The following is a 72,089-nucleotide window of genomic DNA, read 5'->3' as shown; positions in this document are numbered from 1 at the left end:
CTTTGTAAAAAAATACTGAATAGACATGACAGATCCTAGGGACCTTTCCAAGGAACAATTCAATATTCCCTTTTATAGTATTTGGCAGGAAAACACCACAGAGTTTATTCAGCTTGAATTAACTAATGGATTTGAGCATTCTCTTTAACAAAGAGAAAAGATGTTGAGTTACACTGACTGCAGGGTTACAGAATACTGTGGACGAATCTCATAAAATGATTTACCACAGAATCTGTGCTGGCTTTTCTCTAAACTCACAGGCAGTGATGCTTTGTATTTTAAATAAGAATTCTTAAAATTTGTTTAGACCATTTATTTTTGTTGGTATATGTATCACCAGTAAACATGGGGAGTTACTTGCCTTTATTAGAAAAGTGATGACGGACAAAATAAAAGATATTATGCTGTTGAAAGAAACCATATAGCAGCAAAAGTTTCAGGCAGGCCATACCCTTCCAACGCGCCAACAAACCCCACTGCATAAACACATGGAGTATGTATTTCTTTAGAGGAGGACCCAATTCCTTCCCACAGAGCAGAAGCTCATATAAATACAGGAATACCAATGGTGAGATTTATCCTGTAGTAAACGTCACTCATCTTCAGCCAAGAGGAATATGGTTTTGATCTCAAGGAGTATGCATTTGATATATAATAACCATTCTCCTAAATCAATATTGAGTTGTTTAAGCAGGAAGGGCACTTAGCTGAAAGTAACTGCATTTGTCTCCATATGAAAATGGAAGTGTTTGTTGTGCAGACCTTCCTGAGCATACAGCTACTAGTTGTATCAAACTGTGCACACTATACACAGTGTTAAGGACATAAATCTCCCTTCATGATGCAGGAGTTCCACAGAGACTGCATTGGAGAAAGGCCCATAGAAAGAGCTGTTCCCCATGTGTTAATGTGTACAAGAAGGCAGTATTTTCTCTCTGGAAAAGAAAGCAGGAAAGCTTACGCAGGTCAAAACTAATCACTAGGCAGTATTCCCAAATTCGTACTTGTTACCTGAAAAGAATACATTTGATAATTTAAAATACTGAATGTAAAACAGTGTATGGGTCATCTCTCTTCATTGGCATCAGAAATATAGTATTTTCACTACAGCATTCCTTTGGCCTTTGAATCATTTAATATTTCTTTGAATTCCTTAATTTGATTCCCTTAACTTATTTTAAGCTTCTGCCACATATTCTTGGTGTTCCAACCTTGGCTTCCTTTTACCCCACCTGAAATTAAGACCTATTCTGTGGCCGCTGTGTCTCTAATGGTTAAACATGTGAATGTATAATTCAGCCAGAAGGTTCTTCATAACAGTGCAGTCTTACAATAGATTAAAAGCAGTTAGCTTTTACTAATGCAAGGCCCATTTCAGATCTAGTGCTTCAGAGAAGTTCAGTAGAGGCAGACTTCTTCCTTTATTCCTCACTTTCATCCTGAAGAGACGTTTTTCAAATTCACTAAAATTCAAGGCTCTTTAATTTTTTTATTTTATTTTTGATGATTTGCAGCTCAAAACCAGAGAAGCTGGCTAGCATGATGCAACTGCATTCTGTCTTGCTCTCTATAAAAATAATTTTGGCAAGGAGAATAAGTAACATCCATATTTTCATAGTCAATTCCTCAGAATAACTTTCAAAGTCTGCCCTTATGTTCTTCACCTTCCCGAGCACGTTGAGTTCTGGAAGCACCCAGAAGTGGGGAACAGTTGCAGTTAAAGAGTGAAGAGCAAGACCACTCCTGGCTTCCTCACAGCCTTTCAGTATCAATCAGCATCATTTACTCGGCTTGTCAGTTCAAGGCCACAAACCCATCTGATATTAATTCCTGTATTTCCCTCTGACTAAGCTAAGCCTTTGGACTAATTCCCTCTAGTCAGAGGATGAAAAACACACCTGAACAGCAGATGGTCTATGCATCTGCCTCCAATGTATAAGTTCAGAAGTGACCAATGTTAGGTGAGGCTTCTAGTGTTTGCAGACCAACACTCTCACCAAAAGACCTTTCCTCTCATACTGCATTTCCTAAGAGAATGATTACAGAGCTACACGTAGTGAGATTATCAAGACTGGTTTAGCTGATGGCATTCTGCATTTGTGTATCAAAAGATGCAAAAATGCAGGAAAAGGCAGGGAGACTACAGAATGGATGCAGGCACTTTAACTCTTTGTTTCATTTCTAGTTAAAATGTCAAGGAAAAAAAGATTTCACCAGGACACTCAGAAGGAACAGCTTTTCACAGCTCTTCAGTGTCATCAAGTTTAGTTTCCCAGTGAAACAGTACTCTGAAGCTAATGCACAAATTCCAGACTCCACCTGGGCCGAGGCCTTTCTGGTGAATTTGCTGAGGCATATTAGTGCTTATCATGATGATTGACCTCGTGAAATGGACACGATTTTTGAAAGACTGGCATGAGGCTGACATTTATTTCAGGATTTTCTGAACAGGCACCTTATGAAAAAATCTCAGTTACTTCTAACTTGGATTTAATCCTTACAAATAAAGGATCCTATCCTACTGCTTTTCTGTGGAGACACACAACTCCTCAAAGGAACCATTTTAGATAACTGATGGAGATATTAATTTTGCATCTTTGCAAGAGAAAGTAGAACTAAGCTGGCCTCAGTGGAACAGGAATAGCAGAGCAGTTGCAGTGGTAGATCAGCAGTGAAGGAGTTAATACACTTTCTCTTCAGAGAAGAGAATGAGGATGTCAACACTCCTTTCACCAGCCATATGACAAAGTAAGTGCTGAGGGGACATGCAGCAGATGCCTGGCATGCAGTTACCTGTCTACCACACAAACCAAAGGCTACAGCAAACCTGGAGCAAAGGGATGAAAGAATGGCACCCACTCATGTTCCAAAGGCTCCTGGCCTGCACACCAGGAAGACTCATCATCTTTAATGCACAGCTTACCAACAAGAAGCACAATTAAGTGACAACAGAGCACCTACATATATGCTATGGAGACAACAACAAAGGAAAACAGCTTTTCCTAAAAGACCCCATGGTTGAAGTGCAGCAGTGATGTGAACACCTATGACCCCCTCAGCCTGGGATGTGGGGTAATAGTTATCGATGCATTAAGCCCTTTTAAACTGGGATTATCTGAAGAAACCAGTTTCAGCACCAATGCTTGATGGCACATTTTAGTACTACCTTGTGTTTCCCTGTAGAAAAGGCTTAAACTCCCTCTTGTGGGTAATTTGAGAAAATTGTTCTGTAACAGACCACAGCAGAGTTTGCAAGAAATCAATCTCTCTTTCAAATCTTCAATTTTTCCCATGCTATGTCCCCTGACCATTCCAAAATGGTTGTGTGGTCTCCATCCTTCAAGGTTTTCAATACCAAACAAGACAGAGCCCTAGGCAACCTGACTTTACCGCTTACCCTGCTTTGAACAGGAGGTTGGATTAGAGACCTCTTGAGGCCCCCTCCAACATGTATTATAACCTATATTCTTACGATCCTATATACACAAAAAGCAGAAAGCAACCTCTCAAAAGAATGCAACAATCGCTACAGAAGAAGAAAAAGAAGCACAGAAGCAGATTAGGAACTTCATACTGCTCTCTATTTCATTAGTTACAAATGTAGTTGACATCATCATCTGTTCTTGAAGATTTTAGGTAAATTACTACAGGAAACACGGAAATGTACTTCACTGTCCTAACTCCCAAAACAGATGAAGAGAGGCTAAGAATGAAACAGAAGTACAAATAAATACACAGGATAGTGTTGAAACACACTGACAGTAGTATCTGAAGTATTATCTCAAGAGCCTCTTTTTATATCTGTACCCCAAAGTAACCACAAACTGTAAACTCGGGCATATCTACTGCTAAATTAGAATTTTGATTCACCACAAGCCTAATTTTTAAAATACTAGCATTGTTCTGAGCATCAATATTTACTTTCTGAAAATAAATAAAACAATACATCTACATGTTTTACATCCACAAGTCTCAAAGCATTTTAGAAAGTCAGAGGAGCACTACAGATCCACAGAGGTTACAACTGCTGCTTAAAGTTATGAGATCAGGCAAGTGCACTGGATCTTGGGCTTTGTTGTTGAGCTCAAATCATCTAATGAAAGTTCAGCCCAGAGCTTTGGGTGCAACGTAATGAACATTTTATGAGATAGCAGAGGTGGATACAGAAGATACAAAGGCAAAACAGAATTTACCACTAAGGAATTGTTCACATTCAAAGCATATATGTAAGAATAAACTCAAGAAATAAAAAGAGCATTTGAGTAATTTCCTACAATGAAGCTTTATAGCACCATAAACAAGATATCAAGGCCACGGTAGTCAAAATGCTATCCCAGTACAGCTATACCCCTTTGTTGCATACATTTTTAACCGGAGTCAACTGCTTGTCCTTGAATTTATTTTTTTAACAACCCAGCAGTCATTTCAACTGTGGGCAAAGGGCACTATAAGCACATGCTTACAAATTCTGCAATGCGAATAAATAAAACAAGAATAGAAGACATCCAATTCCTTCTAGACTGTATCCCATTCACAAATTAAATGTAGACCTTATCTTCTAAAGTTATTTAATATAATGTGGACTGGTAATTATGTTGAGTGTTTCCTCTTGGCAGATCTAGATTTTGCAGCTTCCTCACCTTGCTCTACTCTGCGAGTTTCTAGATTATACCCGGACATTCTGTTCAACTGCATTCACATTGTCAAACTTTCTATGGCAATTTAGTCACCTAATCCAGCTCCAGTGCCCCATAGGAAAGGGCCTTATATCCTGCTTCTAATATTATCTGTTTGTCATTTCAACCATGTGAGATGTTATATTATAGTTGTCTTGGGTTCCCTTCATTGATAAATTTTCTCACTCTCTAAATGAACAGCATATTTGTCCTACTACCTCAGGTTTTCTCCCTTTTATTTCCAACATCTATGAAAGATGCGTTGATTGGACAGGAATAACCAAGTCTGGTTTAGTTGAATCTTAAATGGAAAAGCAGAGTTACGTGAAAGCAGCACCGCTTTGCTGGATTGTTCAGTCACACAGAAGGGAAAAAATTTATTTAAAAAATATTATTCTTTTTCCTCTATGAGAGACACTAGCTATTAAGAAAAAGTTCCAGGCTTGCATCATAAAACATTAGGACAAGGCAGTGTTAGATCCTATTCCTGCTTCAGAACTGCTCAGACACCACAATGCAAAATATGGGCTTCTAATGTCTCCCTATCCCTGTTCAGTCTGCATCACAGCAGTCAGTCTTTATTACAAATGTTAGAAACACACGAAACACAACAGCCTGTTCACATGTGAGTAAGAAATTCTTTCTGAGAAAATAACAGTGTGACCTCCTGGGACATGCAATACACTTTGCTTTCAGCTCTGATGATCACACAGCATTAAGGCCACTTTTGACAACTAATAATGCACCCAAATGCACTGCCAGACACAAGACAGGCAGCTGGTGAGTCCTGACTAGTAGAAACGTGCCATTAGCAGCCAGAGAATGACCCTCCTTTTGTAAAACCTCTGGCAGTAGGTGCGCTGGTCCCTGTGGACGTTAAGCACATGCAGAAACACTTCCTCCAGCTCTTGTTCTTTGCAAGACTCACTTTGGTAATTAACACAACAGAGTCCTACACAGTGGTTAAAACCAGCAGAAGGCATAGAAATTTTAGCTTATGTTCGAAAGTTCTTCCTTAATGAACCAAGTAATTTTCAGATGTTATTATAAAACATAAGCAACATACAGCCACCTCTATTTCACCATTCCTGGATCCCAAGGCATAGTTAAAAGAGGTCAAGTTCAACAGAAGATCACCAGCTCTTCTTGGTCTGTACAATAATTAGAATACTGATTTTTACATAAGCCGTTCAATTCGTTAAATTTCTTCAATAGAATTTCTCTCCATGCGTTCCATAATGCAGAGGCTGGGCAGTTTTCCCCTACAGAGTTCTGATAATCTAAACCAGGTATGGCTATTTATACCAGATGGAGACATCCCCTCTTCTTAAAACTCAAGTTCATGTAAGCACATACTTAAATTACACTAGAACTTTAATACAGGTTTAAACTACCTACTGACATAAATCTTATTTCTAGCATTTTTTTTAATTGCAAGCAAGAAAATTGTTTATCATTTCCAAAAATGTATAATGGCACCCAAGAGCAACAGAAAATGGAAGAAATCCCGTAACAACAAATTGTATTTAAAATCAACAATGAAATCCAGAGATGTGGGGGTTTTATGCATACAGAAAATTCTTTGCTCAGAAGCAAAATCTTTTTTACTGAAAAGGTTGTGATAGTATAATACAGAACATTTGGCTTAAAACTGACTGAAAAGCTGCATTTACAATTTCGTATTAAAGGACAATCAGTGACTGGAGAATACAGTGAGCAAGACAGTGCCCGAATATGAAATGCTACTTGTCAAGCTTGACATTTATGTCTATATTTGTATCAATCTCAAGGAGATGGAGTTTGCTGACAGCAAATCCCAGACATTAAAGCAAGGTAGGACCTGCTGGAAAAGTTTGTCTGACTCAGTTTAATCAGGCTATATCTATCATTAGCACTACAGTCTTTAACCTCTAAGCTACTGAAATTATTGTTCTCCTTCAAGTCTTTCTAACTTCTCTAGTGTCATAAAGTCTTGTAAGGGGTTTTTTTTTGCTTTCAGAGTTGATTACTTTTGGCTAGGTCCAGTGGCACTCCAAGTTCATGACAAAACCTGAGACTGAACAAGATCACTAGTGTGTTGACACAAAGGATCCCACACTGCACTGTACCCTGAAACATAAAGCTATTTCACATCGTGCAAGGTGGATGCATGCCAACACTTCGGAAGCACCTGCTTACAGTATGTAGTGGCATAAAGAAATGCTGCTTTTTTGGCCCATAGGAATATACACGTACTGATAGTGACAGACCAAGTTTTATAGCAGGAACCAGCTGTCCTGTCTGTACAGCAAACACCTTTTAAGACTGCTGAGTGCTGGAAGCTGCCTACTTACATCTGTCTAGAAGTACAGAAGCCCTATCAGGTGAAGAGTTTGTCTTCTGGTTTCTATTTGTGAGGGGAAAATGCGTTAAACGTGTCAGTTGCACTTAAGGTAAGTAACAGTTTGAAACATTTTGGCTACGCTTAGATGCAGAGAGGTAATAAAAGGATGAAAAATCTGCAGTGAATGTGCTGACAATAGAGGGCCTCTCTGACCGTACCTACATCCTGGTGTATTAGAAGGTGCCTGGAGATAGGGTGATGAAAGGAGTCCTTGCTTGAAAACTTTGTGCAAGAATTGAGCGCTGCATGCAACTGAGCCTCCTCTGAATTCTCAGCACAGCACTAAATCAGCTGGCAGAGTAGTGCTGGCACAGAGGCGGCTCTTAAGGCAAGAAGAAATGAGACTGCTAAGACTAAAGTCCCATATAAACAGCAGCTTAGGTGAAAGACTGAGGTCCTCCTTCCTTATCAACAGATCTTTTCCCTGGTAATGAAATCCCCAGAGAAGTATGTGCCTCGAGAGCAAAAGAGAGACCTGTTCAGATTTCGGACTGTGCCAACCCTGGAAAAATTACCTGGAGTACAAGGGAGGAAAGTATCTACTGCTGGGATGCACTGCCTCATTAGATATTTCCAGCTATGTAAGGAGAACTGACATTAGGTTTATTGCCAAGCTTTGCCACATTAGATGGAGAAAGCAAAAGGACACAGAATAAAATTGGGAGAAGGAGGTAATAAAATAATTTATTCCAAAGGGCAAGACTCCTCCTCCTCATCCCTGCACTCTACCCCCTTATTCTCCCAGAGTGAATTAGATGTCATAATTTAGAGTAATATGTTCTCAAGTAAACTGCAGAATGTCTTTCCCTTTTAAGTTTTAATGAAAGAATTTTATCAATGACAACCAGAGAAACATGGCTCACACCATTAGTGAAAGGGACAAATTTCTTCTGACAAGTAGATTTTTGTCATGGCAGCATATATTAGGAAGACCAAATTGGCCACAGAATGGAAACATGGTGAAATAAATTTAATTTTCAGATGGAACATTTTGGGTTTTCTCCATACTAATTAATGTTTTTAGACTAAATTTATGTACACTTTAAAATACTTTAGCAGAAAATTCAGAAAACAAACGAAACATTCCATTTGGTATCAGACAACAGAAACAACCGATATAGGTTTCCTTCAATCCACCTTTGTTTCTCAGCAAAAAACAGAAATTGGCTTTTTTGGAACATTTTTGAGTTTGAACACATATTCAATTATTTGCATAGTTCTACTCTGAAGTGCCTGTATTAGACTTTCTTCTTATGAAGTTGGTATTTACCCTTAAGGAAAGGAAAACTGAATAACTGTTAAATAGAGGTGGTAGCTCATGTCTCTTCCTTGTAGTATTGGCAATAGCCCAATACAAAGAACATATCAAGAAAGAATTAATATAGTGTGCTCTACTATATTAGGAAGTAAAGGAAATCATTCCTGTATATCAGAATACGTAACATATTTTACTCTATAGCAATATTGAGACTTTCAGAAGTACTTACTGCAGGCCTGTGCCAGCTTTCAAAACATGGACAACGCGTAACATACCAACTCTGAAGGTGCCATCTGCTCCAAAGATCTTCATTCCTGGGCCTTTTTTTCCCACTCCATGCCACAGGCCACTGTCTCCTCCGCTGTGCCAGTACACTTGGCTCATGGGTTGCTAGGATCTGGAACATCAAAATGACACAGCTGAAGACAGTCATTGTTTTTTAACAGATATTTTCAACTGCATCCTTTCAGTGATCTGGTTTATGCAAACAAACAGTTATTCTTCCATTTTGACAAGCTCTAATTAACAGCCATTCCTGACTTTCGTCTTTTTAAGTCACGGGGTACAGTAGAAATAGCACAAGTACAAAAAAGAGATTACAAACCTTCAAATTGGCAAACTATAGGATATCACACCAAAGCTATGTACATGTGTAGACAGTAGACTGAAATCTCTTCACCCTCTTTCCTACCATCCACTGAAAGTTTAGGTTAGAGTTCTCCTCCATGCTTTGATTCCTTCTCCTGTTATTGTGTTTTGCAGCTGTCTTTTCCCTCCATTTCCTTCTTGATCTACAGATCACTGAATATTCATCAGAGGAGGAATCCACTTACTGTCGCTACAGCCAAAGCCCATGTGTGTTTCTGAGGAGCTAGCACTGTTGAATAGAATGTGGGAAATTCAGGTGAAAACGTGTCATACAGCCCCGGGGATCCGCAGATTACCAGTGCTGTAGGTGAAAATCTTGTCTTACAACCTGCAAGTAATGAAAACCTGAAGATTGGAACACCTGAATGGCAGATGCAAACATGGAGCTTGTATTTTATGCTTAGTGTGACTCCTGAAAAGCTGAAATGTCCATGTGTAAATGGCACACCAACATGATTGAAAATGATACCATATTTTTCTAACTTCTCATGAGCTGGTCTTATGCCCCGTAGCTAACTAAACCTAGATGTAATTTTTAACCTATGCATAACAGTAAAAGTTGAATGCACGAGTGTGCAGAGGCAGGAACCAAACTGTCGGGGGATTCTTCAGTAAAGAAGGAGTAAGTACTCAGTAATTTCTTCTCATAGGCAAGAGTACTTGAAAACTGATACAGGGAGACTACCAGTACAATTTTGAGGACAGATGTGTGTAGCCAATGCTAAACAGGAACTCTTCTCACTCCTGGCCAAAGAGAACTGGGCAAAATAGCTCACTGCAGAAGTGCCGCGAGCCAAAACAGCTTCTCATAGCAGTATGAACATGTTGCTTGTAAGCACTTTACTGACTAGGAGCTTGGCACATTTAATCCTGAGTGAGGATTGTTAGACCTTCTGCAGATTGCTCAAAGGAAGTAGTTGAAAATTTGATTGCACATACGTGATACACCATCAGCAAAGCAAAAATATCAGCTGCAAAATCTGAACTGGAAAACGTGTACTGAAAGCTGATTTTGAGTGTGTTAGGGGGAAAGAAACTCATAAGGTACTGTAAAGTATGTCTTAGTACGCATATTGCTTGGAGAGGCACGAAGGCTGAAAGTCCATGTGAAATACTTCCCATTTTTATGTTTCTCTGCAATCACAGTTGAAACAAATATTAAGCCTAACATCCCCCCCAGCAGTGAGGCTCATCAGGTACAAGTTGCACCATTTCACTAAGAAAAATAATACATTTCTCTGTGATTTATGAAAGACAAAAGTCAGCTGACTGCTCAGGTCTCTCCCCAGTTGTGTTATAGATCAAAAATTTGCAAATGGACATTTAAAACCTGTTTCAAAACAGCTTGTGTCTGAGTGTACATCTTGTTTACAAGAACAAACTACTGAAGCTGAGTAATAAAACTTGGAGAAATGCATTTTATAGTGGAAACACTGGCACAGCTTTAGATACTTCAGAGTAATAGGCATCTCTGTGGACAGACTGTTCAGCCACTTCCAGTGTATTTTAAACCTACATGAAAAAGTCAGAGAAGAAATCCATACAGCAAGAAATAGAAACATAAATGCCTTCCAAATGCAAGATGACTTCAGCTGAGAAAGCTTGCAACCCATTAAGACACAGTCCTTTAGATGAAAGGAGAGGCAAGCAGTGGTATTTCACCCATTGTCCGTGTTGATTCCATTCTAACCAAAGTCAGAGGGAGCTTTACTAACAACTTACTGAGGAACAAGGCCTCAAGTCTTTTGCAAATTGAACAAAAATAGTCATTTAGAAAATAGATTGCAGGCTTAGAAGAAAATGCATCTTCAGCTGCTGTATGAGACATTCATACCAATGTCCACTCCCTAGATACAAGGCGTCAAAACAGAACAAAAATAGGTGGAATATCAGTAAAGGCCAAACAATTAGCAGCTTAAGGGACTTTTGCTAGAAGTATGCAGTTTTCTGTCTATAGCACAGATGCAGCCTGGGAGAGAATCAGTGAGCTGGTGATATCCCACACTGCTAATAACACCACCATGCCAGTAGGTATATACATATTAAAGTAAATGTACAACATGACGTAGTAACACACCGTCATCCAGAGAACTCAACAGTATTTTGCAGATTTAATGCAACATATGAGGTACAGCAGAATAATTTCATCCACCACTGGGGTGCATTGCAGCAACTGCTTAACAAGTAGTAACAATGCATGTAGTAAAATCACTATAGCCAAGGGACATGAGGCACAGTTAAACCGGAATGGATTAAGTGGGCTATACCGCCCTTATTAGCCATATTCATTTAATATATCTCACTGTTAACTCAAGGTCCTGTGATATGGTCACAGGCACTTGACTGACAGTCATTCTCCAACCAAGAGCACAGACAGATAACTCCTTTGACACCACAAGATAATTCAGTGAGGCACACTGTAACTATTCATGACTCGAATTTGGACAAGACAAAGGCCAAGGGTTTAGAAGGAGATGTCACAGGATCTTGAATGGCACATAACATGTCAGGGATTGTTTTATGCTTCCACTGTGATTTTTTTAACTGCAGCTCTATACCGACTACCAGTAAACACTTGCAGTTCTTGAAATCACAGCACCATTCCCTCCTGGCCTGTGGTGGGGGAAAAAAATCTTCCTAAAATCAGGCCCTGCCCAGTATATGGAAACTGATGTGAGTTAAATGCAAGGAAAGACACCACACACAGAAAACCAGCCACTTTTCAGGAAGATCTGCACTGCATATTATACACAAAATAATTATTCCTAATTCATCTAGTTCAACTAAAAGTAAATGACATACCAAAATAGCACTTAAGTCAGATTATTGTTTTGTGTACATACCAAACTTCTCTCATGTTGTAAATGAAAAAAGCATCTTATTACTTTAAGTAAAATAATTAACAGTAATAATCCTAAAAAAGGCTTCCTGCTAAACAAGTTTCAAAATATGGCAAAAATCATGCCAGTGGGGAGTCATAAAGCAATATATCTGTCACAAAACTTCAAAACAAAATCTACATAGCTTCTTTGGGCTCCCTCATGTTACTTTAGCTATGACTAATAAGAACAGATGTACTCGATTTGAAATTGTCCTGCTGAAGCAGTAGAAATAAAAGTAAAATATTTCTTTCACATAGCATACCAGAAACCGTTCTATTATCAGATAATCAGCTGCTCAACAAACATTGCATACAGGCAAGCAATAAAAGTCACTGACTAAAGAGCTGCCTTAACAGCTCTAAAGAAAGCTTGAGTAAAGCTTCTAGAAGTAGTGCTTAGAGAGATTTACTAAATATATCAGTAACCTCTTAAGAAGTTTATCATCATATCTAGTAATTTAAATAGTCATCAAATTTATCTAACCTTCTGACCAACTAGACCTTGTCAACCAAGTTAGATTGAGTTAGTTAGTTAGATTAGTTAGATCAGTTAGTCAGAGGCCATAATGGTTTAATCATTTCTAGTTTCTTTCTAAATAATGTTATTGCTGGCCCTATCGGATAAACTTTTTGTTGTAACTCTGCTGTTCTACTATATAATACTGCACATAATATATTTGGAATTACTGTCGCAATTTCAGATCAGTTAGGACTTGTAGTTAACCATATTGACAGTGTGGATATAATTCCTAAAATATACAGAGGTAAACACAGATTTAGATACTAATGAACTATACCCTCCATCATAAGACAGAGAGTCTGAGCTGCTAGGTGTAAAGCATGGGTGGTTGTTAAATCAGTGGCCCTATGCTTAATGCAACCTTGTTAGAAAATTGTAGTATGTGTCTGAAACCAATGTAGATTCCTTCTTTAACCACCTGTAAAATGGGCATAATAAAGCTGACCTCTCTGGGCATGTAGGAGATTTCACTCAGCAGCAGAAATTCCAGAACATGCTGCATAATGAACAATGCAAAAAGCACTACTCCCTGACTGAAAAGGACTTTGTCCCATATTGCCCTGTCTGTGCCTTGCTGGCTGAGCCTGGGTAGGAGGAAATTGCTGCCACCATGACAGACAAGCACATTCTCCTCCTTTCCCAACTTCAGACTTAGCTGTAAAATGAACAGGTACATAGAAAACAGCTGATATCTTCAACCAACTTTGGACTGTCTCCCTTTCCACTGCCTAAACCAGTGGATAATCTCACCAGCAGTGACTGAACGGTGGTTTCAGATAACTCTGCCCTTCATTCAAAATTTGGAAAAGTCACAACTCTGCAGTAGTTTGAGGGAGGCTTTTCATTTAGTATCTCTTATTTTGCCTAGAAGCATCCACTCCCTCTTCTATCCTACCAGGTTACGAGGTCAAAGATAATTATCCAGAGAAGAATTTCCTCTTGCTTAAAGTAATTTAAATTTGCTGCAATGACTATTTAAATGCTGGAATGAGCCACAGCATTTTAATGACTTTTAGGAATCTCCCTTTCCCCCTGCCCCAAGCGATCTGTCACTGGCTCCTCTTTCACAGCAGGACTAAAAAGCACATGGAACTGCAAGAAAGAAAAAGCCCTTATTGACCAGTTTCAAAATTCTCATTTTAAAAAAGGGTCTATTTCCTACAAATGTCAGGCATCCTGCTCATCTTCTATCAACAGATTTGCATCCTGTGATATAGGATGAATCCTCGTGTAGTCCAGACAAGGCTGGATTAAGGAGGTTTGTTTCTCTTTGCACATTAATGAAATATCTCACTACACCTCAACTGGCCATTCTACTTCCTTTACATTTGCCTTCATGCTTCCTCCAGTTCCCATGAAATAACTCACGATCCCCACTTCTGGTCTATTGAGTTTTTAACTGATTTGGCAGAAGTAATTGAGCAAATTACTTTTGAAAAGCAACTGCCTCACGTGATAGATTTCTCCCTCTGTCTTAACATGTCAAGGACGCTAATCGCAGAGAAAGACATAGACAAACTCTGGAGAGATAAATGCTTATGAGCTTGTACATTTCCTTATAAGATACAGGACACAAAAAGAAAAGAAGGGTGGAGGAATACAAAAATCTTTGGGACTGTCAGTGGTGTAAGTAGGTCAGATTTCAATGCACATGTGTACCCTCTAGTTTAGCTCTTTGCTTTCTTCTTTCCCAAGAAATTACTTGAGGTACTCTGTATCTTCACAAATGTATAGGATGCTGTTCTGATTAAGCTCTCTGTCTCTGCAATCACATTATAAATCAGGGAAGGAAAAAAAATCTTTTCTAACTTGGCATGGTGATAATTAATCCTTTTCAAGCCCTCTGCCAGCAATTTAGCCTTCTAGAATCCTGTACTGGTATCCCAAATTCTGGGGAGAATGCATACAGAAGTGACATGAGAGTGGAATTACGAAGGCCAGAAATGCATGATACTTGTGGGTTCATTTTTTTCTTTTAAACTGTGAATATGTCATTGGGATAATCTCAGTGAGTTAGCTTAAACAGTCTCATAGAGCTAAAGCAATGTCATTATTTTACATTGTTTAACTGCTGGCACCAGCCTATTTCTGTTTGATTTCGTACAATAGAGACAGTAAACTTTTCTCTCATTAAACCACTGTCACTATCTTTAAAATTATCTGAACTCATATTAGTTACCTCTTTTATTTTGTGTTAGAGCTCCAAACAGCTGGTGTACTCTACTCAATCCATTTAAAGTAACAAATCAGACCAGTCAAAGCAGAAATATTTCATTTCCAACATCAAGAAGTTGTGTCAGAATGACAATTCCTGAACTTTAGGATTGCTTGGTAGCTGCTGTTGGAAACAGCACTCTTTACATTACTTTCCACATTATACTTGTGAAACAGTATTGCATACATCCCCCTAAGGAAAGTAGCAACAAACATATGAAATAGTTCAATAGAAGATTAAGAACCAGAGCAAGAAGAAAGATACTGCAGGTACCTCTGAGTTTTCTGAGAGGGTGGCAAGAAAGAAAAGTCCTTAAATTGGAAACAAATTTCTATTGTTTTCTATATTACTCTTAGATTTAAAACACCAATTCAGAAGAGAATCTATACTTAGTGTAAAACAGTCTAAGTAGTTCCTGGCGTGTGGGTACAATAGTGGCTTTAATTATCTCAGTAAAAAAGAAATGACAAATCACAGACACGCAGCCTCTTAAAACTCTTCCAAAACTATTCACATCATTCTAGATTTGTGAAAATGGTCTTCAAAACTCAAGAAGAGTTCTTCTAAAATTCCAAGTATTCCATTCACTTATAGACAAACATTTTTTGTAATATGTTCTTATTTCTTCTTTTGAGACTGAAAAAAAGTGATGTTAATTTATGCTTTTTTTTAAAAGGTTTCTCTTCTGTTTTGGGTCAGGGTGTTTAATAATTCACTCTCATCTATACAAGAGAAATACAGCCAAATAGGCTATTTTCTGCATACCTACTCTGCATTCCAAAAGTATTTATTCCACTACTATAATCTCTACAAACACCTTAGCTGTACTGAGATTTTACAATACATACAGAAGGTGCAAGGGATTCAAGTTCCAGGGCTTTTGTTCTTGGCTGCTAGAGCCAGTTGTTGCTTTGTAAGAAACCAGCACCATGCAGAAGGGTAGGATTCCTTTTGTGTGAGAGAAGAGGGACAGCATTTATTACTATTCAGATAGCCTTAATTCAGTACTTTTCCTCATTAGAGTGAAAGTAAAAATACATGTTATTTCATTTGCTCTGACAGTCAATATTAGAAGTTAGTCAAAGATGAAAATGTCTCAGCCTCAACCAATTCTAAACATGACCATATGCTATTTTCATAATGAAGCTATTTGTATGGCCCATGGAATTGTGAAGGAATTAATCACAGCTAGCACAAGGTGCCACTGACTTCTGAATAAAAACTTGATTAAGTGAGGATCAGTCTCTGTCGTGAACTACTGAAAGATCTGGTAGAGAGTGAGGATGAATAGATTGCACATAATGAATTCTAAGGCTGTGAACTGATCTATGTTGATTAAGAAAGTGAAATCAAAGCGAATAAAAGCATGGACAGAAATAGCACGACAGCTTGATGAATCATAGCTTTCATCTCTGACCAGCATGTCTCATTTAGGATATGATGAATAAATTGTACAGTCTCAGCCTCGTCATCATTGCACTACAGTCCATATCACAGCGTTTGTACAAAGGATGGTTCAGCATAGAATAAACAGAGGTCAGCTCTGCAGACTACCAGGAGGCGCCTGGCAGAGCTGTGTGGGAATCTGGGACTGGAGTAACATGGCTCAGGAGGTCAGGGTAGACATTTACCAGCACAGGTGACCTGGCAGAATAAAGCAGAAATGTGATGAGTCAGGACTGGAAATCACCAGAGATGTACACAGGAAATTTCCACAACCTGTGACCAACTCTAAGCAAGATGTTATGCTCTCATATTCAGACTAAGTGCAAATAATTACAGAGTTCAACAACAGCAGCTGAATGGAAATATATACAAATACATTGACGGCTGAGCTGCAGCTTCATACCAGCAATCTGTCCTAAAAATCACATCATTAAAGGCAATGATTAAGACAGAAATGTCACCTTACATTTAAACGGCAGTTTTCATCCTGAAGCACTTCATTAACTATCTTTCCAAAGATCACTTTGCAATACTGATTTTGCTGTTTTTATCCTCTGTCTACCCAAACCAGAAAAGAGAGGCAGATTGTATTCTTTTTAGAATCTCATCAGATAAAACCTTAAACTGTAGTTTCCATAGAAACACATCATGGGTGCTTCTATTGGTCTCTCTATCAAATCTGTTCATAAACTTTCAGCTTTACTTAATGCTAGATTTTCAAAAGCACCAATTAGCTCTTTCAGCATTTAGTGCTCTTCCAGTCTTTTGTGCTTACATTAAATAAAGGAAGTGCAGCTAGACACAGTGGAACCATGTCACTGTTACATGGAGTGTCTGACCTCCAACTTTATCATTGCAGTGCACCTCCGAGGTGGAAAAGTAGTAAAGAAAGAGAATAAGGGGCAGTGACTTCATCCACCCACATATAGCCTGTCACACCAGAATTAGTGCTCCCCAAAGTCTAAGGACAGTATCTGAACTATGTCATCATTGTTCTAGTGAGATACAATTTTATTTGTAGAAGCCTGTATGACTGTTTCTAATTGCAATATGAATCTGAGGCACAGATCTGCCTCACTGACTGAAACAGTCTGATGAAGGAAAAGGCAAGAGAAGAACAGCAGCTGCCAGGGACACGGAACAACAGGGAAAACAGTATTTTTTGGTAATCTAGCAAAATCTCTGAGTGCCAGTCATGTCCCATTTGCACTTACAATCTCATGTCAAAGGTTGTTACAGATATTTAAGCCTCATACTAACCCTGACTGTGGAAAAAATAATGCCATGCAAATGATGAACACAGGCCTGGGACATTTTATGAACATTCTAACACAAGCATATTCTGTATAAAAATATATGTATAGTATTTTTGAACAAAGAACCATGCTGTGTTTACAAAAGCTGTAAAACCAATCTGTGCTTTAAACCCAAGGATTACCTAACCTTTCATAAACTCCCATATTACATACTGTTGCCATGGGTGTTTCCTTCTACAAAAGCACACAAATATTATGGAATCCTTGTTTTGGCTCATAATATTTCTCCCATTCTGCATACCCATGGGTATCAGGATGATCCATGGATAATTTACAATCATTTCACAGACCACCTTCTGATAGGTGACAAGCTTGGAAACAGTTGTGTCCATGATAAAGTTTATGTTCTCTATAATTGACCTGGCACCTTCTCTTTTTGTAAGTGGTGAGCCTTGTGAGAGTATGAACAATAAATACCATCTGCACTGTTTCACAGTCTATTAATGTGACTAACACCACTCGCCACACTCTACTGCCACTGACCCCCGGCTCAGAGTCAATTTTGTTGTGAATAACAAGTGAAGTAATACAAATGTTTGTCTTTATTTCCTTAGAGTTCCCTTTAGTTCTTTTATGAATCCAATATAGTTGAATCACTGCTGCCAGAAATGTATTTGCAACAGAAAATGCCCTCAGAGGCTTTGTTACTTTTGTCATCAGATTTAGATTATACTGTTTGTCCTGAAATGCTTTCAGTGTCTTACACAGTTACTCTATTTTAAAATATAGAACTATTAAATACACTAATAGAGTGTAATGTGCAGCACTTCAATACCTTTTTCTTTTCAGTAATATAATCTCTTATGCTGCAACTAACTCTTTCAAGTATGCCAGTGTCTTGGAATGCAGTTCTGCTCCTAAATTCTAAGGATGCAGTAGTCACAAGTGCTAAAACCTCCAGGCTGCCTAAGTGTGAGGCAAACTTGTCATTTCAGTGACATTACTACAGGAGGATTTCTTCAGACTGGGTTTTAGTAAAGTGTCGTTCCGTTGCTACTTTAAGGCACCTTGATGACTTTGACTTGTTCCAGTATGTCTACTTTATTTTTTTGTAATTACCTAAGGCTTTTTCTGGTTTTTTAAACACAAATTTTCTCTTTTGCCAAACCTACAGAAGCAAAGAAATCATTATATTGAAAAATCAAAAAGAGCACTGGCTGGCCAGATGAATTCTGGGTAAGACCAGAAATGACAAGTACAATCTTTGCACACATGACTAGCATATGAAATGGCAGAGGGAATAGGAAAAAGGTTTCGCGAGAAACTTCTCTGTCAGCACTGGGAAATCTGCAACTGTTACATCCCTTTTGCTTTTTCTTTTTTTTTCTTTTCTGTTTTCGACACTTCCTTCTGAAGGAGAAGTTCAACACGGTGCCAACAAAGCTGGTTCCTATATCCCTCTCCCCACAGCATCCAGACAAAAGATGAGAGGAATGTGGCATGAGGAGCAACGGATCACCCAAACCTGGCTCCAGGGCCATGACAGGAGATCTCAAGACTGCTGACAAGTCATGAAAACTCAGTCCCTTACCTCTCTGAACCATAAGAAATACTTCAGAAAAAAAAGAATGATTACCAATATATTCTCTGTAGGCAATATCAAGACAGTTTAATTTTACTTCCATTTGTATTTGTGGACCTAAATATCCCTTAACAGGATGTATGGGAGAACTTAAAAGACTTAGTTTTGTAGAATTTGCTAATTTCCAAAATATATATAATGCTTGTAGACAGTTTGGCAATAAAATAATTTGCTGAAAATTTGACCAGATTTTCTTTATAGTTTTAATACTGAAAGCATGCTATGTCGGGGGGAGGGGAGGGGAGCATATTATCTTACACACTAATTTGATTCAAAGCTCAAATGACCCCAGCAGCAGCAACCGAGTGGAGAGCCAGACTGCTGCAGACCCCTATCCTTTCCTCTTGCAATACATGTACACCAGTCGCAAGGACTCAGTCTTCCCTCAGGACAAGCTTTGCTCTGACTGGTCTTTTATATGTATTTTGTAAGTGTAAACAACATAAAAATAATGAACCTCCCATACTCAAAGATATTTTAAACAATGTATCTTTTAAAGTGGGAGAAATTATTCTGTTTAAAGAAACCTGATTTTAAAACATTCCTATTTGGGGATTATTGATTCCAACATATACATATTCTATTTCCACTGAAAAAAATAATCCCATGATATAAAAATAGGCAACCAAATGAAATGCAAACTTTTATAACATGGGTAATGTTTGCTGAACTACCATTCTGGTTTTGATTACTTTTAGATGTTTTAGGAGAAACTGATTCAAAGCAGTGTTCTTCAGAATAGAACTAAAATATATGTGGACAGACCTACTGCAAATGTATAACGTTAAGTAAAACAGTTCTCCAGAGACTTAGCTCCAATTCGAAATTCAACAAAATATTTCAACGCATATATAGGAAGAATATAGTACATGTCCTAACGTACTTAAAGTTAAGTTCACCCTTAAAAGCTCTGAATGGTAAACAGCAATGGAAAACAATGTTTGTAGGAGTCCCTTAAAATTTATTGTAAACTGGCAAAAGCACAATAAAATAAAGCACAATACCACACCTCATTACCAAATTGTCATGTATCATCCCTGTGGGAAGCTGACAACACATAACACTTTATGAGCTTAGAAGAGAGCATGTGTAACTGAAGTTTCACATAAAATTCAGTACAGTATGAGCAGCTCCAAATGGGATCCAGAAGCTAAATATTCCACGTCCAGCAACTTTTTAAGGTAAGAATCAAAGACTGTTTCAGGAATAGCCTCTTCTATTATTCCATAATCATTATGGACTACAACTTACTCTATTATAAGAAAGGTTTTAAAACAAAGACTGAGGTGACAAAAATCAGTATACTTAATACATGCTTCAAACAAGACCATCTACCACTGGTAGTAGCTGTGGCTAATATCACGCTGACATCTAATGGTAGCTTTGTATACTGCTCTCAGTTTTTTCTACTCAAGAAAAAAAAATCACATATTGATAAACAACATATGGTAAATAAATATACTGATTGTAGACTATTTTGCTTTTGAGAGATAACAGAAAGCTGCAGCTACTGCCCACAGAAGAAACAGAACAGGTGTTTCCAGGGCTGATAGACCTCACACAACTACCCTTCTAATTAACTGCCTACCAGACAAATTAGAATTCAAGGAAAGATTAAATAAGTGCAGGCTTTGCTAGAGTAATGCTAAGGAGTTACTGTTGACAGGAACTTCCATATTTGAAATCAAACTAACTTATGTAAATGATAAAGGCAACATCCAATTAAATTTTTCTCTTCATAAATCCTAGAGATTAATAAATCAATTTTCAAGTCCCCTGTTGTCTTCTAGCCAGACAAAAATCAAATTCTTGAATTCTTTTATTTATTGAACCAAAAATTAGAATAGGACATTCAGATATTACTATTTAGTAAAGGTTACATTTTTAATTTTTCTCTTTTCATACTTAGTACTGTATTTCAGGGAATTTTTTTTCAGTATTTAGTATTTTTAGGAGCCTTCACAGTCTGCAGAATGCATCTGATTTAACTCTTTAACTCAGATCCCTTAAGGCAACTCACTGGTGTGTGGTAAAGGACTTCTGAGTTACTACATCTACCTGTTACTAATCCTGACGCTTTTCTTAACCTCAGTGTTTAAGGAAAAACTAAAATTGTATTAAATAACCTGGTAGCATCACTCAGTTCCCACAGCTGAAACGAAAGGCGAGGGGACTTACCACGCTGGTTAACTTTCTAGAAATTACCTGTGCGAAGCACACAGCAGAAAGCAGTAGATGGCAGCAATGACCCACAGGAGAGAAGTACTGCTGCCCACCACCGCCCTGGGCTTTTTCCAACTTTACTGGCTAACACCTAAAGACAGTAGAATAAATGGAATGAGGGCCCGTCTAAAATTAGACAGAAAGCTTTCTCCTCTTTAAGCAAAATGCCGACATAAATTTGTACACAATGTGTTGCTGAGATATCACAGCTTTACATGAAGTAAGGTAGCCAGCTTCATGAAGCTTAACGGTCTTAATTGCCTATTTTCTACTTAAATTACAAGGCAAATGAATAGGTGCTTCCTCCTCTTTGCTGAAATAAGGTAAACCAATGCAGTACATTTTTAATGTTCAATTCATATTAAGTTTAAAGGCACTTAATATTGGAACCAGCTTAGATTTTTCTAGTGCCAAATTTTCTATGGGTGATTAGAGTTCATCATAGCTTATCTACTCTGTTTTTGCAGAACCTGTTCTTCCCATTTCAAGCACATCCTTCCTCCCTTCTTAGTCATGTTGAGACACTCTAAGCAGTCTATTTGTCAGAAGACCATAAGGTCAGCAAAAAACAAAGATAAAACGGCAGACACTCTCAACTTCCTTATAATATTATGTGCTTCAGCACTACGTATTCTACTGTGTTATGTTCCATTCTACTATAAATGCACAATGTGTGCTCTGACCAGCCACCTGTCTACACCATGGCATCCCCTGCATGAACAAGATTATGCATCTGATGGCTTCATATGCTGTTACCCCTACAAGGTGCTCTCATGGACAGTTAAATGTGATGCTGCCTATCTCTCCCATTAAAGGATGGGAATACAAACATATCTTTGTTATATTTGTGGTAACTAGGTGATACAGTCTCTTTTTCTCCTACTTCTTAAATGCTTATCCTAAATGCATTGCCTTTGTTTTAAAAAGGAAGACAAGAACATGTGGCTTACCTCTGCTGTTAACATACATGCCATCTTAAATACTATTTTATGAGATTTTTTTAATGACAAATTTTAACTACATTTTTATATGACACAGGGAGGACTTCTACAATATGAGGAGCAGGATCCAAAAAGTCCAGATTGATAGTCATCAAAATTTTTGAGCTGATGACTTTTCAATCGTTTATATACTAAAAAAAAAAAATTGTGAATGTTTCCTTAGATGCTAACAATGAAAAGACTATATCCCATAAGGCATTTAGTAATTCCTTTTCTAAGTAACAAGGCAAAGAACCGGGTGATATTGTTGTCCTTGGATCTGGTCTCTGGATGAGGACTGAACTGTTTTCACACAACGAAACACCAGTTCATGGAATCCCATTAATTCTAATTTAATTATAACATCATGATATTTACTACTTATGGTCAAATATCATATCACGTTGCAGGCTGCTTCACGGTATTTGAGAGCTGTATGGAGATGACAACTTGAGCCTACAAAAGAATAAGAATGATTCTTTCTCAGTTCTCACTTGGACAGCTCAAAGGTTCTCTCTTCCTTTTACATATTTCAAAGAACAGCCCTCCACGTTAAATATACATAGCAGTCTTGGAGATTTTAGCATTTTCTTCCATCTTTCTTATAGATGGCTTGCATGGTAGGGAAATGGAAGGAAACATTATGAATTTCAGGGAAGCATCTCAGTAAAATCACCTTAAACATTAGCTTGCAATCACACTGCTCAGGGTTAGACATTTTAGCAGGTCAGTAAAATTGCTGCTGGTGGAACCACTTTCACTCATAGTGGTTTATCCTCTGTACCCACTCAGCAGATAGAGACAGACATTGCCTACAAAGTTGTTTAGATTACTTTTGCATGAGTATAGATAAACTCACACAAAATTGTAGACAATAGAATAAAAGAAAAATATTGAGGAATTACTGATATCAAAACAGCAGGTGTCAGCACTCATAAATGCATTAATGTCCACAAGCATGTAAGTAATGATGCCAGCAACAGAAGGGCTGTTTATTAGGTATCTTACTCTCACTGGGAAAAAGTGTTAGTCTTTCACTGATGCTGTTCATATCACTTGGAAACTTCAAGAAACAGGACTGCATTTCAGCATTCAGCACTCCACTCACGCGTACATTCTTCTCCATCAATCCTACTACCTAACCAAAACCTTTGCTCCTCTGGTACATCAGGGAAAGCAAAATCCAGGCTACCTCCAAGAAGGAGTCTAACCAGAGAACAGTATCAGCCAATTAAAACAAATCTCTGTGTATTCTAGTAGTCTAATACTGTTTTTTGTTCATAGGCTGCAATGCATTTTACAAAGAAGCTAGCAATTGCACACAATCAGTACAGCAATGCAATATGATAAATACAAGTTTGCACTGCCCCTCCCTGCCCATTAATTACCACCATCCCATACATGAATAAAGGTTAAAGAACAGCCATGAATATATCATCAACCATCCTAATATAGAACTCAACCTTGGAACTTTTTTCAAATGCTGTAATCTTTATGACACCTGGTATGTAATGACTGTATGTGTATTGATGTGTTTCTATGCACACCTGGTTTCTATGAGACGAACCCTGTAGAAAAGCAGCAGAGATCACAATTGTGGTGCCTTCAAAAAGGGGTGCAAGCTCCAAACTCTCCATCGGTGCCCTGCAATAGGCCAGGAAGCAGTATACCTGAAACCGGAGGGGATTTTTTTAAAAAGCAGGGTTTTTTTCTTCAGGATTGTTTTCATTCCCTTCCCATTTTGTGCACATACTTCAGCATGATCACAGAGAGAAGTATGGTGTGCATTAGCACGTTACCCCTCAAACGGAGTGGTTCAAAAGTAAGTCTTTATCGGTTTGAAAGCTGCTCCTTATTCATTCTTTTATGTAAGGCCGTACCTCACCCATTAAGGGCCGCCAGCTTTCGCCTGGACGTTAAGCTAAGCTTGAGGCCTTTCCTTGCCGCTTCCCCGCGAGGGGCTGACCGGGCCCCGCTCACCTCAGGCGCGTCGCCGCCCGCCCGGCCCGCTCTGCTCCCATTCCCTCGCCTTCCTCACGCTCCCCTTCCCGCTCCGGGCACGCTCCGACGCCCCAGCGCGTCTGCCTTCACTAACGCCCCGTCGCTGCCTGCTTCCCACGGCCGTTTCCAGCTGCTGCCCGTCCCTTGCCACCCGCGGCCTGTCGCTGAGGGGCGGGCGACCACCGATACGGCCACCCCGCCACATCCCCTCAGGCCGTCTGATCGCCTCCGGGGCGAGCGGGGGGCGGGTGGGCACTGGGGCAGGCAGCGCGCAACCGCCGCGGCCCCACCCTGGCGGCGGCCGCGCCGCGGGGCAGGGCGGGGCGGGCGCGCGGGGCAGGGGGCAGCTCGCGCGCGGCGGAGGCGGCGCTGACGGGAGGGCGGCAGCGGCCATGGCAGACCACGAAGCGGGGGTCGCGCCTAAGGCCCGGCGGATGCAAGGTAACCGCAGTAGGGAGGAGCGGGGGGGCGAGGGGGGCGGCTGCCCCTAAGGGGCAGCGGGGGCCACGGCTGCTCCGCCGATCGCTCCTCGCCGTCTGCGAGCTCGCGGTGCCTTCCTGTCGCTTTCGGGTTTTCTCTTTCCGTTTTAATTATTTTATTTAGTCGCCGAGGAAAGTTTGCTGATCCTTCACCAAAGTTAAGCCCGCTGAAAGAGCGAGGAGCGGTTCCGCCTCGCCTCCCGGGCAGCCTCCCGCTCTCCTCAGCCCTCGGCAGCTCCGCCGGCCTCGCCGAGGAGGCGGGAGCCCCCCGCAGGGCCCCCGGCGCAGGCCGGGCCCGCCGGCCCCTCCACGGCTCCTTCGGCTGCCGGCGGCGCCGAGCCGGCCTGCGGCGGGACGGGGCCCGGCGGGTCGCGTCGCCCAGCAGTGCCGCAGCCCCGCGCCTCGCGTCTCTGCGGAGGTGGGTGCCCCCGGGAGCGCAGAAGAGCATCGTTGAGACTCGGCCCCAGTTGCGTAACTTTGTTTTAGTTTTTGTGTGTGTTTTCTCTTCCTGTACGGTAACGCGGGTCACTAAGGGGAAAGCTAAACAAGTAATTAAGAGCAGAGTCGACAGAAGTAATCCCCGAGGCACTGCACCAGTAAAAGAGAACGAAAAGAATTTGGGGACTGATTGTTTACAGCGCTGGTGCTCTTCAGTTGAGCAGAACGGTAGATAGGTGTGACTGGAGTAAGTGGGAAAAGTCAGTTCTGTTCCCTCAAGTGGGGCAATGAAGCTGTACTTAATTTTTACTTCTTGGTTCGGTTATTGTAGTGGCTTTTGGCCTTTCGCTTAGTAGATGTGAGTGTAACCCAGCTCAGCAAGTTTTGGAGATGATGCACTGAAGTAACACAACTAACCATTTCCATCCCTGCAAGATGGAGCGTTTTCCTGTTACCTGCATTGTTCAGCGACAGACTACAGAAGAGTTGTAATTTATCTCACGGCTTATCGTTTGCAACTGGAGCAGGAAATGTATTTACAAGATTGCTTTATATGCGACAGCTTTGGCTACGTAATCTGAGTCGGTGTATAAATAACTGTAGCTCTGTTTGGGCCCCATGCTAATGGCACCTGCTAGTTCCTGTACCCCCGGAGAGGATCTACGTTTCATTCTGCATGTTAGCTATTAATACCTGACAGTGCTCACTGACACTAACCTTGCCTGGGACTCTGCAAGCCTCTCCCTTTACGTGCCACGGAGGTGGTCGCCTTTGTAGTTACGGTGTGATGTGTTGTTTTGGAGGCTAAAGCTGGCTACCAATTACTTTATTATGACAAAAATATCTACGGATTAAATGGCATTAGACATAATTTTGGTTATCAGATGTAATAATTTTGACTATTTGCCATGTGAAATGCTTTGAGAAGCATCTGAAAAGACATTTAGTTCTCATTGAAAGTAGTATTCCTTATTGTTCCTGATTGTTTGCTAATTAGGAAACAGTTGAATAACTGTCACAGAATAACACCCTTCAGTCATTCGCAGACTGTCCTGGAGGTGACCAAGCAGCATGGGAATGGAGATCTCTATCCAGTATTGCTTGCCTTGTGTTCCCTCCAATTGATGGCCCTGATGCATTTTGGTTTCACTCTGGGGGGGTTGTTTGCGCAGTTATGGGGGAAGGTCCCTTCCTCTCCTGGGACCTGGGAATCTCGCACATTTTTGCGATTTGACCGTGATATGCTTGTTCAGATCGTGTAGTCTGTGCAGGAGAAAATAAATTGAGAGTGAAGTGTATGCCACACCTCAAGCAGTAATGAGAGCCTCCCCCTTCCATCTCAGCCTCCAGGGCCGTTTATTATAAATTGTTAATACTGTTTGATGATCCAAGTGATCATTTCTTGCTAAAGTAACAGTAACTGTTCCAGTCAGCCTTAAAGGGCTTCAAGGCTGATTCAATTAAAATTTTTTAAATATTTTTTTCTCTTTGTGGTTTATTTTTTAAAGGATATGTAATCTATTGCAGATTGTCCACAAATAAGATTCCTCTGACTAAGTTCCAGGTGTGGGGGTTTAGTATCTTGATAATAAAAGAGCAAGAATATTGCACATGTTTGAACTGAAGCTGTAGGGATATATGACAGAATGTTGGCACTTTAGAAAATAAATCCAGAGAGGACCAAAGCTGAGTACCTAGAGTTACTGCAAGTTTAAAAAAAAATGGACTTTCTGCTGTCGATGCCTTATCAGCATCTACAGCATGGAGAACACCTTCATGACTAACTTGTAATTAAGCCTTGCAACTCTTCCGTGTCAATAGTTGCTTTTAAATCATAGCTGTTCATGATAGCTGAAGTTGCTAAAAGAGGCTATTAAACATTTATATTTAATTAAATATTAGAATACTAATACTACTTATTTTCAAGTAACTTTGATGTATTTTTAGTCTTTCTATTTTTTCATAGCTTATATTCCTGTGTTGGTATAGCTAGTTCAAATGCACTTTTTTCAGACTGAAATGGTAATTTCTTTGTAAATTTTAAATCCGTCACTCTTACAGAAGAAAATGTAATTTTGTTCCACATATGCTGCCTTTAGCATATTATTCCAACAGCTAGTTGCATACATCTGTCTACTCAAAAAATTTTAAACTCAAGACTGTTTTTAAGAGAAAAGCTGATAGTTATGCATTGCTTGAGATTAGAACCAGTGTTTGCCTTTAACCAGAGGCCTAGCCAATACCAAGTATCCCTGTGTTTAATCCCTTGGAATGATACCATATTTTGCAATTCCCTAAACTCTATTTGAAACAAATTTGAAGCTTTAAAACCTCCTAAGGAAAAAAAAAAGTGTATACATATCCAAAAGAATGTACCATTTCTGGAACGTGGACCTTGAATGTTAATTGGGTGAATCTGCAGCACCCATATTTTGTAAGCAGTTTGACTTTAATTAAGTGAGTTCCAGGGTGTGTTTTCACCATTCTTTTTAGTCTTCTTGTTAGAAAATTATGTGAGTACTGGCTTTCCAGACCTGAAGGGATCCTCTTTGTCTGTTAATGTGAAATGATCCAAAGTCAGGATGTATCTGGCATCGCTGCGTGTGCGTATGCCATAGAGGGCGATTGGGTTGGTGGAGGAACAGGATGGGTGGAGGTCCATCTTGCAATGAAACAAACATTGCCTTCCTACAGGGAAACAAATAAACTAGTAAATATTAATGAATGTTTCTTTTTAAATACAAATATATTTAAAAATATTAAAGGTCACATGAAAAGTTAAGCAGGAGTGACAAAGAAGCGATTGTGCTACAGTGCAGAAGCCTTCCATTTGCACAGTTGCTCAAGAATTTTTGCTTTTTGCATTGGTTGCCTTGACTTGGACACCAACAGCCTTCTATAAATTCAAGTTGTGGGCTTGGCTGATTTTTAACTTACAAGAAATTTCCAGTGGAATAGTTAGAGATGGCGGAATTGGGCTTGTTCTGGCAGAAGTGGGGCTTTGAGCATCTTTTCATGGCCAATGTAATTGAAACGGAGTTGATGTTTTCATCGTTAAAGAATATTTCTTGATAGAAACTATTCCTATGACTAATACCAGTTCTATGAGTAGTAGTAACAGCTGTAATACAATCATCGATTTGTCTTTTTCATTATTATATTTTCTAGGCCTTGTCTCTGCAAGTCATAGTGTCTTTAAAATGAGGGACAGCTCCCAACAGCAGTAACAGTGGAGAAAATGCAGTGTACTCTGGTTTTGACATCATTTGAGTTTTTGGTGATGTCTCTTTTTTTGAAGCCATTACATTGTTTTTCCCATAGCTTTTTCAGCAGCTACATACATTACAGTATATTAATATTTAAATATATCTCCCCAGCAATTATTGTTAATGATCACGCATCTGTTGTATGAGCAAGGTTTTAGTTTCGTTGGGGTTTTGCTTTGTTGTTTGGGGTTTTTTTTCCCCCTTTGGGAGGAGTAAATTGCCTTTCTCTCTTTTGAGTTTGATGATATAATGGTGTCAGAAATGTCACACGGGGAGTCTGGCTTAGGGAGAAGCAAAACCCAGTTCTCGAGGGTTCCCAGGCAGAACTCTCACTACGAAACCATTTCTCCTTTTTTATTACTCTAGTTCTCCTTAGCTAATCTTGAACGCTACGGATGCAGCTAAGAAATAAAGGACAGACTTTTTATTCTTGCTTTGCCTCTAGATCACGACATATGCCCGAAGTCTCTTTTCAGTAGTTCTCTAGGTGTTTTGTGGGTGCTTAGTGAAAAGAATATCTCTGTGAGCTGTTCTTTGTCACTGCCTGCCAAAACCAAAGATACGTTTTTTCTCTGTTGAAAGGTGCACATATGTGATGGGTGAAAGAAGGCTGGGAGGCAGTCTGCTGCAGCCAGCACTTAGTGTGGTGTAAAATCTGGGTTTTTTCAGCAGGTTGGGTGGGCAGGGCTGTGCGTCGTCTGCAAGAGGTGCCTCTGAGGCCGCGCGTTACGCCTGCGATGTCTCTGTCAGTCTCGGTGCTCGCGAAGTAGCTGCTGTTTAGAATCCAGAATCAATGAGCCTGACTGAGAAATCTGGCAAGAATGGCCTGTTGATGAAGTTACCCAGGTCCCATGAATGAAATGTTAAAACATTGCAGTAAGAAAGTTCATCCACAGATGCCACGCATGTCTCTTGTATTTCATACAGTTTTTCATGAGGCAGCGTCTCTCTCGCTTTTTGTATTGGGAAACATCGCCCGCGATGGGACGATCATTGTCGCTAAACAAAGCGTGCACTTACTCAGTTTTGAAACTTTACGTTATCTGAGTTGTGGCTTCTACCTTCATGTTCAATGGGGAAGAAAATGGATAATTTTTTTCCAGGCTGTAGTTCTGTAGAGCGAGGGGGGGGGGTGAGGGGGGGGTGTGTGTGTGTGTGTGTGTAGACTTCATGTTAAGCTGTAGAGTAGGACTGAAGCAGGATCCTCAGCTCCTTCAGGTTTGTAAAAGTTAAGTAAAAGAGAGAAGGAGACTTTTCCTCCTTACCAGTATAGATTGTGAATACTTTTTATGGTTTTAGGCTGACTAATGCTTTGTTGCTAAATGACATGTAATGTTCCCATCGCTAACGAGTTTACAGATGTTGCTTAACACTGACAGCTGCTTAATACCGTTACGTGTAGGTGCTGCATTTCCTTGACTTTCACAGAAGGCCTGGAAATTACTCCTTTAATCTGGTGTTTCCACTAAGCAATAGTAAACCGGGGGGGGGCGAGGGGGATATCTTTAGGTAACTTTCCATGGAGGAATTTGAAAATGATGCATGATATGACACGTCCTTGAGGGTTGTTACACTGGCGTATAGCAGGGATACAAATTATGGAGAAGTTACCCACCTGGCTTCAGAAGCTTTGAGTAACTTCATAAAGTTAAGATACTGTGAGACAAAAACTTAGTATTCTCCAACTACCGCCATATTCCATCTTACTTGAAAGGCTAGGAATAGCTGTAAGACCCACAGTCAGTGAAAATGAGGACTGGAAACTTCAATATTGGTTCCCGGTTATTTTGCTGACTTCTATGACTATAGTCACACATTATGGATCCAAATTTGCAAAGTATATACTATTACTTGCTATTACTCACATTCAAGGTTAGCAATACCTAATGACTGATCTGTCTCACTTCCCTCTTTATCCAAGGCATACACTGCTCATGCTGAGTTCAATTGTGGGCACAATAAAATCCTTACTCTTCTATCTGGAGTTGTTAAAATCAATGGATATTTTTCAAAATCAAGATTTTGCTATATAATATGGGTTCTACTTAAAATAACTGTTAGCATGGAGACTCAGAGACTTACTTCTTCGAGCTGAGCAGTTTTGTTGTAATAATTGAATTGTAGTTGTGTTTGGTGAATACAGAAAACTATTCATTATATAATTCCAGGTAGAACTAAACTAAAACTTCTAGATTCTTTAATGCAGTTTCTTTCTAAGCAAGCTGCTGAATGCACTCCATTAGATAACAATATTCCAGTCCTTTCGGTATTTGTGGCACTGATAAAGTTAGGACAACGTCTGCATATTTGCAGCACTGTAATGGGGTGCTTACAGTTCAGCAAGAAGGGGAAGTGTGGTCCTGAAGCAACATTCTTTCATCTAAATGTGGGAATTGTGTTTTTCTAAGCTTTGTGGGTGCTTCTTGGCATTTTGTGCTTTTGGTTTTTTAAAGGATGGAGTGAGAAAGATGAATTTCGGTATCTCCACAGTAGGACTGTGATGGTTGTGAGTGCTCAGTGTCACGCTGGGATATCCCCACTTGGCAACGGGCTCCTGGCAGCCTGCTTGGAGTCTTAGCTGGCAGAATAAGAAACTTCCTATAGCTTTATGAACGCTTCCCAGCACGTCCGCATTTTGTCATGGTGCATTGCTTTTTTTAGCTGTGTAGTATTGGAAACCACTAGCTCTTGTTACTTGCTGATTCTGGAAGGACCTTCAGTTGGTGTCATTTTGTGACAGAGAACTATCATGTTTGTTTTCTAAGCATAAGGAGTCTTTGGACAAGAAATGCTTTATGGAGACTTCATTTCGTGCCTGGCTAGTCTTGCACTGCATCTTACCCTACTTCCTAGATACAAAAGTTTGGAGAATTGTGGTTTTCTTAGATCTGCACCTATGGCAGCTGGAACATAAACCAAATTCTAATTGTCCTATGACTAAAGTTGATAGGCTTTGGGATATTTGAATTTCACCAATTAAGCAAGTGTTTCTCTGACAGGATTCCTTAGGCAATAAAAGAACAAGATTTCTACTGCTGCCTATTGGTCATTCTGCTAGAGAGAACTGGGGAAGAGGGAGGCACTTGAGAGTCTGTACTTAAATGTTAGCATACTTAATTCTGAATAAATGTTACTTGGACTGCATTCTGCCCTCAGCTATCTTGCACAACTTCCAGAGACTAGTGAAAATGAAAGCGGAATTTGGCTTTTAATTTGACTTCTGATCTAAACCTAATGAGTTTGGCCAGAGGAGTAGTGCTAACAGTGGCTTATTTCAAGGAATACTCAACGTAAAGATCATTGTAGGCACTTTCTTTAACAGGCACTCCTGGTTTTAAAAATCTGAAAATATCTGCTCTTTTCTTGCAGATGAGACTGATACTGGCCTTGGTTTGTGTGGATGGATCCTGGTGATCACTTCACTTCTTTTCACTATTATTACATTCCCTTTATCAATCTGGATGTGCATAAAGGTAAAATTGTTCACTGCTAAGTTGCATTAAAACATTAAGCGATGCAGATGCTTCCTAGTTGTTATTGTTGTTCTCTGTTTTATTTGTTCTAAACACAAATTAATCTAACACTATTCTTTCTTGAGCTATAGCAGACAGTATATAGCAAACCCCAACATTTCAGTGCATCAATCTTCAAGCTTAAAAAATAAGTGCTATTACAGTATTTAGTCAAAATGATTTTTGCACATTGACATCTTCACTATGTCTACCCAGTTGTCGTTAGTATATAAGCTAGTCTGGAAGATCAGAATAATTGCAAGAATGCATAATTACTCTTGGAGGACTGATAATTTTTTTAAGGACATCTCTCCCTATATATGTATGCATGTAAATATGAAGCATGTAAATATAAAGTATGCACATATATGTGGCTGCATGTGACAGATCTGTAGAGACTGTGTCATGTGTGACCACTTTGAGCTTGATGTTTTCAGTTTCCAGACAGGAGGAAATAGCTCCTGCTTTGTTTTGGCTAAGATACTGCATCAGAGTTAGAGCTGGAAAAATCTCTGCTGGGTCACGTATACTGCACTTCATTTTGTTGTTGCCAGGATATTCCTGATGGCTGCTTCTAGTGCTTGATCCTGCCTAGATGACGTGCTGTTGCTTCTGCCTTTGACAGACAGTGCCACAGTCTGGAGAATATTTCTTGTGGAATATCATCCTGATTGTTCCTTTTGCTGTTTGCTTTTTGAGAGTACGGGTCAGGCTAAAATTTTCAAAAGCAGCCAGTAGAGAAATGTATGTTACATTTGAGACTCGAGACTGTCTTGACTAGTGTATACATAGTCTGGAATCCATCATACAGCTTCTGGAAACCCTTGCATGACATCCAACTATTTATTACAGATTATAAAGGAATACGAGCGAGCAATCATATTTAGACTTGGACGCATCTTGAAAGGGGGAGCAAAGGGACCAGGTATGTCCTGGAGAGCATTCTTAATATTTGTCCTAATTAAGTCATTGCCAAAATAATAGCTGTCTGGAGACATTGCATTAGATTAGCAAATGGCTTTCTCAAGAATTTTGTAACTTCCGGTAAGAGGATATGTTACTTTATATGGAGAAGGTCATAAACTCGTTATCTGTGAGCCTTACCCAGATCTCCCTAGATAATGCATGGTCTTCAGGTAGAATCGAAAGCGCAGAATGTAAAGGGAGGAGTAGTGGCATCAAATGTGCCATTTTAAAAAGTTTCGCACGTCAGTTAAAACCCAAATGGTCTGAAAGCCTCAATGTTCTTCAAAAGAAATAGAAGCAATTAAAGTATTTGATAGTTTTGAAAAGTCTCCCGTGTGTACTAGAAATCCTGATGAGATTTGAAAGAATGTTACTTTCGGCTGTTGCTCCTGCTGCTCAAAGTGACAGAAAGGGGCAAGAGCTTCTTCCTTCATTTTCATCCAGATTTTGCAATACTTCCACATTGCTGTAAAGTTGAAGAATTACAGTGATCCAGTAGAACAAAAGGAGGTTCAAAGTTTCTGCTTACCAGAATTAGGCCCCAGAAGTAACTACATGGGACAAATTTTCAAAAGAAGCTGCTAACAGTTCTGGGTGTTTGTTTTTTTTTTCCCCAAATGTTAAAGATCTCTAAATAAGTTAGACCTGAATAAATGGAAGATTCTCAGCATACTTTTGAAAGTCTTGCCCTGGTTTGAAAGCCACTAACGAACATTCTACTGAGCTTGTTACAAAGAGGGCTATACAGCTCCAGTGGTTGGATTTAAGCTTATTTCAGTAGCAAGTTTCAACTGAAATGAAATGAAAAATGACCCATTTTCACATCTTCTGGAATGAATTTTTTTTGTACAGGTTTGTTTTTTGTCCTGCCCTGCACAGACAGCTTCATCAAAGTTGATATGAGGACCATCTCTTTTGATATTCCTCCCCAAGAGGTGAGTTTGCACTTGCCTTTGTATCTGCTAAAGTGTTCGCAGAATTTTTTGCACTTTCTTTTTCCCCTGCTCATTATTGGGTAGCCTGTAGTTTTAATGTAGATTTCTTGTGCGGGTTCAGTGTATGGAGAAAAAAATATATATCCTTTAGCAATATCATTCAATAAGAGAAGATCGCTGAAAGAAAACAAATTACGCTATCCGCTAAGGACCAAATAAGATTACTTAATCCTGTCTAAGAGCTGGAATGGGAGGAGTTTGGAATGAAGGCTGCTGGGCTTTATGCAACATTCTCTAATTGTTTCTGTGAAATATGGAAGACGTCCAGAAGCAGCAGTGATCTTTCCTATGCCAATTTATCTAGATGTATAAACTAGGTAAAATAATGGGATGAAATTATTATATGCATCGAATGCTATCAATAGCAACCCAGGGTAATGGCCTGCTCCCTTACGTGGGTTTTGTGTCCACGTTGCTTCTGTGTCCTGCTATGCCATAATTCAGGAACATCATGAAGGTGTACCACACCTAATGTCATCTGATGTCCTTCAGCGTGAAGGTCCTAAAGAACAAAAAAATTACTTTCATTTCTAGTCTGTTTTTCCTTGCACATCTTAATTTTTCAGCAGACTCCCTCCACAGCATTAAGCTAGCTGAACTCAGTGATGCCAGCTTGATGGATAACAAAAGAATAAAAAACATCTACCCCTCTAAAAATAAAGTTAGTGAACAGTCGTATGTTCGTGATTATAACTGTCTCTCTCATGTATCTGGTGTATTTTGCAAGACAAAGACGCCTGATGCAACCTGTCTGGTGCATCTGTTTCCTGTCATATTGGCTAGTTGGTTTATTGCTCAGCATTAGTTGCAGATTTAGACAAATGGCAACTGTCATGGTACACTCTAAAGGGTAATTGGTAGAAACCTAATCGCTGGCAGGCAAAATGTGCTTGCAGCTGCTGATGTGCTATTAGTGAAGCCATCAGTTCTACAGGGGTTTTTTTGGGCTTGATTAAATTATGCTTATGGATTTAGGTTTGTTTGTATTCCGTAGGTAAAAGCAGAAATACATTTTTATTTGTACAACATGATTTCTGTGCATGCTACTTGTTCTTTGTTTATCTTATGCTATTATGAAAAGCCTGCTAAAATAGGTAGTTTGGGGAAGGACAGAGCAGGTAAGTCTTGAAAGTTAAGTAACTCGCCCATCCCTCTCTCTTGTCAAATAACCTAATAGTAATTATCTAATGTGGAATTGGGACACCTTCTCATGGTCATGTGGCATACTACAATCTTTTTTTAAACTAACTTTAAAATATAATTAATATCAATGCTTCTTTCTAGTGTACCCCCTTCTAAACCTTCAAGAATATCTGCCTCTATCGTTGCAAGTGCATCCTTTGCTTAACATACAAGTGTTAAATTCAGTACATCACTTGAATAAACCTCTGAGGGTGTTCACAAATTGGATTTCCTCTGCAACTTGTCTAGAAATCACCACATACTCATTTAGTAGCACAAGGTGGCATTTCAATCAGAAGTACCTCCAAGAAGAACAATGAACTGCTAGATAATGAGAGATATTTCTAATTAAATGTTGAAGTAAGGCTGACACCCATGCAGCTGAAATACATCAGACCCTTGGGACATGCAAAAACAATTTTGTAAGTAGCTAGACATACTTCAGTCAAACCTTCCAGTCTTTTCTAAAATATCACAGAGGCATGGCGCTTTGTTTCTCGAAGCTTAATTATACACTGACATCCTTTTTTACAAAGTTTCTGCAGTTCTACAACGTAACTTACACAGCCACTGCTGTGCTCGAGTCTCTAGCTTGGCCATTGCTGTGTTATGGAATAAGCAGTAATTGACAACTGCCTTCAGCTACAGTCACACCTGCAGTATGGGAAACTCATTTGTGATGTTTGTTTGAAAGTGCAGCCGAGAAACACTTTTGCCCTTGTTTTATAAACTGACACACCTGCAGAGTTATGTCTTGCTAAATCAATAGTCTTGTGACTGAAGTTAAACACAAGTGAAGATCTAATGTATCTTTTATTTGCAATGATAGTCATTATTAGCCTTTTTTCTCTGTACAGAAACTTCAGGTGAGCTTCTCATAAATGTTTCCAGTATGTGCCTTAACTAGAGCGCTTGAACCCGTGTTGAATGTAGTGGTCCCATATCCCCACCTCTGCACGTAAACAAAATAACTTTGAGTGCTAATGTCGTTGGAGCCTTTTCTGTCTTGTGCGTACTTTTTGCATTCTGGCACAGTCAATCTCTGAGTATGAGCCTCACTGAAATATAACGGGGGGTACGTACCTGGTTGTGACATGTTGCTAGTTTCAGAGTAACAGGTTAAAGCTTCCCAGGTGAAAGAGCATATGTGTTGCAGTGTAAATTATTTCTGAATTTCCCCCCCCCCCCCCCCCCGTCACTTGTATGAATGGCAGATCCCGCTGTGAATTTGAAGGAGTGAGTTAGAAATAACATTATGGCAAAGCTAATGGAACATAGTTTTCTATGAGGAGTGTTCTAATCCCATATTTAGTCTTAGCTTTTCAGAGCTCTAACGGAAGGTTTGTGCATCTGTACGTAGACATGTTCACGTGCAGCATGTGTGAATAAGGTCTTTTGATTTCAAGATAGTTGCTTTACCCTGGAAAAACTAGGAGTTTGTCTAGGAAAAGAAATATGTAATTATCATAGCAGTTAACCATATATTTATTGAATATTATATGCTCTCCCCATTGCTTTTTAGATCTTGACCAAGGACTCTGTGACAATTAATGTAGACGGAGTGGTGTATTACAGAGTTCACAATGCCACCCTTGCTGTAGCAAATATCACAAATGCTGACTCAGCCACCCGTCTCTTAGCACAGACTACTTTGAGGAACGTTCTGGGGACCAAAAACCTTTCTCAGATTCTCTCTGATCGTGAAGAAATTGCACACAGCATGCAGGTATGAGCAGCTTTACCTAAGCAAATCCATCAAACAGCCAGTTAAGCAGCCATCCCATGGATAACATACAGGTCAGGATTTATTTTACCTTCTAAGTGATAAGCCAAGTTGTGATTCAGAGCTTTAGGCAAATCCCTACCAGGAGCTATTGGGATGGCATTCGGTGTAATAAAACTGAGTGACTAAAGCAGTAAGGGGCCAGTGGGGTAGCAAGTGGGAATGAGGGATACAGGAGAGGAGGGCTCCCCTGGATCATTATGTCAATACTCTGCTGTCGAAGGAAATTATACCACAGAATTCCTTCAATATATTAATTAAGCTCTGGGGTTTTTTGTTAGTTTACAACAGTTACGCTTGTATAATTACATAATGTAAACACTAAAGCCCGTGAAGTCCAAGAATTGTAAGATAATTCATTTGGTTTATTGGTCACTCTTCAAATTTGGACACGTGTTTGCAGCCAGGTAGATGGCCTAACTTCATTGTCCTGCCTTACACAGGCCACACTTGATGAGGCAACAGATGATTGGGGCATTAAGGTAGAACGTGTGGAGATCAAGGATGTGAAATTACCTGTGCAGCTGCAGAGAGCAATGGCTGCAGAAGCAGAAGCTACCCGGGAGGCGAGAGCTAAGGTAATAACATCAACATGTGGGTTCGGTATTCTTTTTTTTTTTCCTTCTTCATGAATAATTCCATGTGGTAATGTAAAGGATGAAGATTCTCAGCCAGATTGTGTTGTAGCAAATAGGGAGTGCAGGGCGGGATTTTTGGAGATTTGTGTCTGGCTGCTGGTGCTATTTCATTGTGGTTCGTGCAGGTGAGATTTCCTTCAAAAACGCAGAATCTCAATTTTTTACCACACTCCAAGAACAAATAACAAACAAAACAATTTTGAGCTTATTAGCTGGAGCCCGCAGTGAATTAGAAGCCAAACTTACTTCCATCTTTTTCCTGACTAGCCCTGATTTTAGGCAAGTCCTTTGTTTTCTGTTTGTTACTTCATACGAGAAACAGAACAGCTGCAATACTTGGTTTTGTCACCCTTAAGCTGAGCGGTGATCCCTTTGGTCATGACATCTTATTGCCTTCTGAGGTGGGAGAAGGAGGTACTAGATGTTGAAGTTTGGAGTAAAAAACCTCAGGGGCGGTTAGTGCTTCCTTTTCTAGGACTAGGCAAGTTCGCTTGTTCCCTTAGCGTTCTGTGCCCTGCAATTGTCTCCTCTGGTGGTTTGTTAATCCTGTCTTGAAAACTGTGTCCATAGATGCAACTGTAGATTCTGCTTTTAAAAAACAAACAAACAGAAACCCTAGCGGTCCCAAAACCCCTTTTTTGGTAGACTAGGCTGATAGGTGAGGGTTTCTGGTAGATATTAGTGGTCTATTGAGCTACCTATCATAGAAAAATGGAACTTGCATTCCAAATACTAAAAATTTGTATTGGCAAAGGGAGGTTTACTAGCGTTCGTGTAATGCCATTAAAATTGCATTTAATCTTGTAATGTTCATCTCACACACACGTGTGAGTGATTTTTATGCACATATATATGACTGATATTCATATCCACCATTAATTAGGAGTTTCATTAACTTTAACCTGTCTTTAGGTTATTATAAAATTTGGAGTTTATTTTCATGGGAAATAAATGCTAAGCTGAATTTCATTAGACTTCGGGGCTAGCAATTATTGAATGTGAAGTTGGCGCTGCATCTAGGAAAATATCTTTAAGCCTATGTTAGTGCTCCAAGTGTTAACTTCTACTTCTTTTTTTTAAGCTTAACTACTTTGTGATTATTTTTTAATTATTATTTATTCTGATGTTTAAAAGAATATTGTGTCCTAGCAATAGAACTCTTTAGGGCAATATGCCCTTCTCTGTGCTGACACACACATAAATTGCCTCAGCAATAACTTATCTGTTAAAAGTGCCATCAATCCAGACATCCTTTACAAATACTCAGAAAATATTTATGTTGTCGCAATGCAGAAGGGCCCTGCCAGCTAAGAAATGCATGACCACAAATCTGTCCCTAATGAGCTCATAATTAAAAAGAACAAGGCGATAAAATGGTATTTCCCCAGTAAGAAACATGCCATTTGCCTGTCAAGCCCTTGTAGAGACAAAAAAATACAGCTTTAAGTAAAAAGTATTTTCAGAGATACATGGGAAGTGCCTTCTGGTTTTGAGATGCAGTGCTGGAAGAAGCACAAAAGAAGTTTTTGAAATTAGAGCAAATGCACCCGTTGCATTTGAGGTCTGGCATCCTGATAGCGAGTGGGAGGAAGGCCGGCAGGCAGGCAGGTCCTCGAAGGCAGACAGAAGGAACTTATGTCCAAGCGAGAGAAAAGGCAGAACTGGTGGAAGAACATGGTAAGGGGAGGTCACTTGATCAAAGTGATATGCAGTGTCTACGGTATATGACTTAAGGCTGGAGTCATCCTACAGATTTCTAGTTTACTACGGTGCCAGAATTAATTCCGTTTCACTCATTTTGCTTCCCCAGGTGATTGCAGCCGAGGGCGAAATGAATGCTTCCAGGGCCCTGAAAGAGGCATCCATGGTTATTGCGGAGTCCCCTGCTGCTCTTCAGCTTCGTTATTTGCAGACCCTGACCACCATTGCTGCGGAAAAGAACTCCACCATCGTCTTCCCATTGCCCATAAATATGCTGCAGGGCATCATAGGTGCAAATCGCTAGGCAGAGTGGGAGGAGAGAGTTTGGGGTGGGGTTTTTGCTACAGCAAATGTTTGCAACGCTGAATTCCCTGTGTATTATAGCTTATGGCGGCTTTAATGAAGTGCAAGGAACCTCTTCTGTTATACCAAGTGTGTTATAAAACTTATATGTGATATTTGAGAATATGAACAATCAAAATATTTGACATTGAAAACCTCTCAAAATGAATACAAGCAGATTGTGATCTTAAATGAGCATGTATCCATACTATCCTGGGTGGCACACCTTTCATCTAGAACCTCCCATTTATATGGTATATAAAACCAGTTGTAGCGAAGATGAGATGATCCAACATTTGAAAAGAAGTATTCCTTTTAATAAATGGGTCTGTGGACCTGCAAGGGAAGGGGAACAGCCCTAACTGTATTCTCTTGGAGTGTAGCTACATGTAATGAAGTTATGGGAGTGTTGTCATGTGGATTGGTTCTCTAGTGTACACAAAGAAAAGTAATGGAAGTTGATACAGGAGTGAGAATACTATGCTGGATACTGCAGAAAATCAGGCTCATACTCCCGAAAACAGTCCACCATTCATGAGAACAGTTGTTGGCCAATGTTGCTGAAGTGGAACTTTCCACCTCTGTTCTGCCGCACAGAGACAGCACAGACAAGCCGTAGTTAGGGCTACAGTATGCTCGCAGGCACCGATGGCTGTTCTGCTGTTACAGTGGTGTGCCTGTATAGATTCGTGCTTCTTGAAAGCACTGAAAAGTTGTTGGCTCTGCCTTTATCTGTCTCTTTTAAAAATTATTTTAAAAAGCCAACATCCTGACTCCTGCTTCTTAGCCAGGGGTAAAACCGGCTTCTCTAGGAAGTAAGATCTCTGTAATTAGCAGGGAGTGATGATGTTTAACAGAAGATGCTGTACTGTTTACAAATCTGTTCTAACAAACCAGTGATTTACCAGTTGATGCTGCTTCTGAGCAGACCTGTAATATTTGTTGTGACACTAAGGGCCTTATACTTAATACCAAAAGCATGTAATCTTCAGTTCACGTAGTCTTGAGCTGTAAGTCTGTTAGCCTGTAGTCATATTTTGTATCTATCTGTTTAGTAGATGTAATTACAGATTAAAATGAGGAGAATTAGAGTTGGGGTTGGGGGGGAAGGCTGTTTAGGCTACCACCACCACTGAGTTTGGCATCTGGTCTTTAATTATTGGGAGGTGGCAATGAAAACCAAAAGCCAAGATCACTGTAAGAGCGTGCCCTTCTCACACTGGCCAGCATAAAGTGTTTTTTATCACCTCTCTGCTACGGCCAGTTCTGTATTTACAAGTCTGTTGACCTGTACCTTTGTCACTGTTAGGAAAAGATGCCCAAGCACCACTGGGGCTTGAGCTAATTGGTGCAGTTTCTCTGCTGCCTGTTTGCTGTGAACCATTTTTTTCCTCTGCATCGTAAAAGCAGTATACCAGTCTGCATGTGTTTGTCACTACTTCAATTAATATAAGCTGAGCTTGACTTTTTTGCTGGGAGAAGAGGGAGAAATATGGTTAACAGAGATGTAATAATTAGCATTACTGTGCGCAGGCACTTGAAGTGGGAAACAGAGTAACTGCACAGCTTGAGGTTAGTCCTTGGGGAAGGTGAGTGAATCTGTAACTCCCACTGTTGCTGCTGTAGATGGCCACCCCTGTGAATTCTTGTTGACACCACAAGCATGCTTTTTGCTCTCATCCTGAATAAAAAACACATGCTGTTTACTAATGAGTGACTTTCTGAAGGAGCAGAATACGGTTACTTTATCAGGGCCTTAAATGCTCCTAATTCTGGTGCGGGGAAAGCAAAACAATCCCAAAACATCAAAAGTCATTTCTTGTAACCATTTAGTAAAAAGTGCATGTGCAAAAGATGGCACGAAGAAGGTTTAGTTTTCTAAGGTGTATTTGTTTCACGCAAGTTCAAATGTGGGACCTACAGGTTCTGTTTAACGTCTTCGTAACAAACCCCACCATTTCTATTCTTCACATATTCTATACAAGCTTTATTGTATTAAATATAATCAAAGCAAGGATTAGGGTCAATGACTGGTCGTGATTGTTTTCGGTAATTATTGCACAGCTAATTGGCTATTAACATCATTGTCTTGTTAACATGCATCCTGCAGGAGGAAGTAGCTCTTGAAGGCATTGAAGGCACTAAACTTGCTCCATTTAATAAAAAGAAAAAACTTGTTACTTAGACATCCACATCTGCCATTGCTCTCTGTAGAGGATCAACAGACCAGTAGTCGTCATCCCAGCCCAGGAACCAGCCGGAGAAGGTTGGCGGCTCAAACCCTTGCTTAATGACTGTGACTGGCGTTCTCTTATCCCGGCTGGCTGGATCAGTCTCAATGTACCGTTTAGCTGTGAACATATGAGCAGAAGGAAATCTCATAGAGTGCAAGTCTCATAGAGCTACAGCTGAAACAGCTTAATTGTGGCTAAATGGATGCTCAAGGTACAATTTCAGATTGTTCATTTAAAACACAAAGTTTCCACTCTCTGGTTTTATCCACAGCTGTTAGAAGACCGGCACTTGTTTGTAGAAAACTGGCATTAGGATTATAAAATGCTGTAATATAGTGGCAGCCTACACCCACTTACCCACACCAGGATACTTTTTCACTGCTAGTGGTTGAGCACAGTGTGGCTGAATACTATATCTCTTCATGCTGATCTTGGGGATCTTCCTTTCTTGAGAGATGTTATCTCTTTGATCACAACATTGAATTTTATGTTGTGATTAACATATGTTTCTCAATACATTAAATTGCCTGCCTTATGATCAGGTAGTGGGAAAATAAAAAGCAGTTAGTTTGGAAAATGTGACATTACCAGATTTCAAAGCCTCAGTCTTTTCTTCTTCTTGGGCATCTTTCCCAATCCATACAAAGACCTAAAGAATAAAAAAGAAAAATTGTTTCAGCAACAATCAATCTCTTTATGAAAGAATGGCTAATTTAGACAAAGTCTCAGTGAACAGAGTATGATGCAGAATAGGAACATACATGTGTTGGTGTGCCTGGGTTGTTGACCTGTGTGACTGAAGCTATTGGTAGATAACGAGAAGCTTTTTGACTGCGTTTTATCTGCATAAATTCTAGATACATGAACAAATTCTACACAAGCTTAACGTCAAGAAAAACTAGCAGATTTAAACATTTTTACAGAATACATACAAAATTCATCTCTAAGTTGCCTTTTGGCTAATTATGCACAGTCTGTTAAAAATAACAGAAAATGTGTCAGTATCTTAAATTGCTGAATCCTGACAATGGTTCACAGTCCTCTCCAGCCAGGACAAGGATGCTGCCCACAAGACGTTTACAGGCTGGGGGCGTACATATGATACACAACAGCCTGTTCTCTTCAGCCCCTAAGCTAACCCAAGAAGTGGTAGGACACCAACTCTTTTTTTTCTCAAGTTCCGGGTGTAAGTTCTCTTCAGTGTCACTAGTGAGGTGATTTGTTCTCAGGCCTGAAGATGAAAGGACCCAATAATACAACAACTCTTCCAGCTATTGTAATTTGGGTCTTGATCTAGAGCCAATTTGTGCCTATTCTTTGCTTCCCTCTTCACTAGGTAAATGTGACATACCTGATCCCATGTGTCAAGGAGCATAACATCATCTGTAGCAAGGTCATCCTGCATCAGATCTCCAGGAACTTCTTCAATCTGGAAAACAGAAGGTTAAAAGATGAGCACTTACTTCAAGCGCCATTTTACTTTCATGGGAGAAATCCAGTTCACTGAGGTTCTAGTTTCACCTCTGGTTGGTGAGATGCATTAAGCTAGACCTTGGCATGGTATTTGGCTATGTCACAGAAATGTTCTTTGATCACAGAACACAAAATCAGTTCCTGTCTACCTAGAGAAACTGTCTTTCACTCATGCCCAAGACTTGTAATGCTGCCTCTTTTTTACTTGAAAGGTTCATGAGTTAAAATTTGAGGAGTCTGACTGCTAGTTGTTAACAAGGGCAGGAGCAGTCTGATGCTTCAGAAAGTTGCTGTGCTGACCCAACAGCGCAACAGAACTAGCTGCTGTCTCTGCAGAAAAATGCTGCTGATGCTTTCCTTCTGGGGGCAACGCCACACAGGAAGATAAGGTGTAATAGCCGGTTGGCTGGCTCAGAGCAGACTGGGATGGAGTTTCTCCCAGCTTTGTCAAATGGATTTTGAATTAATTGACTGTCATCTTAGATACTCACAATGAAGCGTCCGCTCTTGTTGGAGCATGCAAAAAGACGAGGGGGGTGAGCATCCATCTTCTTGTCCTTCAGCCGGGGAGAGGTACGGTAAGGAGCTTTTCCACCCAAAGCTGCCCAGAAATTATCTGAAAAAGGGAAAGAGATACTGATGCTTCAACTATTTATGGAAACCACAGTAGCAGTATGGTTTGGATAGGACTTGAAGCACTCTTCTATGTCAGAAAGTCCCAAAAGGCCTACAAAGAGGAGTGTGCTGTTAAACATAATGCAGATGCTTTGGAGAAGCCCCTCTGTGCCCATGTCCACATTTCCTTGTTCTGGGAGACAAAAGAAAATACCTACTCAATAATTACTGAGAATGTGTAGCTACACAGAAATGACCCCGGACTCCATTGTGCCTCCCTCACCTGGCTCTCTGCCTTCAGAAACCTGTACCGGGCGAGCTCCCAGTGTCTTCAGCAGCTCTTGTGCTCCCGATTTCTCAGCATTGCTGGCTCCTTGGCCAACCCAAAGGTAAGCAGCGGAGGGAGTTTTCAGGACAAAGGCATCATTGGAGTTCAGCTGACTGGCAGTAGGATCCAGCTGAAAAGAAAGAACATTGCCCATGTCAGATATAATTGTCCTCTACAGAGCCCATTATTTAAAAATAAAAATCCATACCTATCGTTGAATAAACTGCAAACAAGATATTCCACTCAAGCATGTAAGGTTATAAGATACGTTGTATATTTGCCTGTATCTGAGTGATAAGTTAGTCTTAATCATATGAGAAGAGTAAATAAATGTGTGTTTCCGTGTGTAATCTACAGATACATATGACAAGAATGGCAAGAATGCTTGGATCCGTCATTTTGACAGTCTTTACGGTTATGACAGGAGATTTAAGAACTTGTTGGGGGGACCACTGTCAAGCAGTATCCCTGCTGCTGAGGCTAATCAGTCATTAACGTAATTTCCTCTATGTCAACAAGGTCACACCATCTTGAAGCCAGAAACTTAGGAAGTTGCTGCAGACATAAAATGGTGCTCTTGCCTCACCTGTAGCTATTGACCAGGATTTAGTCTCTCTTTTGTTGTTGTACCAGGGGTTTTTTGTGTGCATTTTCTTTCAAAGGAGTAGGGCTCTTAACCCGTGTCCTGGCACAAGTTCTATTTGCATATAAGGTATTTAGCACTTTCTGTCTTCAGCACTATTGTCACACAGGCTTAGAACAAGTCACAATGGACAGATCCTAGAGGTTTCCAACAGTTTGAAAACTATCATAGTATGCGGGGTGCAGCATCTAGACTTGAGAGAAAATAGCTTAAATTGTATTATAGGTGATATTTATAAACTAATTAGAAAATAATGATTATCACTACTTATCCATGGGAAAAGAGGAATCTTTTAAGAGTTTATAATAAAGTTTTCAAAGTGTTTCAGTTTAAATAAGAAAGCTCAATTTGGCCCTTGTTCTGTTCAAAGGGATCATATTCCCATCACAGCCTACAGGTACAACATGAAAGTTCACTCTTCCCACATACCTCTACTGCTCTGGTAGCTCCCGACGTGCTGGATCGGACCTGGAACAGCCGTGTTTCTGCAGGTGCTGTCTGGCCTCCTTCCCTAGAGGTTCCACCCTTGTAAACAATCAAGGGCTTTCCACCAAACATACTCATCAGATGAGGTGGCTCTTTTCCTTGCACTACTCGTTTCTAGAGAAAAAGAAACTTGCTGTCAGTTTTAAGCTACTGCTAACAAGTAGCACAAGATGTGTTAGAAATGGCCTTTACAACCATCTTTCCAGTGGGAACCTTCATATAGTACCTAGCTGGTCACGGGAACTTAGCTATTACCTCCGGCACAAAAACAGACCAGTGTTTAGACTGTGCTCTCACAATTGCCATTTCATTTTAATTGATGAGTGATCCACTGGCACAGAGGTAACAAGTAACAGCCACAAAAACTCCTGTCATACAGGTCACTTGTAAAACTTTCTTGCATAATCTAGCTGGAGTTAGGTTAGGGACACAGCCTCTTCGTAACACCTACACCGTAGCTGGAGGTTGCCACTACACCACTAGGTTTCTCCACTGCCAATTAGTATCATATAACTATGTATCTTATTTATCCCCACAGTGTTGGGGTTTTGTTGTTGTTGTTGTTGTTTTTTGGTTGTGTTTGGGTTTTTTACCTGCACAGGGCTGCCTCCCAGCTCCTCATCCAGCTGTACTGTGAGGAATGCAGAGGTTGCAATTTCATCTTGAGTGGAATCAGCACCCTGCCTGAAAGACAAGGCAAAATCTGAGTTTTATTTTCAGCCCTTTTATGCTCCCCACACTTCCCTTACTGAGATCAAGAAGAAGCAAGGAAAACCTTTGTAACCAAACTTCTGCAGCACTTCATTCAACGTGAAGGAGAAATGCATTATCCTATATTGTAACACAGCGATTACAGAGGGAGATAGGAATGTTCTCTAGATAATAAGCAGAGATTCTTTAGTACCTGCAAGCCTATCTCCCATTACCTTTCTAGCAGCTAGTTTAAAACCATGCCTGTTGGTACTGTCAGAGCAGTCCCTATATAGACTGCATCCTTTCTGGTTTCAGTTAAACAGCTTGCCTGGGCCCTCTCTGCTTGCTGACGAGCAGGAAGATGACCACTGTGAGACTGCCTGCTGAAAAACTCCCCTTTAAGGGCATGGTCTGGGAACTGTAACACTCACAAGCGACCAGCCAAGGTGGCAGAGTATCAAAAGTTAGTTACAGTGGTCTCAGAAGATGTATGAACTCTGCAAAAATAACTGCAGCTTGATCCAAAGAAGGGAGTAACTACCACTGGGAAAAAAAAAAAAAAAGAAAAAAAAAAATACTAGCATGGTAATTCCCTCTATTGTCCCACTTCAAACAAAACATTCCAGAACTCTGGTAGTGTTTTGTCTGCAAGGGAAGGTTATCCAGGGTGAAACTTTATCCCAAGGATCCTCTGTAAGTGGGAACCGGTGGTGATCCATTTTTGAAGAAGGTTACTCTCAGCCCCACATAGCCCCCATGTTTCCTGACTTGCATCAGGAAAACTTGCTTACCAAGTGTAAATAATCTGTCCCTGTTTTCCAGCATGCTGGTAATTGTACAAGATAATATAGCTATCCCCTCCGTAGAACTGGCCATATGTCGAAGGATCCACTGGCACTTTCTCTGAGCCTTCTATTCTCCAAATCTAGAAAAGGAGAGGAACAGAAATATTCTGAGTTCAACAATAAACAGAACTTTCCCGGGAGAGTGCCTGTTCCATTTTCTGACCAAATTCAGCCTCCCAGAACTTGCAGTCCTGCAGCCCCACCTGCTGGGGGACGCCGCTAAAGCCTGGCTTTCCACAGCTAGGCCTGGAACAGGGCACATGGAGCTTATCCTGATCGTCAGTTCCCAAACCTTGACTGGATTCAACCAGAACCACTGGAGAAAATGCAAGTCAGACTACTGGCACTGCCAGCACTGATGCCCATTTTGTACCTGACATGATCATTTCAATTTCTCTCAGTTGGATGGTCAGGAATAGAGCTTTTAGGCTTTACCGGGGACTTTTGAAAAGTCTAACGTTGGCTAGGAACTCAGTAGTCTTTTGGACAGTACTGAGCCCTTTCAAGCCCACCTCCACCACTGCTTCCATGTGCAAATGCATGTATCCAGGTGCATGAGATACGTGCTCTGAGACGATCACCCATCACATGTGTGATAGCAACAGCTAGAGTAGCAGGGAGAAGGAGGAATGAGGAAGAAGTCTGGGTCCACACTGTTGGGTGAAGCATTGCCCCCAGGGAAATTCTGGGGTCAAAATTAACAGCTCCTCTACACCAGTTAGCTGCAGGGCTCTCAAGACCCTCCTGGTATTTCTAGTGTTAAAAATTCCCCCAGCATTTACAAAACTGCAGTTTGTTGATTCTTGATTCTCAGCCCTCCATTTGTCTTGCTGCTCTTGCATGAATACCATCAAGTAGCAAAGAAAATTGTGGAAACCTTCCCAAGGGGATTCTGACACTGCTCACCTGTTTCTTGCCAGAGCCATCATCCTCCATTCCATGCTGGGCAGCCATGGCCTTGGAGGTGTGCAGCGTGGCAGCATCGAAAGGTACCTTCTCGATCTTGGCAACGTGACCAGAAACGTAAGCCTGCCCCAGTCCTTCTGTCTGGTCCTTGTCCCGCCAGTTCTTGAAGAATTGCTTAAACAAAGGCGTCTCACCACTCTCAGGGAGGACTTGGACCTGAAACAAATGAGCCAGCCCATCAGGAGCAGCCTTGCCCCCCATCCCACACAGCTCCAGCTCTGGCTACTCCTTGCTTCATGTGAGCCCTGGTTTCAAGCTGACAGAGAATTGCCTGGTACAACTCTCCTGAGATTACAGCAGTGAAATGCCTGGTGCCAAGGTGCGGTACTAAGCACAATGTCAAGTCTCACTGATGCCACAGTCAGAGACGCAGCAATCAACAGTACCTCCAGCTACTACCATACCGGCCAGAACTTTTTCGAGAGAAAAGACACATGACAAACTATCTGTTTGCTGCTTGTGGCCACTAGTTTGAAGGGATTTGTTTCTTTCAAGCCAGTATTATTCAATCTTTAAGCCTCTAACTACACCTGGAAGGTCCCTAGTATCACAACCAACAATATGGGTCTCAATATGCTATGGGATGCAGAGTCAGTCTCAGGTGAGTTCTAAGGAAGGATGAAGGGATGTTAAGCCTTTAGAATCATCACCCTAAGAACAAGAAGGGCAGGTTTACCTATGCCTTCTCTTTTGCACTCTTTGGAGAAGGTCGTGGAAAAGGTTAAAAAGTATCTGAGAGAAAGAAATGTAAATACTAGTTGTGTTGGGGTAAACGCTATTTTAAGGACAGTGTTAGCCCATGAGCAACACTGCAGTATCTCTCTGCAGAAGAGCAGGTCACCCAAAACAGGAGCTACTTGAGAGACTGCTAGTGACACTTCACATGAGCCGTGCTCTGGAGTCAGTGGCCTGTGTGGCAGAAAAGTAACCCCAGTGGTGTCTGGAGGCTGGCCACAGGTGGGCTGCACATCCTTACCTGGGTATGTTTTGGATAACCCATCTTATCAATGAACTCAGAAGCTGTTTTCAGTGCTGCCTTCTTCTCTTCAGAGTTGGCACTCTTGCCTTTAATGAAAAGAGAGAGAAAAGAGGTCAACTTTTTAAAAGTTCTGCATGCCCAGAGAAGAAACTGTCCCAGGTACTTCTACCCTTTGCAACAGTAGCCTTTCAGCTAGGTAATGCCAAATAGCAAATGATAATTGTTCAATCTCTTTTACACCTTTTGTGATGGCTGAGAGAGCACAATTGGCTTTCTACTTATTATATTAATTTATTTTTTCTTCCTGGTTCTCAGGACCCTCCATATAATTCTCTACACTAAAGGCCCTGTACCTCAGCACCTGACATTTCCAATCAGAACACTCTTCCGAGATTGTTAATGCTATTCAAACTTGCCCTGAAAAGCACCACCACTATCAAGTGTACGCTTCCCTACCCAGATTGAAAGAAATGGGTTGGTAGCTGGATCAAGGTCCTGTGCATGCATAGTCAGCTTCACCTGCATCTCTATGGTACCTTTCCAAACAAAGATCTTTCCATCTGTGCCATGGTCCAGAATGAAGCAGTCATCTGTACTCAGGGCTGCCTGGGAGAAGGGGTTCTCATCTGCCACCAAGGAAACTGCCATGTTCCCAGCCCCATTGGAGACCTGCGATAACACAGCGTGGAGATGAGATAAGGCATCGTCTGTTCCCCTCCAGCTTCATGGCAATAGTCCAAAACCCAGGGAGTGGAAGGGATATAAATTTGAATGCATTGGCTGCTTCAGGCACTATTGTTTTTCAAACAGGATACCTTTGACACAGCAACAGTATGACAAAAACATAGCATTTTCTCTGAAGAGTTCAAGCACTTCTAGCAAAGCAGATACAATCAAAGACAGACTGATCCAAAATGATAAATAACCTTGGTGCACAGGCAGCCAAGAAATATCTTCTAAAGCAAACCAACAAGAACTAGAGGGGACAGTCCTGGTAACTGTGAATAGGCCTCCCTGTGTCAAGTGGGTTTAATAGTCTGAGTTTCTGTACTTACTAATGGATAAAAGTCCACATTACAAACCACCTCGGCAGATACTCACCACATCATTACCAGAGACTGCTGTAAAGAAGATTCCTCCCAAAAAGTCTTGGACTTCCTTCTACACTTATACTAGCTGATGGCAAACATTACCTTCCAAATCATTGCTTCATCATGCTCACTGGATGTAGGAAGCAGTAGATTCTGGTTCTCAGGCTCGCTATTTCTAGTTCTTTCCTGTCATCTTCCTAACACAATGCTTGATAACACAAAGGAAAACTCCCTTTTTTCCCCATTCATTTCACACTCCATCTTTCCCTCAAAAATCCCAAGAAAGTCCCAGCTGTCTCACTACAGACGGCAGTGGTGATAAAGACAACAGAAAGTGTGTGGGTATGCAGTGTAAGCAACCAAGCTTCATACATAAAACTTCATAAAAAGCTAACAGCAGAATGAGGCAGAAGCAGGTCTCAGCCCTGATCAGCTCCTCTGCTATTCCAGCTCCACCTAATTGCACAAAGATCACTCCATTCTCCAGAAGGTTATTTGTCAGGATTTCTTGTTACCTTATAGAGCTTAGCCAGCTTTCTATTGGCTGTATCAGTTTTGGACTCATCAGAAGCTCCTGCTGGCAAACTGGGCTTTGGTCCCAAGACCTGTGAGAGAGAGAAAAAAAATTACCAGCCAGTTCAAGAGAATTTCTGTTCCCCAGATGCTCCAGCCACAAGAACAAGTAGAAGAAACTTCTAGATCAACAACAGTGAAAATATACTCTGATGTCCCAGCGATGTAGAGGACCAAGTCTGCACTGAATTGTTTATAGCACTAACACTTCCTGTGCAAAGACACACAGTCCCGAGCCTATCTACCCATCCCACCCATTCTTCCACATACCGCCCTCCCCACCCCAGCACAGACAAACAGACGAAGCGAATAACCTGAAGCATTTCCTCCCTCTCTGATCCTTCCTCTGAAACATAGACCTTGGCACGACCATTCCGCTCATTGTCGCGAATCCCCTTGGCCAGCACAGTGGCCTTCAGCCGTTCTTGGCGGTTGCTGTTGGAGCCACACCACTGAAAGATGTTCTGGGGGAAAAGAGAAAGACCATGTGGCTGTCAGAGCGTAACAACCCCCTCCCTACACAAGATGTCAGTACGGCTGGGACTGAAAGATGTTAAAAGACTGGCTATACATATACTGACTATATATATATATATATACTTCAGAATGCTCAGCACTTGAGACAGACTAGGGGAAAAAAAATCCTTACATGAACTACAGGCATCTCCTGCCCCTGCAAGTCTGCTATACTTGTCTTTTACATGGTACTTACACTGCCAAGGTCAAGGATGAAACAGTCCCCTGTGTTGAAGCTCTCCCAGGTCACAGGGACCTCCGTTGCTCGGACTGTTCGCCTGCCTTTGACCTGCAGAAGCCTCTGCACAGTTACTTCATTGGGAACCACATGTCTGAAGCCAGAAGCCACGCCACCAGCCTAAGGGAAAACAAAGCAACAACAATTCACACTTGTGCTATTGCTTCAGAAAAAAATTAAATCTTATTGATTTGCTATCAGTGAGCAGTTTTTGCCTCTCACAGGAAAGAGGGTCAGCAGCAGCTTGCAGAAACAGCTAGTTTGCCCAGGCCAGGCTTTTATATAGCGTATGTCTATTGATACACCCCAGATATCCATTCCCATAGCATCTAATGGACACTGATACAATACAGTTGCAGATTTCCAAATCTGAAGAAGATCACGGTAAGTTGAGGTGTTAATAGGATTCTGACTGGTGGGGTGAAGAGTGTATTTCTATGTGTATTGTATGTCCTGCCTAGCAGAAATTATCCCAACTTCAGGATCCACTTTCTCTGCTGACAAAGAGATACTTGGAATTACTTGCCAGTGTAGGCAACAGGACTAATGCTAGTTATCCTCAAAAAAAAGAACAACCAAATTCAAATGAATGAAAGTAACCACAAACAAGTGGGAAATAAGCAAAACAGAAAGACTAGGAACGTCTTAGACATAAGGAAATGTAAACATTTTGCATGCATTTGACATATCACTTTCCTCATGCCACTGGATTCCTAACAAACTACCATTCTTGACTGCATGTTTCTACTTCTTCTATTCCACTTTACTGCAATGGCATGGAAGAGTAACTCCCACTACTATTCGTCTACCAAAACATTACATATGCTAAGGAGGTGGGCTAAGCACAGAAAAAGACTGTAAAGGTCAAACTCTGTTATGTAAACGGGGAGAAATTAAATCTACTGGGTAGGCGTTTCCCATTAACTCAGATTGCTGTTTCTTAAATTCATTCCAAATATCTTGGGACTGTTCTTTCCTCTGCTTCTCAAAGAAAAACAAAACCTCGATTCCTAAACTTTCCTGGGGCTTTGCTTGTGTATTGTTAATTCAGCCAAAGTTCTCCCACCGGGATCTGCTGTTCTCCACCCTGTCAGTTCCAAGTCATTGAAAACATCTGGTTGAGAATGGTTTTTAAGCAACTGGAAAAAGGGCAATTCTCACTCTTCTGAGAATTGGGCTGTGGGCAGGATGCCATTTCTTGCAAACTTGATTCAGCCTGGTAATATAAAGACTGAGTCATCACCTACCTTGTACTTGATGCCAGATTTGAAGTACCCCAGGAAAGTTGCAGACTCATGGCCTTGCACTTCACGATGCTGAACAGCCTTCCCTTGAAGGTAGTCATCCATCTGGACCGTGAATATGGCAGCTGCCCCACGCTCATCTTGAGAGCTTTCATCTCCTAAGAAATGAAAAGGGAACAGCTTGGAGGGAGTGCAGGGTTTCTGCCTCTACATTTAACTGTGCAAAAACACCAGGGAAAAAGCAGATTACTGGGAAGTTTAGTTTCCAGGAAGGTCTGCAGAATAGCCATTTCCAAACTTTCCTAATAATGACTCCAAACGGCAGCATAAACTGTATATTTTTCTGGGAGGCTTACAATACCATCGTAACTGCTGCAGCCCCACGGCTTCACAGCTGTCTCTTTGATAGGTATCATTCACTCTTCTTTTGCCATTTTACCCTGTCCTGGAAGGAAACTTGCTATGGAGCAAACACACAGGCAGATGAATCTGCAGGAATACACTACCAGGCTTTATGAAGACTGTAGATAGCAGTGGGGCACCAGTTCCACAGCAGTTTGCTGCTCTGGAGCTCTTTGGTGTGGAAAACCTATTGACAGATGGCAGATACGACAAGCTGCCATGCAAGTATCTTAAAGCAAGTATCAAGCTTCAACTATGACATTGTCAAAGAGTCTCAGTTTTGCAGGATGTGGAGAAAGCCTTGCCATGTTACTCGGTGACATTTACTGCAGAAGGATAGTTAGGAGGTCTGAACTTCAGGGGGAAAAATCCCACTCATTGACTGAGGAGGATAACAACTGACCTCCATCCTTTCAAATAGAAAGGATTTCAACCACCCCTTTCATCTTAGATCTTGTCATCCCTGTGGGCCTGATAAGAGCCTCTGGAGAACAGGGACTTATTCAGTCATCTTGATCAGAAAAAGTTATTTTCTAGATACAGAGATGGCTGTGCTCACTATTGCAGAAACCATTTCAAATATTTAAGGTCAGTAGCACTATATGCACCCAAAATTGCATTCTCACTGTACTGCCAGTTCTGCTTTTTATTTCCTTGGGTAAGACACACTGGAGAAGGCTGATGTAGTGAGAGGAACAGAGTTCACTTTGGGGTCCCAGTTCAGCCAGGGTGCTCCCACCAGACTTACCTAACCAGAAATGCAAGTCGTACTGGAGGCTCCCACTCCGCTGTCTGATGGTGTTCAGCACCAGATAGGAATCTCCTGTGAAGAAGTCTCCATACAGGTTTTTTGGCACCGGTACCAAATCAAATTTCTCAACCCTCCAAATCTGAAGGCCAGGTTCCTTCCCAGCCTTTGAAAACTCGGCGTGTTCCACCATGCTGACAGGCTAGGGGCGAGACAGAGAACGTTGTTCAATATGCACAGTACAAGGAAGCGCATGTTTAAATTATATTGCTTCTGATCTCTTAACTATTGTTCCAGGCAACAAGTGGAAAGTTTCCTTTTTTCTCTTGCACTGAATTTTGAAGGAAAAACCAAAAAAAGGGCAGGGGCAGGGAAAGTGTCTCAATTGATCACTGTTAATTTTCACTTCCAATCAACTCTACTTCCTTGCTTATTCCTGACTTACTCTTTCCTAGACTCCCTTCTCTCTGTTTTCTGGCTACCTCTCCTGATATTACTCTCATATTTTCTTTACAAATGTATAGCTTTTCAATATGGCACATAAGTGAAAGACTAATCCCCTTGCTGACTATTCTTTTCTATAAACGCTGCATGGCGTTCAAGACTGTAGAAAATAAACACCTTTTAACTATACATGTTGTACATCTTGCACAAACATTCAGCCTTCCTAAAACCTGTGTGATCTTATCCAGCTCTTTCTGGAAAATGTTGTGAATACCATCAAAGAGTTAGATAATTAACAGGTTTCTTCTATCTCTTCTGACATGTTACTTCAGTACTTCTGTGTAACTGTTTCCTTACAGGAATTGCACTAATATACACAATATCCTGTCCTAAGGACATCACAATTTTGGTTTAATATGTGTATCGTCATACTTATGCAAGTAACAACATGCAATCCATTCTTTTAACAAGCATAATAAACACTTTTCTATAACTATATTATAAAAGAATTCACTTTGGTAATACTGAAAGGAAATAAAACATATCTGTCGTATTGGCAAAGAAAGTTTGTCCATATATTACAGCATGCCTTTGAGTGGTATCAGATAATAGGGAAGAAAAAATTAAAATGTTGTATTAGAAGCATCCAGTATTCTGACAAAGAAGATAGCTCACAGTAGCTGATGGACAAAAGTACAATATGCTCAGCTTTCAAGGCAGAAATAAAGAATGTTACAAACTAGAAAGCAAAATAGCAAAGTTAGCTATCGAAGTGATTCCTAAGCTGAAATCACATATCAAAGACAGAAGACAATGAACTTTATCGTCATGATTCCAGCCAGCCTGACTTCCTTTCTCCCAAATTCCACTATAAAACCTCAAGTTTTCCAATGTTTAATTGTGATGTTAATCACTTACCACAGCTGAAAGCACAACAGCTGCTGTAACAACATATCCAAGCCCTGCAACAGACATGGAGCTAACACAGTTCAGCTTCAGAGCCATTGTGCAAAAAATGGTGAGAAAAATATAATTGAAGTCCTGTTTGCCCATTTCTAACAGCAAACGGGCTTCTCCCTTCTTCTGCAGAAGCTGTAGGGAGTCCCAGCTCCCAGCTCCCTCCTCCCCTCGCTGCCAGTGAAGATGAACCGCAGAAGCCAATCTTTTATCAGGGACAAACACACCCACCCCCTCCGCAATACAGGGGCGTACCATGTTTGTGCAAACAGTCCTCTTGGAAGTCTCAGAGACTCCTTCTGCCGTTTAGAGACGCTTAATCCCAGCAGGGAATAACTCAAGACAATGTGCTATCCATTACAGCCGGCAGTGCAGTTATGTTCAAACAAGCCAAATATCTAGTCATAAGGCCAATGGGAGAGGAAGAAATTAAGAGACATCAGCAACAGAGGCAACATTTTGTCAGCTGAAAACTGCAAATACATGGAAAGTTGATGAGACGCAGAGGAACAGAAAGGCTGTTCCAGATGGCAAATGCCACAGAGAAAGAGATTTTGGAGATGAGAAGAACAGATTAAGTACTAAAAGGATACAACTGCATAACCTGAGGATGGAGGGAATACACCCTCATCTCTCTGAACTTGTCAGAGGAGTGACAGGCAAAATTCAGCATGTGCTCTGTGTGTCTTGTGCCTGAATGCAATCTCCACACAAGCTACTATCAGAGTAACACAATCTGGAGGGGTTTGAGATCACAGAATCACAGAATCATTAAGGTTGGAAAAGACCTTTAAGATCATCAAGTCCAGCCAACAACCTAACACCACCATGCCCACTAAACCATGTCCTGAAGTGCCACGTCCACACATTTTTTGAATACTTTCAATGATGGTGACTCCACCACCTCCCTGGGCAGCCTGTTCCAATGCTTGACCACTCTCTCAGTACAGAATTTTTTCCTAGTATCCAACCTAAACCTCCCCTGGCGCAACTTAAGGCCATTCCCTCTCATCCTATGTATTTCAGCTCATGTCTTAGCAACAGGGCATTAGTAGTCTGGTAGGTGACAGAACAAGAGCTAATTCAGTAATTTCACAACCAAATATTACTGAGGGTGTAGCAAGACCCTGTGACAGGAATATAACAGCCATCAAACCTATTCAGTTCAATGGAGTTACAACACACTATGGCTGATTCTAGCATACCAATGATCTGACACCAGGAAAGAGCTTGTTCTTCCAACTATCTCACGCTTCAGAAAGCCAATCTATTGCATTTTACAAGTGTCTGCAGTAAGTGAACTGTGCAGTAAACTTTCTACTGTGGCACCGCAGGAACAGAGCAGCCCTATGCTCTTACCAGAGGGTGGAAGGGCTCCCGGAGGTGCAAGCAGCAGCATCTGTGATACAGCATCTGCCAAACACTGCCCAAGGGATGTGCAGAGACCTCCCTCAGGCATGCTCTCTGCTATGTGGCTATGAATATCCTGGAAGGCCAAACAAGAACGCTGGAGGAACGCAACTAATCCCTACGTGCGACTGTGCTGCTGGTTACTCTTTTCTCTTAATGCACTCAGGGATGAATTATTGACAGTCTGAGGTTCCCACTTACAGAATCTCACAAAAGATGCTTAAATAAGTGGCCAAATCCTCCACCTACAAAAGTCCACAACAAAACTTCCACGAAAGATCAGATTGTCTGTGCTTTCTCTGCTCTCCACGACAATATTTTCTTTCTTTCTTTCTCTCTCATTAGAACACTCTGCTTCTCTGTTGTCCAAGCCGGTGCATTTTGTTTTGAAATATCACCTTGGCAAACTCTGATTTAGTTAGTGTACCTTCGAAAATTTCACTGGAAATTCTCAAACCGAAATAGATAATGAAAACAATGTCTTAGTCTTGCTAGTACTTCTGATCTCTGTGAAGGAAGTTCAGAGTGTCAGAGGTCTAAGACCCAGCAAAAAAAAAGTTGGAACCCTGACTCCAAGGAAGCCAGCTGTGAAAGGCTTCTGCAGCTGCAGCATACCCAAACCGAGATGACTGGATTGCATAACATTAGAAAGAGATGGGACCCTTCAAATGGAAAAATACATTGGACTTTTTATTAATCAATACCTCTATAGTGCCACACTTGGGCAAATGTCACAGACTGAAAGCAAAAAGACCTAGAATAATCTTCTTTGTTAACATCCCGTTTTAGGACAGGTCCTAATCTGCAGATATATGCTCATAAGCATATACGATATTTTGGAAAAACAATTTATTTGGTCTTCTAATTAACTTGGCATTTTATAAGTTTTTGCCCTTAGTCCAAGCTTGCATTGCCAATTAGTTGCAGAATGTAAATACAGGCAAAAGAGGTGAAGAGGGCTACAATGAATAAATTGTATACTACAGTGTTCTTTGCTAAAAATTAATCTGAAGAATATCGGAAGGGAATAACTGTAATATACTCCAACAGCTGGTATGGTTTATTATTGCTGTCAGCAAATGTTGCGTTGTTAAATCAAGCCACAGAAATCTGTGCTCTGGATGTTTTATTAAGGGCATATGCCAGATGATATTGCCAGGACCCTACTGAAAAGGATGTCCTGTTGGAGACATGGGAAAAAGGCAAATTTCAAGCTGATGTTAATAAAACTGTCCAGCTTAGTCACCGAAAGGGTGCTATGCAGAGCCAACATCTTATGCAAAGGAAAGTTACTTAAGGAAAACAAGGAAAGGGCTTGGAATACAGGCTTTCAGTGCAGATGGGTCATCTAAACGGCACTTGGCTGCATGGTGATAAAAACAAGAACTTAAGAAAAGAAGTCCAATGATTTGAACAAACAGTGGAAGACAACAACTTATTATGGTATCCAGATGTGCAGTTAACACAATCACAACAGGCCTAGCTGAGAACACCATATAATGGAGACTGGCCTATAGAAATGATCACGGGGATGTACCAAACACAAAACGTGAGACTTGGTATGTGAGGGAAGACGACACCGTGCAAAAGTCTGCGTCTGGCTCCCAGACCAATGGCAGAATTTAGAGATTGCTCCTTCAAGAAAGTGTTAAATTATTTTCCTGAGGCTGGAAGCTGCTCGCTTCAGAGGAAAGGCCAGAAAAGTCAGAGAGACCCTGTGGTCTCTCTGCTCAGCAAACGTGACATTCTCGCCCTGCTGTGCACCCTCTCTCTTCTGGTGCTGTTGGAAGCACTGGCACCTGATGCTTCCACCACCTCCGATCCGGAACTCAGTAGTTTCTTCTCCTGGTACCCAATCCAAAACACCTTTCTTATTTCCACCCTACAACTTGTAATAAACAGTTCTCTCTGCCACCCTCCCTAAATACTTCCATTTATGCTCTTTACATTCATCTCTGTGGCTGTGCCTCCCCCTCATCTGTCAGAGTCACTCTACGCCCTCAAAAATCGATGCCATCAGCACCTTCGGCATTTGTCTTTACTCTCCTCTGAATTTGTTTCTGCCAAGAAGGTGGCCGGTTCTGCACTTCTCAGATGTGGCCCAGCACAAGTATACTGAAAGGAATGTCCTGTTCCCTTCACAAAAAACCTGTGGACACAGAGCCTAGGATCTCTTACTCTATCTCATCACACTGCAAAGTCCATTACAGGGAATAATTAATGCCTAGTTCCTCCACATCAAATATACTGTCACATCTTCACACCTACCACCGTCTAAAGCATCTAATGGTGCTATCTAAAGTATCTTTCTATGAGACAATATCATCCAATACTGACAGAAAGAATAAAAGAGGAGAAAAATCTTTATTCTGTTAGGCTCCAGTCTGATCCTGACTCAACCTCAAGCATTCAGAGCAGCTTCACCAAAGCTGAAGGAATGCACACACTCAATCAAAACATCCTCTGACTTCTGGTATTGCCAGAGTATTTCAGCACACAAAATGCGCAAGATGGTAATAATATTTTAATAGGTTTTAAATTAAATAATTATCAAAGCAAGATTAAATACAACGGAATAGGTGTAAATATTTAGTAGCCAGTTCCTCTGCATGACACAGCAAATATTAGCGTATGGGGCTTTCCTCACAACAATTTGTACTCTGATGTTTCTAAGACCACATATATTTTTAAACCATTCAATGACGCTTCTGAATGGGTTTTTCTGGATACTTACTGAAGATGGGCAATCAGAAAAGAAGAGGTGGAAAAGGACTGGTAAAAATAGTGGGTGAAAAAATAAATAAGTGCAGTGGTTCATTTAAATAGACTCAGCTGTAAAGGGGTCTATGTCTTGCAAAGGGAAGAGACATTTTAAGTGAGTATTTACATGAAACAGAGAAACCCAGAGGTCTGATCACTACATGAACAGCATCCTGGTTTAAAAGAAACAGTGCTTGTGGAGGTGAGGGGGCTTATTTTCCTTCGTCTCACAATGCATCAGGGAGAGAACTCCATCTCCCTCACGTTCAAAAAACTGCTGTTCAATAGCTTTCTCTCCTTGCAGCTTTTATTCCATAACTGGCCACTTACAAGAGAAATACGAGCATAACATTTCTTGGAGCTACAGTTAATTTGTGGCAATTCATACATGCATATACCCCCAAATATAGTAAGGACTTACCTGCACGGGACTGCTCAGGAAAGCTTAGTTGAATTAAATGAGACTGTAAAATACGTGGTGGTAGGCCAGATCACCATGTGGTTGTTCTCATTTACAGCTCCAGTGTCTAGTTCATGATAGGTTCAGATAATTTGTCTAAACTTGGTGCATAAACAAAGCCCACACAGGAAGGTCTGCAGCCAACAATATTACACCACAGAGTATCTAAAACACCTGCTGCTTCCTTCTGGAACAATTTCTGCATTTCTAGATGGCAAAGGCTGTATTTTTTATTTAAATGGACAATACTTACAGGGCATCAAAACAACTTGCAAATACAAACTGAATTTTTAAAATATGGGTAGAACAGTAAATCTTAGTAGTCTGTATCCACACAACATTCATGCTGCAAAAATGCTTCTTGTGCACCAATCCTTATTGCACCTTGGGGGCAAACAGTTGCATTTCCACTCAGCTAATTCCCTCTATTTGCCAAAAATTGCCTGGAGAATATGGACTGCTCCAAAGAAACAGTAATATATCTCCTCGGGAAAAGAAAGACTCCCTTGCCTGACAGGATTCCAGACCTTCTGTATCAAAGGCCAAAGTAAATCGCCATTGTACTTCTGCTGTAACAACAGGAAAACCGTAAGTCACTGTGTTTTGCAAGTGGCAAAGTTGTACAATCCTACTAGCATGACCAATCCTAACAAAAACAGGTTGTACTTGTGACAGTAACACTCCCAGAGTAAAAGCTTCATTCTCCAGATCACTGTCTGAAATAATGACACTGGAGAGATCAAACATACCACAAATGAAGTTATTTGCTTGCTTCAGGTTTAGCTATTTCTACACTTTGTAGAGAATCTATACTTTGACTACCCATGCAGCCTTTTCTTTTTTCTCAGATCCTTTGCCGAGCCATAAAAACTCTGATGCATTTACAAAGATTGTGAGAGTGAACACTATAGAATCATTCAAGTTCTGGTGATAAAAAACTCGAGACATGATGCTGCATAAAACGGAGAAAGGAAGAAATTCATAACAGTATTCCTAGCTGATGACAGTGCATACTGAAAACAGAAATACTTGTCTATTCCTTATAGCCTCCTTACCAAAACAGTATATATTATGACTTCAGTAAACTGCTGAAATTAAATCTGGTGGGACTTCAGCTTTGTTGCCAAGGTGACAGGCAATGAGAAGTACCTAAAATGATAATTAGATCAGTTTTCAGTCCCCAGAGAGCCCTAAATTCATATACACAGAAAACTAAAAACAACCCCTTTCCTTCCATTCCTTGAAGAAGCTAGTAAACAAAGCTTATTTGGGACAAGAGAAAATTGGCATGGAAGAACCTCCTCCTACCCTAGCCCTGGTGACTCCATAAACTATTTCAGTTCTCTATATGAGAAGCAGCAGAGTTAATGGTATTCCTAGCAGCTACAGCCAGCCACAAATAGAAAAAGTTGAAACTGGCACTGTCCCTTCAGCAGCTTCCCCCTTCATTTTAAATATGCATTTGATTCCAAGAAGAGATCAGATCAACAGTCCTGGACACAAAGTACAGCATTATCTGTACAACTGGCAAGTGGGTTTTTGCATTCATAAGTTAAAATTCCTACTAAACCGCTTTAGCAAATTAGAACACCCAGATGATTTGAGTATTGTTCACTTTTTCCAGCTGTTTGTTTGCATTATGAGTCATGTCAGCTCTATTCTGGTCTCTCTACCTTTTATGATCCACTTAGTAAACACAGTTCAGCCCAATGCACCAAGACTGAAAACTTCAACACAAAGCCTGAGTTTCTTCTCAGTTGCAGTGATGTAAATTACGAAGATTATTACTTATATCGGAGAAACTTTTGGAGAATGTATAGGTCTCCCATCTGAAACACACCCAGAGAAAATCTGCTGATACAATCAACTGTTTAAAAGCCCTACCTTAAGAGCATACGTGAGAGCTGAATCATGCACTTAAATACACACAGCATAGATAAGTCTGGATCAGCGGCAACCACTGACTACTTTCATTCAGTTGTGAGCAAGAATTAATCTGAATTATATTCAAACACAAATCATTGTTCAGTGCTGAAAACACTTCTTAAAGGAGTGCTTATGTAACCCATAAGACATAAACCAGTACATTAAAATATGACTACCAGCACATATTCTGTGCCATAGAGAGATCTGGTGGTGACAGTCAAAACATATTAATGGAGGCAGTGAAGACATGCCTGTGGTCAGCTGCAGGGAAATGACACAGATGTTCTTCCTCCAGTCACCAGGTCCTGACTGTGTACAGGGGAAATGATCTGCAACTTTATGCAAACTCTTTTTCCCCAAGAACTAGCCAATACATTCCTTTGTAGCACAGAAGCCTGTTCAATCCATTATCCATAACCCAATGAAGAACAGAGTAATACATTATTACTGGAGAAGAAGGGTTGGAAACCAGAAGAAATGGCCCAAAAGGAGTCCAAAAGGGAGGCAGGAAACATGGCCTTGCACTGTAAGTGTAGCATCAGACACAGTAAGCCACTGCTACACGTACAATAAGGGCAAGAGAAGCACATGCAACTATTAGGGTTGAGTATAAAAGATTTATGAGTAAAAAGCACGTAGATGACATTTTGTCTTACGCCACACTGATGCATCACAGCACGCCCGAGTCCTACAGCAAGCCCACCGTGGGCTGGGCCTTGCTTTGCTGCACCAGCAGCGGGAGCCCGGGGTGACGGCACCGAAACGCTGCCTCAGTGAGCTCCTGTCTGCCAAATCAGCTCCACACAGAATTTATCTCGCCGTCTCAGAAACCTCCATATGAGACATGAAGCAACACAGAATTAACAGAAATTAGTTCCCTTAACATACGTTCAAAATCAAAGTGCTGCTTCTAGATCAGGGACAACGATCAGAACATGATGTGCAGCTGACAGTTACAGCCAATGTAGGGTTTTGGTACCTGCTTCTACCTGCTGACGGGCAAAAGAGACTGACCTACTGCTATGATCAAAACAGGCTTCCTGCGGTCCTGCAGCCAGCACATACACGCGCAGGCAGCTCTGCCCTAGGAGGGAACGGGACTCCCCCGCTTCACGCAAAGCAGTTTCCTTCACAAGCACCCGTTTCCAAGGAAATCAATGTGGAGACATACAGAGAGAGCAGAGTTCCCCTTTCCGTTTTGCTATTAGTTCTCCTAACATATGCAGGTGTGGCCACTGCATTAACGACTGTGGCTTGAGGTGACAGACCTCCTCACGAAGGCTGTTCTCAGCTCCAAAACCACCGCGCTGGCAGCAGGAGCAGCCGGCTCCCCGCCCCGCTGCGCGCCCCCAGAAGAGGGCAATGCTATAGAGACATGCCAAAATACTCCCTTCCTCACAGCAAAGCGTTTGCAGCTCTCCCTCTGGTCATTAACAGAGGCTTTTTAGTTTATTTTAGGAAGGATTCAGGCTTCGGTGTTGAGGAACCACAAGCATTCTCAAAGCAGCCAGCCTGAAAGAAGAGAAAGTCCTAATGGCGATAGCGCTCAGCCCAGCAGCCTCCATCCATCCTGAAAAATCCCAGGATGATTCATATCCTCCAATGTTTTAAAGATGCTGTTTTGAATTGTAGCTGTATTTTTACTGTGTATGGAAACATTCAGCAAATAACATATGTTTAAACTTTGTTTTTGGATGGCATCCCACTGACTGACTAGCTCCTAATGCAGACAAACGGTTATTTCTCCCTCTTCCCAGTTGTGCTGGGACATCAGCTGAGATCAGTTCCAGCTCTTCAGGTTCTCAATGGGAGGTGAATGAGGGACAAAAGAGAAGAGGAAAGGAAAGACCGAAGACAATCCTGTAGTCAGAAAATAACACTTCGAAATGGGTAAAAAGAAAAGGAAAAAAAAAAAAAAAGGCACAAAACTTGAGAGTCTGTACCATCTAACCCTTTCAGCCAGTCACCATCACATCCCAAATTTTGATCAAAAAACCTGGCAACCTGCTTTGAATACCCTGACTGAGGATGCAGTTACTAGCTAAGTCCCAGTCCACTCCAAGGTGGCAAAAACCAGGCAAACTAAAATAAAGGTTATTCTCCAGGGGAAGTGTGAACTAGCAGAAATCCCCTGAATACCAAGCAAATCAACCACTCCAACATCAGTGGCACCAACCACTCTCCCTCAGATGAGTGTCAGCAATGCAGCATGGCTATTCCAGTCTGGCATTTTCAGGTTGCCAAGCACTGCAAAGCACCCCAGGAAAATGCTGTGGGAGCTTATTTAACCTTGCAAGTGCATCATCAGTGAATAATCAGAGATAAATACTTGGCAATCCTGCTGAGAGCCAAACACTTACTGTTAAAGGCTGCTACTTCCTTCCCTAACTTTTCTGACCATGCTTTCCCTCACTGAGCAAGTGTGAAGTACTGAAAGTTGACATCTTATGAACAGTCTGATCTGATTTCACCTATGATGGGATTTAACAGTGACATACTATCAGGCAGCTCTCTTCCAGTGCCCTGGATACACACCCGGATCAGCAGGCTACATGCATTGAGTTTCTCTGTACAGCGATGGACATAACAAGACTTGTGCTGCTGAAAGAAAAGCATTCACTGCTACGTAGGACCAGGCAAGTACCAGCAGTGTAGCTGTATCCAGAGGGTACGAGTGTATTGGTATGTGTACAAAAAAAGAGAGTCACCTAGCAGTGTGCCAAACAGCTAATAAGAGGCCTGATGAATCTACTCTGGTAATCAGTGTGCTTTTGCTATCAGGGAGCTGAGAACTGTAAGATGTAGTGTAAATACTGGAACTCTGCCAACGTCCGTGACTTCTTGGGAAGTAGAGATGAGGCAGCAGCATATCCTCTGAAATCCAGGCCTGGTGCATATGAAATCTGTTCAGACACTCCTACAGCCAGTTCATTTACTTTTATTCTCCTTACTTTAAAAAAATAAAACATTCAATTCAGGAAATCCCCAATCATGACAGTTCTTGACTGCCAAAAGTCACAAGGATAGACCTGAGAAAAACTGTCCACGTATTTTTCCATTCTCTTCCTTTGTCTAAACATCTGCTGTGAGCTGCTGTCAAGAGATACTGATGAACCAGTGTGACAGCTTCTCTGCTCCTGTGCCCCAAGGGCTGCATCTGACTGCATTGCCTTTTCACATTACCATTGTTTTGTGGAGCCTCCTGCAGAAAAATACTTCACAAACTAACAAAACATGGTTTTAGGCTCAATAGCTGTGCACTATCCCCACCTAGGGAGTTTGTGTCTGATTTCGGAAAAATAGTTCCAGCATGGCTCGCAGCTGACAACTCTGGCAAGTTTATTTCTTTTATGGGAAAAGAATTAATCATCCAGAGCATTTCTTTCCAATTCCCTTAGTCTTCTTAGGGTCTGAAGTGATTAATTAATGATTAAGAGACTGAAAAGACAAGAACTTGAACTAATGCTGTGAGAAGCAGAACAAATGACATGACAGAGCTACACAAAGCAATAAACTGCACAAAAAAGATAACTTGAGGTTTTCTTCTTAATGTAAAACCTCAGCAACCTTTGAAAGCCACCGCATAAGACATCTTTCAAGTTTTGAGTTTGACAGGATTCAAAAGATATTACAAGTGGACATATAAAATAAGAATATATAGAATTTTCTTTTCAGTTTAAATTTTTAGAAAGGATATAAAATGCCTGGTTTGGAGAATCAGGCAACCACTAATCAACAGAAATAATACACAACTTGTTACTGACAAATTGCCCATATCAGAATTTTCTGCATTTCCATTAAAAGCATTTGATACCAATCAGGCAGAGATATATTCAGAATTAGATTACTCACACAGCAATTCCTAAGTGCTGTGAAAGCAAACAAAAAACAAGAGCAGCTACTTCTTCTGAGACAGTAGTTAGTGATTGTGCCCAAGCTACTTTATATCTGTGTTTAACCATGTTCTGCTTTACTGTGACCGATCTGCAACTTCATGACTTCAGCTCCTATTTAAAAAAAAAGAAAAAAAACCTGTTTCTTTTGGTGTCAGGATTCCAAAGCAAAATTGGGAAATTGTTGTTTCGTGAAGCTGCATATTCCTGTCTAACATCCTCTTTCACATACATGTTACTCAGTAGCAACACTGAACTCTGAGACTGAAATTAAAATGGAAAGCTTGTACTTGTAAAGTGAGTTGAAAGCAGAAATAAATCCTGAGTAATAAAATACATCACAGTGCTATTTTAAGAATGATTTAGTTCCCACTGGGACTCTGTAAAACACCCAACCTACAATAAAAAGTTATTATTATTTAAACTTGGGGTGGGTGGAAGCATTGGTTCAGTATGGGTCTTTGAAAACAGCTAGCTGCTGTTTCTTGTCCTGTAGGAAGGCTCTTACCCCTTCTCTTCCACAGAAGCAGCACTCCCCCTTAGAGATACTGCTGACCACACTACAAACTCAGTAAGTGGCTGAAGCACTCACAAAAGAATATAAAGTATCTACAAAACCAGCCTTGTAATGGAACATGTCAAGCAGCCAGTCTTTTAGCTGGAGCTGGCAGCAGTCCCCCTTGGTAACATTATCAGAACCATGAAACTCGATTGTGGAACGCTAGCTCACATCCCTGCTTTCGTGATGAAAGGAACAAATTCACAAATGTGTTGGATTTGTGCCTGCAAAATCAAAGTTGAAACTAGCAGTAGCGTTTTTGCTTTGTCACCTTTTAGACATTCAGAAGCGGCCAAAGATTGATGGCTGGTTCAATTTCCCCAGTGTTTTCCCCATAGCACTGGAATTTCATCCAGCTGGAAAAAGCCTCCACTCATCTGGGAGCAGGAGACATGCCCCTGGGGACACTGCAGGTCTCAGCTCTCACTAAAACGAATTGTTATCTAAACACTCAGACAACCACTGGAAAATCCCTCCCTGTATTTAAACACTTAACACTTAAGAAGTTCACCATCCACCTATGTCATCGATGAGGTGCAACTACAATTCCTGCCCTATCTTCATGCTGAATTCTAGTGAAATCCATGGAGCTGGACTTCTTGCCACTCCAGCAAGTCAGTCCCATGACAAGGCCTGTTGATGGTACAGATAAGCTAATGCTGACAGCCGGGGTTGGTGCATAAGCGCAGAGGACAGCATTCTCATTATCCACTCCGGAGGCAAACAGCCAAGTTCAATCCAGAGCCTGAAACCGCACCTCGCACATGTAGCGCAGGGCCGGCAGGGAGGCGGCTGCAACGCCAGCAGCAGCCATTCTGTGGAGCAGGTGTTAAACAGGGCTGACTTCTGCTTTTCTCTGCTAGTGGTATGGGTTAAACTTGGATCTCTCCCCTCTCTGTAGTAGGGACTACGGAATAAACTCTCTCATGGACAAGATGAGACAAACCAGTTGAAACAGCCAAGGTTGTGCGAGACCTATTCCTTGGTACCTGGGTTTCACTTCATTCGCTGTTACAGATGTTACACAGTATTCTGTAAAATAGTTTGAGAAACCTAAAGGATGAGAGATGTTTAAGGACCCCCCACCCCATTCAACTCCAAAGTAGGACACCCTAAGCTGAGCCATGCCATACCCCAGCAGAGGAAATCTTTTTGCTGATAAACTTGCATCATGCAGAAAGTTGGTAGTGGAAAATGGAAATTGTAACGATCAGTAAGAAAAATAAGAGACTTAAGGGGAAACAATAGTATCATCCTTGTTAGCAAAGTCGGATTTTTTACATCCAAAAGCAAGTAACATTCAAAGCAGTTTTATTCAAAGAGGATCTACTTACTAATGAGGCCTCCTTGAAACAAGTCATCCCCATAACTTTTTTTTTTTTAAACACTCTTCCTAGGAAACATTTTAAATACGTTTTAAGTGTCTACATTTTTTGAATTTCTATTCAAATAGAACTTTCAAACATTCTTCCCCCAGGCAAAGAACAAAACAAACAACCCCCCCACTGTTCCCATCACGGAAGGGGCTTGCACTGCGTTCACCGGGCTTCAGCAGGCACCCGCGGCCCGGCGGGGAGCGGGGCAGCCCAGCCCTGCCCCTCACAGGTGACTCCTCAGGCCCGGCCCAGCTCCTCTGTGGTGTTTTGCCCCTTCCCTCCTCGGGGCATGTCACCGACACACCCTCCGACTTCACCGGGCGGGCTAACGCACCGAGCCAAGCTCTCTGAAGGACGGTAGCTGTTGCACTGAGGTACCGCAAAGTTTGAGGCGTTGCGCTGATGGAAGTCACGCAGCGCGTTCACGCAGCCCGGCCGCCGTCCACGCAGATGCCGTAGGAAACGCACCGAGCCGGGACCCAGGCGCCCGCCTCCCTCCTGCGAGGGGCTGAACAGACTCGGGGCGCCACGGCCGCCGCCTCCCTCCGCACCCCGCCGCCCCCCGGGGCCGCCCCGCGCCCCCTCGGCGAGGATTCGCGGCTTTCCCCTCAGCCGCGGCGCGCGGCAGCCGGAGGGGTAACGGGGAGGAAACTCCCCCTCACGGCCCCCCTCAGCGCCCCGCGCCATGGCGGGGCGGGCAGCCCACGCCGCCGCCCCCCCGGCGGGGCTCCCTGCGGCCCAGCCCGCGCACCCGGCCCTACCTGCTGCTGGCGCTCGCGGGGTACAGGCAGCTGCCGGGAGTAGGGCCGGGCCGGGCAGGGCCGGGCAGGGCCGAGGCGGGCAGCCCCGGGGGCGGGCCGCGGCGCGCCCCCGCCCCAGCGCCGCCGCCCGCCGCCAGGGGGCGCGGCTGCCGGTAGCAGCCGGCGGGGCCCGCGCGCGGTGTCGCAGCCCGGCAGTGGGGACGGGGCCGGCCGTGGCGGCGAAGCCAGAAACGATGCCGGTAGCGCCCATGACCTCCCTAGCGCCGGTGCGTGCCTCGGCCTGCCCAGGTCCTCGGCCACCATTTTGTTGCACGCGCGTTACCTCAGCCCGCCGCGCGGCCCGGCCTCTCCTGCCGTCTGGTGTGTGCTGAGGCACGCCCGCCGCTGCCGAGCCCCCGGCTCCTGCGGCCTGCCCACCGGACCCGGACCCCGGGCCGGGGTGGTTGGGGGGAGGGCTTGTTCCTTCGTTCCCTGTCTCACACGCGGCACGCAGCCCTGTCGGCGCATCGCCACGAGGCAGGGTTGACAAGGCGCGCCGTCGCAGGGCCGGGACGGGGACACGTTCACGGGCAAATCTGGGGAAAGCTGGGTGCTCCCACAGCCCTGCTCTCATCTCCCGGCTGGCTGGCTGCCCCGTGCCCCTCATCTGCTCCCAAAGGAACAAGGCGTGCGTTAAGACGGCCACACAAAGCAACCCTTCATTTCGGCACCGTGGGAGGCTCAACGGCTGCATTGCCCAACGGCAAGGCAGCGGTGCTGGAAGGCTTGATTCTCCACCCAAAACTGGGCAACAGAGCAGGAGATGAAGGCACAGTAAGCACAGCAAGGCCATGACTTTCACACTGCCAGAGGCTCCTGCGGGGCCGCCTGAAGCTGTGTCGTGAGCGCACACAGGATCAGTGCCTCTTTGCGGGGCTATTGCAGGATGATAAGCAGCTTGTCTCTGAACTCCGGTTCACCCCTCTGCAGCTCTAGATGGCCGCAGCCTCTCTCCCTAACTCATCCTTCTCCATGTTTCTTTCATACCTTTAACTTGAGTGTGTTAAGATATGATGAGGTTTTGTTCTCTTCTCTGGATGTTACTAGTTTTTTCCTGGCTTTATCCGTGTCTCATGAAAAACATCCAAGTCAGATCGTTTTTTCTGTTTAGCTGAGTTTTTGCTTGTGGTGTGGAAAACTTTGCACTAACTGGCAAATATTTCCCTATTTCTTGATATATTACTCTAAGTTCTCCTAAACGAGATTGCTTCTGCCACATCTTCCCACCTCTTCAATTCCAGATGTTGTTTTACCTATTTAATCTGTTGTATGACTTTTCTTGTTTGTTCTTATATACTTTCATCCAAGTATTGGTATGTCCATAGAAAAGCACACATACAAGGAGCCTTTAGTACAATCTCCTTATAGATTATAGTCATTAATCAAACATCATTCTACAATACAGTGGTTTAATGTCATAATAAACCAGTCGCATGGTCTGGGAGGCTTTAGTATATGTGCATAGCCTGTGATCTGCTGTCTGCAGTGGTGGGAGGGAGGACCAGCAGGACTGCTGGGGCCAGCACTGGCGATTGCCTCACAGGCCAGCAACCACTTCCTTCCTGTCACCTATTTATAGAAACCCACTCCCTCCAGCCAGTTGTCTAAGACCCGCTGTATGTGTATGTGTGTATATATGGATATCTTTTTGGCCCTGAGCCATGTGAAGATAATGTTCAAGGCTTGCTAGCTACAAGGTACCCCAGAATATGGTCTTCACAAGAGTGAGCACCCCTGGGCATAGTGTGTATATGAATCTGGTAAACAAGTTGTGATGACATGGGTCACAGGAGTTATAATTATCGATTAGATAACCCATTTAAGCTCCCAAGAAATTTAATGTACGTTTAATTTCTGAAGTCTATCAGCAGGAGGTGAGTTACAACAGTACAAACATGAAGACATGGACTTTATGGCTCACATACTTGGTATATATCATAGAGAGCAGATTCATTCCTCCTATGGTTATGTCTGAAGCTCTAGAAAGGAACATGATCCTTAAAATCAACTTACTATTATCGATTTTTTGGTGAAACATTGTATGTGGTAACATATCTGAGAGCTAGTAATATACTTTCAACATTACTCAGAAACAACTGAAATTTCTAACTTCTTGCATTTTTTATGTAGTTTTACCTAGATCCTACAAGTGAGTTGTGGTAAATCTGAGACAGGCAGGCAGGCCACAGACAGCTGTTGTTTTTCTTTCTCTTTCTACATCATGTAATCAGAGAACGGTCTTGTGTTCTTCAGAGAAGCATTGTACCGAGACAGTGCCACCCTGGTATGGGTTTTTACAAAAACAGTTTCTATGCCATTGACAATGCCTTCAGTCGCTGCTGGAATTGTGTGGAATGTAACAATGACATAGTTACTGATAAAAGCCAATGATCAATATTTCTGCTCTGTCATCGCTGTAACTGAAGAAGATTGATGTTATCCTTTTGTTTTCTGAGAACGTTATTATCCAGAATATTTTAGAAGGGCTAAAAACTATCTGCCATTTTGATTCTACTGTCTGGGAGAACTGTGCATAACCAGAGCAATATTAAGCCTTTCATTAAATCAGGAATATACATTACAAAGAGGTACTAACACTGTTACACAGTCACAATGATTCTGTTTTCATAACTTAAATTATCTTGATGTTCAGTATCATGTTCGTATCAAGGTACTATGTGGAGCTACAAAGGGACAGGCTCCTCATTAGAGCTAATAACTATGGGAAATGCTGCACTTCCAAAATGTGTTTTCATTCCAAAGGTAAATGTTTAATTCTGTTCGTAATTTAAAATGGAGAGATTTTATAATGCATAATATGAATTGTATTTATAATGTAATCATTACACCTCTAAACCAAAATTTCTCTAACTGTCAAATATGATTAATGTAAAATGATTCAACCTTTTAAAAATACTGTGTTCAATTTTTTTTTTTTTTAAGTATTGTTAAAATTGTAATGTTTCCATGGAAATGTTAGGTCTCAGTTTCCACAACAAACCCATTCAATTGGAAATGCAGCTACAGCTGTGTTGTTTGCCATATAAAAAAGTGAGCGTGGCGTGCTGAAACAGATGAGAGAGAGTTGCTTTTCAGGAAGAAACCTCTCTCACTACAGAGAGCGCAGGATGTGGAATTACATCCGTATCTAAAGTAGAATCAAGACAGTATATTGATGTCAGGAAGAGCCTCAGGAATCACTGTGAATGAGAAGGGTAGAAACTTTTTGAGGCAAATTGTTGTGCTGTGCCAGCCTTATGTTCTGCACTTGCAAAGTACTGCTACCTGATTGTTCTTCAGCAAGAAAATAACTTGAAATAGTGTACAAATATCTAAAGGTATTTTTTGTTAGCTTCAATCAATGCTTTCTGTTCATGAGAAGCTCTGCATGGATCTGATCTTGATTTGTGCAAGACAATTGACTCAGACATTCTTTCACCACTTTTAAGATTTGGTCTATGGGTATGTTGTCATATTAACCAGGAAAACCACACAACTTGCATGTCTTTGAAAGGCTGATGCTGGTATTTTGCAGACAAGTTCTATTGCTGTAACAATCTTTTTTTTGGTTCCAAGAGATAAGCTACTTGCTAAATGATGTGTACAAGCTGGAATGCAGCATTGAGGATTAAGCTAAAGGAGATGTCAAGCAGACATCAGAGTTTAAATGTGATCTCCAAAATAAATCAAATAAAGCCAATGCAGATCAGCGTTATCTTTAGTTGGGATAAAAGGAGTCATGCTGAGCACTGACCCTGTCAACTGGAGTCACTACTACAAGTACTTGAAAGCCATGCTTGAAAGTTTGTGTTGGAAGGCAGGCAGGCAAAGGAATATACTTTGTACTTCCATTCCCTGCCTTCAGTGAAATATAACATTAGCAGAGAGAACCCAGCTGATCTGCATCTACTTACACCAGAATTACTGTTGGCCCAAATTTTATTATAGTATTAATAACTTTAATTTGAAGCTTTGGGATTGTATAAGTGTTAATGAAAA

General features: G+C 41.4%; 2 protein-coding genes across 3 annotated transcripts; one reads left to right on the top strand and one right to left on the bottom strand.

Moving 5' to 3' along the window:
* Positions 1–24,190: 24,190 nt before the first annotated feature.
* Positions 24,191–39,393, top strand: STOM (stomatin; the record flags this gene model as incomplete). The annotated part of the gene is made up of 7 exons (XM_082008849.1): positions 24,191–24,570; positions 31,682–31,785; positions 32,677–32,749; positions 33,643–33,725; positions 36,490–36,693; positions 37,194–37,328; positions 39,199–39,393. Exons 1-7 carry the CDS (start codon positions 24,522–24,524, stop codon positions 39,391–39,393), a joined length of 843 nt encoding a protein of 280 aa, XP_081864975.1. The 5' UTR covers positions 24,191–24,521.
* Positions 39,394–41,603: 2,210 nt separating this feature from the next.
* On the bottom strand, positions 41,604–67,284 carry GSN (gelsolin; the record flags this gene model as incomplete). Of its 2 annotated transcripts, none has more annotated exons than XM_082009070.1 (17): positions 41,604–41,782; positions 42,254–42,314; positions 43,017–43,094; positions 43,630–43,754; positions 44,037–44,211; positions 45,154–45,324; positions 45,804–45,894; positions 46,695–46,828; positions 47,655–47,870; positions 48,691–48,779; positions 49,230–49,362; positions 50,300–50,389; positions 50,672–50,821; positions 51,070–51,231; positions 52,359–52,513; positions 53,506–53,707; positions 67,249–67,284. In XM_082009070.1, 17 exons carry the CDS (start codon positions 67,279–67,281, stop codon positions 41,613–41,615), a joined length of 2,235 nt encoding a protein of 744 aa, XP_081865196.1. In that variant the 3' UTR covers positions 41,604–41,612. The 2 variants fall into 2 exon arrangements, with proteins under 2 accessions (XP_081865196.1, XP_081865195.1); XM_082009069.1 differs by lacking the exon at positions 67,249–67,284 and adding an exon at positions 54,868–55,002.
* Positions 67,285–72,089: the final 4,805 nt, after the last annotated feature.

The sequence above is a fragment of the Phaethon aethereus genome (genome assembly GCF_964289735.1).
Source record: "Phaethon aethereus genome assembly, chromosome: 20".
In the NCBI taxonomy this organism is placed as follows: Eukaryota; Metazoa; Chordata; class Aves; order Phaethontiformes; family Phaethontidae; genus Phaethon; species Phaethon aethereus.
This window is presented reverse-complemented; position numbering and strand designations above follow the sequence as displayed.